This window comes from Squalius cephalus, assembly GCF_949319135.1.
Source record: "Squalius cephalus genome assembly, chromosome: 8".
NCBI lineage: Eukaryota > Metazoa > Chordata > Actinopteri > Cypriniformes > Leuciscidae > Squalius > Squalius cephalus.
Window position 1 is genome coordinate 14,543,814 of NC_137129.1, and position 72,089 is coordinate 14,615,902.

The following is a 72,089-nucleotide window of genomic DNA, read 5'->3' on the forward strand; positions in this document are numbered from 1 at the left end:
TGATTTTCAACACCCAAAGGCACTTTTAAGAGCCAACCTCTTTCTATCTCTGTCTATCTCTCGCAAACTATCTGTCCATCTATCTCACTATCTGTATTTCTATCCATCTCTCCAATCTATATCTATATATTTATCTATCTCAGTCTTTGTCTATTTCCTTAATCTTTCCTCTCTGTCTGTCTTCGTCGACTTGTCTGTCTTATCCTTCTTTGTCGGTCAGTGTCTGTATCTGTCTGCGTTGCAATGGCCACCAAACATAGCCTTGACTCAGAGGATCCCCACTACCAAGAGGGTAGATGCATGGCTCTTGAAATGAAACATGACCACGTTCTAGCTGAAGCCAGGGTTAGAGTTTTTATATATCTCAATCATTTTATACTTGAACAAACGGATGGGGGACAAATTAAACTAAAAACTGTGATGAATGTGGAAGAAGGATGAGTGCAGAAGATTTTATACAGGTATATTGCATGATTCAATTAAGCAATTAACATCATATCATGCTCTGTGGTGTGTGTAAATGAGAGAATATATTTTGGAAGAATGGAGCGTTCCATCCCCCCTTATTTAATCCGTTCAACACCTTAATAACACACTATGTTGTGTGATCCACACAAATTTTCTGGACGTACTAAGTAGGTCTGTCAGTGGGGATACTACCGATGAAAAGTTCCTACAGAACCCACAGTAGTATCCAGTCTTCCCGAGGAATCGTCTGAGCTCTCTCTTGTTGGTTGGGGTGGGAAAATGAACAATGACATTCCCTTTGGCCTCAACAGGCCTGACTTGCCCTTATCCTAGCCTGGGTTTCCCCATACTGCCTTGCTCGCAGCGCGATTTTATTCACGCTGCTAGGCAGTCTGGACACCATGGACCAAATTTTCCCCTGAAAAAGGGAACCAATCACAGAACGGGGAGGGAGCAGCAAGACGATGACGACACCGAAGCAGTTTGTTTATATCAGACTCGACGTTACCTTCTACCCTCATGTTTATCTTGCACAAACGGTAATATTCGCTAAACGCCATCGTGTACAAATAAATCTTTAACCCATCGTCTTTTTCCTCGTCGAATTTCTGTTACTCTACATACGTCATCTGGTATAATTGAAGCGATTGGGTATGAGCTACATACAGGCGCATTTGATAGACATTCATAGCGCCCAATAAACGGCTCTGGGCATTCGTAAACCACGCCTCAAATACGAGAAAATGTACACGTGGTTCCCAGACCAAGTCTCAAATGAGACTTGGTCTGACGTTAGCCAGGCTACCCTTATCCAATAATTTTACAGAGATCAGTGACCATAGCTTTAGCAAATTCACACTTTGCTAAGTTTTAAGTCAATGATGACTCAGCCAATCTTTTGAAAACTAGTTCCAAGCTACTTAAGTGATCCTGCCATGACATAGAATAAATCACCAAGTCATCCAGATATACCTCACAATTGGTCACTCCTGACAAAACCCTCTGCATGAGACGTTGGAAAGTTGCAGGCGCATTTCTCATCTCAGAATATTGCAGGAAGTTGTCAGGGGTGACGAATTCAAAGATCTCAGAGGCCCGTAATTTCAAAGGCACCTGCCAATACCCCTTTAAGAAATCGAGCTATGTAATGTAACGAGCAGAGACCACTCGAAAATTTAGCCTGTAAAGCTGAGCCATGAACAGGAAGTAGGGCAAGCACCTTATCACCTGGCTGAAAGTTAATGAGATTTCATTGTAGTCTGTGTTCTAAGAAGATGTGCTTTTGCAACAAGTTATTAATTTGGTTAATTTATATATGTAGCCGCTCTGGAGAAAACAGTGAAGTCATCGTCCAGCTCAGTTCTGTTCTCATATAATGGTGTCAATGCAGGCAGATCAATAATATTGTTGAATATTAAGTGTCCCCAACTAAGCAAACCAAAGGCAACAAAGGGGGAGAAGCACTTGACAGCTGGTGTTTCACACCCAGTTCTTCTAATATTAACATGTTAGAAGTAAAATTGATGCCCTTATCAGTTTGGATTATATAGGCAATCCAAACGTAGAGCCGAATTTCACAAGCTCATTAACAATCACGTTAGCTTTAAAAGGGTCCTATTATGCTTTTCCACTTTTTCAACTTTAGTCAGTATTCCGCCCACGAAATACACAAAGAAGAAACACAGGCTCATTGGAAAAACGTTGCATGTTGTAAAACTTGCTATTGTTCATTTGATTTATAACTCTTAGGTTTTGAATTACTCTGGCCTTCAGGTATATTGTGTAAATATTATTTGTAAATACTCAGTTTAAGGCAAGTAGGGAGTGTGACGCCATTTCTTTTGCATATGTTTATTCTATGTTTTGGGTTAAGGAGTTAGGGAAGTTGCGTTGTATTTTTATTCTGATTTCTTTCAGGGAATTTAGAGGGTACTAAAACTAGTTATTTTTGTTTGTTGGCCTTGTCCACTCCTGAATTTAATCCCTAGTTTTCACTATATTTTGTAATAAATAAATAAACAAGTAAATAAATATTTGTTTGAACATCATCTTTGTGAGTGAGCGCACATTCATTTAGGCTATGCTGCGGCTCGATTTTATTATATTTTATCTACATTACAGTATTTATTAATGTAGATTTTTTTTAATTTTCAGTTTTTTAATTTTAGAATTTTCGATATGTGCTTTTGTTTTGTTTAACTTTTTTTTTAAATTCTGTTAAGCTTTATTTAATATTTTTTTCACTTTTAATTTTAGTGATTTTAGTACTTTAACTTATTTTATTTGAGTTATTTGCCAAGGCAGTATTTGTACTTTTCATTTATAGGTTTAAGTTTTTCATCTAATATTTTTATTTATTTTATTTAAAAAGAAAAGTATATAATAGTTTATAATACTATTATTTTAGTTTATAATAATACATTGCTATGCACATTCATGTTAGTTAGATTTTATTAAATGCATTTGGCATTGTTTTTTCCTTTCTGTCTATGACCCAGCAGTAGAAAACCACTGATGTAAATGGAAGAACAAGACACTGAAATGTGACACTGATGTTTCTGTTTCACAGATGTGAGTGTGGTCACCTCCACTACTTCTATGGCCTTTATTACAGTATATGTGACCCTGGACCCTTTTAAACTAAGAAAGCTGTTGTTAAAGCATATGTAAGCTGAATAAATAAGCTTTCCAGTGATGTATGGTTTGTCATGATCTGACAATATTTGGCAGAGATACAACTATTTGAAAGTCTGAAATCTGAGGGTGCCAAATCAAAACATAAAGAAAATCACCTTTAAGGTTGTCCATTTATGTTCATGATTGTGCTGCATTCACTCATTTATTCACAAAAATAAATGTTTTATATATTTACGGTTGGAAATTTACAAAATATCTTCATGGAACATGATTTTCGGCATAAAAGAAAAATCGATAATTTTGACCCATACTGTCACGGTTTGGGTTTTGTTTCTTGTTCTTGTCATTGTCATGTTTCTGTGTCTTGTGTCATGTGATCCTGCCATGTGTCTTGTCATTGGTTAATCGTCTGATTCACAGGTGTTCCTTGTCTTGTAATTAGTCTGTGTATTTAAGCCCTCATGTTTGCCCTGTGTCTTTGTTGAGTATTGAATGTTTGTCCAGGTTCTTGTTTTGAGTTCTGAGTTTCATGCCTTGCCGTGCCCTTGTTTTATTGGGCATGTCCTTTGATTATGTTTTTGAAGTAAAGTTGCATTTGGGTTTTCTACCAGCTTGCCTCACAAACAATGTATTGTTGGCTATTGCCACACATATACCAGTTCTATTTGTAACTGTTTTTGTGATCCAGGGTCACATATCTTACCTTGTGAAAATATACCTTGTCCTCATCTTTTCACTATGGATTGATCTGAACAGCACTGCTAATGATTATGGTCTACACTTTCAATATTTATACCTTTTTGTCAGAACAAATGTCTGACTGTATAAGTTCTTAGTATTCAATTGGGAATATCCCCTACAAAAACTAATGTTTTTGGTTTTTATGTCTGTGGTTTCATTAGAATTGGATGTCATGAAAAGCCTGCAGGTTTAAATATGTGTTAGTTCATTCAAACATGTGTCCTCTTGTCATGAGTGTGGAATGCAGGCTAATACATCATGGGTTATGATACTATGTCTCAGGTCTGTTCAGGGTTTTTTTTTTTTTTTTTTTTTTTTTTACAGGTCTCCATTGAATATGTTGTTTAACAAACTAGCCAGACTAGTCTTTCATGTGTGGTTATTGTGCGTTCTTGTGTTTATTTGCATAATTTGTTTCCGAGTAACTATTAGCTTGTACTGCCTGTTTGGTTGCTTGACAGCAGACTTTATTGACTAAGATTCATATGCACCTGCATTTTCCAGCTACTGTAGACATGAAGCTTTAAATAATTCAAATCATGGCTGCACTTCAGGTATGCCTTTACCTCCCTCTGTTAGACAACTGAGCTTTAGAGAATATGTGCCTTTTACAAACTTTGTTGCATTATTTTCCTGTTATCACCGTAAAGCTGCTTTGAAACAATCTGCATTGTAAAAAGCCCTTTATAAATAAAGGTGACTTGACTTTGCTGAGGCAAGCATTACTACTGTTGTTCAACTTAAGGTTATACATTTGAACAAAACATTAACCTTAAGTATTAAACTTTGTTACATAACTTGTTTGTTCATGAATGAGACCTCAAATTGTGCAGCTTATTGAGGAGATGATGATATCACCGGATGGATGATCGAAAAATAAAACAGATTTATACTGAATGTTCACTGCATGTTTATACTTAAGACCATAGTATCAAGTCATAGAGACCTGGGAGTGGAGTGAACTGCACTGAAAACCACTGAAAACATCCTAGAAACACACTCTAAACCACCAAATACACTCACTGTAAAAAAAGTAAATAAATTAATAAATTAAAAAAATACTTGCTAGATTACTTACAAAATGTAGTCTGTTAATGATTCCAAATAACATGAAAACCAATTGTAGTTCGTAACATAATCCATCTCGGTTTCCCAAAAGCATTGCAAGCCTAAGTAGATCGTAGAGCCTTTGCCACCAATGGTCTCTACGATCAACTTAGCTCACAATGCTTTTGGGAAACACAGCCCAGGGCAGTGGATTTGTCAACCTATGAGGCCAGGTTGGGATCTGTAGTTCCCAGCATGCTTTGCAGGGGACTGCATTAGGAGAGTAAATTTAAAGTGTTTTTCAGGAAAGCGAAAGATGTTGGTAGTTTATGTTAATGTTAAATGTTCAGTTATGTTGAACATTTAGGAGTTTCTGTCATTGAATGTTGTGGTTACCATTGTGCTAAAGAGTAGTGCTGTCCAGTGCGATTTTTACTTTGATGCAACATAATGTGTATAATAACGAGCTGGTGCGTGTGTGTCAAATGTCCATCCTGAGCTTTATTAGTTGAGTCAATGTAACTCAATTAAGTTAAAACGCAGCATTCCCTTGTTTTATGTTACATAAAACTGATTGAAGTATGTTACAACAACATTAGAACATATCATTTATAGGTAGAAATACCTCCTTGATGCAACAACTACACGTTCACTTTTTACAGTGTTTCTGGTTTTGTGTAAGTGAAGGTCATTAAATACTTTGTGGCTGGCCTACTCGCTTGGCTTGTTAAAGGAGAACTCTGGTCAATTTTAACATTGAGCTCATTTTTTTGTAAATTTGGAGTGCTGTCAATACAGAGAACAACGACAAAAATCGGTGTTGCCTACACCGTGTTATCCTCTTTTTAAAATTTGCACCCTGTTGACTTTAATGGGGCAAGTTTTAAACCTGCTTTTAGCCTCTTAACATCCTTGATGTGTCATTACAAGTGCACAGCCATGTGAGTGATTCCTTCAGAGTGAACACGGGTGAATCTGACTGCAGTAGATGTGAAAGAAATGAATAAAAATTATGTTATTTCAGCCAGCGCAAATACCTGTATTTACATCCTCGGTCAAAGTCCATAGTAGTCGATTGTCGAGTTCACGCGCATAGGTTTAGTACCTATGATCATGCGCGTGAACTCGACAATCGACTACTATGGACTTTGACCGAAAACAGGATGTGAATACAGGTATTTGCGCTGGCTGAATAAACATCATTTTTATTCATATCTTTCACATCTACTGCAGTCAGATTCACTCGTGTTCACTCTGAAGGAATCACTCACATGACCTGTGCACTTGTAATGACACATCAAGGATGTTAAGAGTCTAAAAGCAGGTTTAAAACTTGCCCCATTGAAGTCAACAGGGTGCAAATTTTAAAAAGAGGATAACACGGTGTAGGCAACACCGATTTTTGTCGTTGTTCTCTGTATTGACAGCACTCCAAATGTACAAAAAAATTAGCTCAATGTTAAAATTGACCGGAGTTATCCTTTAATCTCTGACTCATAATTGTCTGACTCAAAATGTCTTTAGCATACTTTTAAAAAGAGTACTTGTAACAAAAAATAATAATAATATACTTTAAAAGAACAATATAATGTTTTTGGACACTTAATTGCATGTTAGTTGCAATTAAATGTAAATGTATTATTGTTTAAATTTATATTAAATGCAGTTATCTGAACTTTAGGGTGCTTTTTGACCCACTTACTAAAGTACATGTATGTAAATCCTTAATTATTGTTTTTGAAATAAGGATGAAGTGCACTATCAAATGTACATTTAAAATATATTACCTTTATATGTAATGTGTAAAACTAAACATTATAATTTAGTTTACATGTTCTTTAGTATGTTAGTCAACACCTAAAAATAAGTACTAAAAAAAATATTAAAGCACTTTTGAAAAGTAAATGTGTATAAGTCTAGTCATGAAAGTGTAATAAAGTGGACTTTTATTTTTTCACGTGCACATTCAGTACAATTAACTGCACTTCTTTTTCACAAGGGATATGTTTCAAGAATGATTTAGTTTACATCCACAGTATCTGCGAAAAGAAAAGGTTAATAGTACATTTCTTGAATGAGCAGAGTTGGATTGAACAGAGCTAATAGAATACTTTATTCCAAGGTAGAAATAATGTAATGTTTCAAGGACTTTTTCCTCTTAGCCACCAAAACAGACAAATGAAAATTTATGAAATTAACATTGTCTGGGTGTATGTTGTATAACTTTGCTCTCCAATAGTCATCCAGAATTAGTAGGTTGGTATATTAACATTGTATCAGTTATTATATATAATTATATATAGAACTAGTAATAGAAATTAGCAGCCATGTTCCTCCCCCTCTTCAGAACACCAGTGACAGGTTGAGCAGGAGCTCTATCTTCAGATAAGGATTCCATGGAGCCTGTATTCATGCTATAAAATTCTTCATTGTGTCTCTTCTTCTGATCTTCACTGGGTTTAGCTATTTTCTGTTCATCACAGTTAGGATGGAACCATGTGTAGTATACAATTTTCACAAGAATTCCAACAACATGCAAACCTACTAGTATCGGTATCACTATGTAAGGATTTAAGGAGCTCCAACAGCCTGTATACTCAAACACCTTCCAGTACCAGAAGCCCAGCAGCATCACTGTGTCCAACCCCATGACACCATTATAGAGAACAGCCTTTAATGTTATGCTTCCTGTTGATACTTTAAACCAGCTGAAGTACCAGATTATTCCAACAGTAGCTCTGAAGAGCCATTCCAAACCAGGACTTTCCATGTGATCTGTTTTTTGGCTCCAGACCCCTAAAACCAGCAGCATCCACAAAGACAGGAAGTGGGCGATGATGTAGCATGGCAATACACTGCAAAAGAGTGCCAGAGCGGTCACACGGGGAATGATCAGCAACAAGTTCCACAGAAAGTAGACGCCAGTGGGGATCCAGCTCATCTTGCGATTTTTGGGAAGAAAGGAACGCATGCTGCGGTGGTACAAGGCTTCTGTACTGGCTATTGAAGCAGCTGATGAGAGGATTTTTAAACCTGAAACAAAAAAACATTGCATATTATTAAACAATATCACACAAGCAATAGTGTTCTTCTGAATATATGACTGAGATGCATATAATCACAGCCATGCTGATGCTGAGACTCTGAGAAACACACATTGGCACTGCTATGTCTGGAATTAACAGTTTTTTATTCACATATCAGCGCAAACATAGAGCGCATCAAATATGGTAAACATGCTTGACACATAAGAACCAATAAGGTTTGTTATCACAGTCCTTCAAATTTAAAGTCACCATTAAATCAAAATTGACAATTGCGATTTTTTTTATGGAATATTGCAGTGTTTTCTGTAAATGGTTTATACGTGCACATATTTTTTTTTATTTTTAAATTCATGTGACCTTGTAATCTTTAATCAAAAATAACCTGTCACTCACACACAAGCAAGCAGCATCCAACAATCCAATCAATTACCGATGGACAAAATCAAGTCCCACCCTACACTTTTTATCTTGTTTCTTGAGAAACCATTTCACTCTGACATACATTACAGTAGTGACGATCACAATTTCCATTTCATGCAACATTAAAGGTACTTTTTGGTTTTATGGTGCTTGATAGCATCAGTTACAATCCACTTTCTTTATATGAAGGTAAAGATCTTTGCTAAAGATCATCTTTTGTGTAAATAGAAAAATCACAGAATGACAAGAGTGATGACAGTTTTTGTTTTTGGCTTAAATATCACTATAAAGTCTGCATTAAATGGAAGTTGCAATCGTCTTTTTTCCCTTTGACATATCAGAGTGAAATGGCTTCTCGGACAAGAAATAATATATATTGCGGCCCACTTGATTTTGTCCATTGGGTATTGATTGGATCGTTGAATCATTGTGGTTTGCTATTGCTGTGATCTCATGTGATTGACAGGTTGTCCCGCACTTCTGCCAGTAAACACATCATCAGAGAGAAGATGAGATGCTGTTGCAAGAGGGTGGGGAATGTATTTTGATTAAAGACTATGAGTGAATTATTAATAATAATAACAATAATAATAATTTGTATGGATAAATCGTTTATAATAAATACGGCAATATTCTATAAAAAATAGGATTTGTCAAATTTGATTTCATAGTGGCTTTAAGTGGTTCAGAGACACATAAGAACTATAATCTGAAAGAGACAAAGATTTAAAGTGTTCTGGATTTGAGACATACCTGTAATAAGCTCCAGTTCTCCTCTCTGTAAGATTCTACACATCATAAGTATGAGTTGTGGGGCACTTTCAGAAAATGCCTCAAATAGACGAAGCATCTGAAGGTCCTGGTTCAGGAACACAACCACACCATTTCTGAATCTATTCGTTTTTTTAAGAAAAAGCATTGTGGAAATCTCTATCACCCCAGCATACCTGTGAACACAAGGTATATGCATTTACTTAAGCAACACTTAATACAACAAAACTTTACAATAGCCAACAGAAGCCACAATTTGGATTTTGTTCTATATTATGAAGTACTGGTTTTATTTAAATGTGTAAACGGTTTGACTCCAGACCAAATCAATTGACCTCAATAAGGATTAAGAAATAGCTCTGATTAGTTTTGATTTAATGGTGATTTTTAAAGGGTTAGTTCACCCAAAAATGACTTTCTGTCATCATTTACTCACCCTCATGCTGTTCTTCATGTCATATTTTATGTGCTCTATGTATGCTGATCAGTGTTTATATGGGAATAAAAGCCTCAATTAAAGCTGTATATCACATAAATTGTGAGTAAATGATGAGAGTTTGGGTGAACTATCCCTTTAGGTGTTCATTATTTTATAGATAAAGTGTGCTTAGTTGTACTGAATGTTCACTTGTAATTGTACTTCAAATCTTAAAGGAGGTCGAGGTCATGGTGCAAAGGACCCTAGGTTGATTTTACTCCGAACCATCCCTTTAAGTAAAGCTATACACTTTCATGACTGTTTAACACATTTAAGTACACTTTTTGTAATAACATCTTGTAATAAAAGTGCACCTTGTAATAATGTCATATTAAACGTTTTACTTTAAAGTACATATTGAATAATTATTTATAATTGTTTAGAATTGTAACTGTAGTGTGTTATTTAGTAGTATTTCATTTAAAGTTAATATATTTTAAAAATTGCTAAATTGAAACTATATCATTACAAATGTGTAATTACAAATATATTAAAATATGACATTTAAGTCAATAGAAATTACATTAAAGTTTACTGTAGTTTACCATAAATGCTTGTCAGTACATTCAGCAGTACACTTTAACCATATTTAAAAAAAGAATAAATAATAATAATTATGCAATTACATACAAAGATGTATTTAAGTCCTATTTAAGAGGGTCAAAAAACAAACTATTTGCATAATTTAACTATAATGCATTTTCATGTAATTGCAATTAACATGCAGTGAAGCATCAAAAACATTCCATTCAGTTTATTCTTATATTCTTTTAAAGTATATTAATTTCCATAAAAAGTACAATTTTAAATGTATGCTAAAGTGTAGGCTACTTTTTTTCCCACAAGACTATTCGAGGAAATTGAGAAGTAAATCTGTCACAGACCTCAGGTAGAGTCCAAGCTGAAGGAAGTGGAGTGGTTTGATCAGTTTATGCCTGTTAGCAAATGTATCCACCTTAGTCTCAAGCTTAGTCTCCTCCACTTTAGTCTCAAGCTTAGTCTCCTCCACCTTAGTCTCAAGATTAGTCTCCTCCACCTTAATCTTAAACTCATCCAGGGAATCTGAGTACCAGAGCCAGCTGAACACCTGTAACAATACTGAAGAGCCCAGCAGCAGAAAGATCATCACTGCCATATACACATAGTCCCCATCCTGATAAAATAACACAACAGTCCGAATGTCCAGTGCTATATCCAGCAGGAAAAGTAACAATCCCCCCCAAGTAAACAGGTATTCCAATAAAGAGTAAGGAAAAGGGAAGCTTTCCTCCATGATTGATCCAGAGTGAGAAACCTCGATCATGACAAAGTAAATACAACTACCTCATTTTTACGTGGATATCCTGCTAAAAAGATCTGAAAGAGAAAGTAAACTTTACACCCAGACATAAACTCCTCCCATGTCATGTATTTGAATGATTAGTCATGTGTGAGATAATGAATGAGTGAAGTCATTTACAGTTTTTGCCAACTGCTTAGACACAAAATCTTTTCATGTCACACGATTTTTGAAACCTCTCACTCAAAGTGCAAAACTACATGCCAAATCTTCAAAACCATAAGCTATTTCTCAGCCTTTGACTCAGTTGCATAAAACACTTTTTGCAAAACACTACACACAATTCTCTACCTAAAACACAAAGATCTATCAGGAAGTGACTTGCTTTCCTTTTCCAAACACAACCAATCAAAATGCTACACTTATTCACCAGGTCACACAGACACACTCCTCACATGTGCAAACACTAATTGCTTAACTGATCACTAACCAATCACTGCTTTACTGTAGTATAGGCCTAAATAGGTCAAAGGTCAGATGATCTGTTTTGAACAATGGATTCCTGGGACCCCCCGGGACCCCCCCCCCCCCCCTCCCCCCACACACAATTGTGTTCTTTACCGTATTCTAAAGAATATACTTTTGGTTTACAGTACATATGTTTATGGTTTTGTTGTATGCTACTGTAAACAACAATAATGTTAGACCTAATAAATATTTTCTGTTTCTACATTGCATTTGGTGTTTACAGTGTACTTGTTACATCAGATTACTTTCACTGTAGAACATTGTATTGAAATGTAGATACAAGCCAATGAAAGACCAAAGAGCTTTAGATTTAGAACAGCAGTGTTTACATGGTATATCCAAAAATGTATTATTATGAAAGAAGTGTGTGCCATTTGATGCAAATGCTTCATTATGACATGTGTTTATGGCATTTTGAATGCAGTGTTGCATTTTGAAGGAGATGTGAGGCATTTTGCATTTTGTGTGTGCAGTTTTGAGAATTGTGTGTAGAGTTTTGAAAAAAGGAGACTTAGTTTTGAAAACGTGTGTAAGCAATTGGTAAAAACTGTAAGAATGTGACCAGACTCACACAAAATTTAAATGCCAAATAGTTGCTATAATCCTCCAAATTAAAGGGGTGGTTGATTATGATTTCACTTTTCTAACTTTAGTTAGTGTGTAATGTTGCTGTTTGAGCATAAACAACATGTGCAAAGTTACAATGCTCAAAGTTCAAAGCAAATGGATATATTTTCTTTTAAAGAAATTGCTTTTTAAGGACTACAACAAATGGCTGGTAGCATTCCTCACGGGTTAGTGACATCACAAAACCTAAAATGTACATAAACCACGCCCCCGGGAACACGATTTAGATTATCAAGACAGAATATGCTAATCAATGAGCAGATAACTACACATAAGATACATAAATTCATCAACTAACCACTCAGAAATGTTGTCTATGTTGTAACTTCTTCTTGAGTATCTCCATCTTTCTGACTCTGGTTTGAAAATAAAAGGCTAAAAGTTTTTGAAATTTTCAGTGCATGTCTGTGTGTTCAGTGCAAATCAGTGCTAGGAACTGATTCCATGTAATCTGGATTACACAATTAGATTCCTAAATCCATTTGATGACTGGATTTAAAGGAATCATTTCATTTTTAAGAAGTGTTTTCTCAACATTGCAACATCTGATGCATATCTCACACATGACTAATCATTCAAATACATGACATGGGAGGAGTTTATGTCTGGGTGTAACTTTCAGATCTTTTTAGCAGTATGTCCATGTAAAAAGGAGGATTTTGTATTTACTTTGTCATGCTGTAAAGGTTTCTCACACTGGATCAATCATGGAGGAAAGCTTCCCTTTTCCTTATTCTTTATTGGAATATCTGTTTACTTGGGTGGGATTGTTACTTTTCCTGCTGGATATAGCGCTGAATATTCGGACTGTTGTGTTATTTTATCAGCATGAGTCTTTATCAGTCTGCCAAAACCCCTCCCTCGGGGTTTCACATGCTCCCTAGGTGCGCGTCAACGCGGACAACGGCGCAGAAGTATAAATTAAAACCAACACGTTGCCTACGGCGTAGGTCTGACGCAGAAGTATAAATCAGCCTTAAGTCAACATAAAAAAGTGTGCTTATTTAAAACACAACACAACATTATTAAACATAATTATTTAATATGTACTTTAAAGTAAAACGTTTAATATGACATTACAATGTGCACTTTTATTACAAGACATTATTACAAAAAGTGTACTTAAGTGTGTTAAACAGTCATGAAAGTGTATTAGATTTACTTAAGTGGCCTTTTATTTTATATATTATATTATATACAATTAGTATATATATATATATATATACTCTTTTAAGATTTGAAGTACACTTACAACTTGTAAGTTACAAGTGAACATTCAGTACAACTAAGCACAATTTATCTACAGTATAAAATTATGAACACCTAAAGGGATAGTTCACCCAAACTCTCATCATTTACTCACGCTTTATATGATATACAGCTTTAATTGAGGCTTTTATTCCCATATAAAAGTCAATAAAAAAGTCCCATATAAACACTGATCAACATATACAAAGAGCACATAAAATATGGCAAACAGAGTTTTGTTCTCGCAAACACGTTTCAGTTTCCGCAATAATCAGCGAGGTTTGTTCTCGTGTCATTAGAAAAGTCATCATTTGTGTTTCGAAGAACAGCATGAGGGTGAGTAAATGTTGACAGAAAGTCATTTTTGGGTGAACTAACCCTTTCAAAATCACCATTAAATCAAAACTAATCAGAGCTATTTCTTAATCCTTATTGAGGTCAATTGATTTGGTCTGGAGTCAAACCGTTTACACATTTAAATAAAACCAGTACTTCACAAAATCCAAATTGTGGCTTCTGTTGGCTATTGTAAGTTCCCTTTCATTCACTCACGTTCGACGTAACGTCGACGTGACAATGTAATTGGGATCACTTCAGGGATCTATCAACTTCGAGTGTCTACAGAATGAACCAATGAACGTTGGCGTGCGTGAATCGCGTCACGCACCCTGCCCCACAGCGCAGGTATAAACAGGAAGCAGGCGCACGCACATATCATCTTTCACTTCGGAGCCGAGCTTTATGTTTGACTTCAGAATCTACAAGACTCTACAAGAATAGCGTTGAAGACTCTCTTTCAGTGTTGGTGTGACGGCGCGATCAGCAAGTGGCCGTGAGCTTAAGCTTACTCAACTGCTGTTTTCACAGCAAACTTATTTCTGTGTTGTTATCGGTGGGCGTTTTTTCTGATAGTGTTTACAGCACTGCTGTACACTGCGGCTATTCCCTGGGCACCTCAGCACTATGAGAGTAGTGGAAAGAGTATTGTTTTTTTCTTTTCTTTCTTCTTTTCTTCACAAAAAGAGCAACACAAGCGTGACCCTGCGTCCTTTTCAGGATTTCATTCCGCTTGTGCGTTTCTGGGTGTGTTCGTTCCCTGGCGCCAGCAGACAGCCACAATAGTTGTCTCTCATGTTTGGGCATTCAGCATGCTGAGGCAGCTTTTGTGGATAGTTCATGTTCACATTGCGGTAATATGATAATGACCGCGTTGAGATCGAGACTCGCTTACCTTAAGGGAGGTGCAGTCCCCTCGCCTATGCCCCGATCTAGCGTCTGTTCTGTCCTGCAGAATAGGCCTACTTTGGCGCTTAGCCAGGGTGATCTGAGGATTACCGTGAGGGCTTCCCCGCCGAGGCAATTTCCATGGGCCCCTCACGCCTCACAAACACGGCCACCTTTGGAGCCCCCGAAAGAACGTACTGGTCCTTCTCAGGAACGACCATCCGTGTCTTTTGGGGCTCCTCCTGACTACCAGATGTCGATCACAGCATTGGAGGGGGAGCTTCGCTCCTCTGGAGATGAAGACTCGGCTGCGTTACCCCCCTCGGGGAGTGTAGCGTTGCCCGAGTCCAATCCAGAGTGGGCAGCTATGCTTTCCCGGGCCGCCGAGAAGGTCGGGCTTGTGTGGAACCCTCCACCATGTCCCGAACCTTCTCGGTTGGATGATTGGTTTCTCGGGGCGGGCCGTGCTGGTTCTCAGCGCGCCACCCCCGTGCCTTTCTTCCCAGAGGTGCACGAGGAGCTCGCCAGGTCGTGGTTGGCACCGTATAGTGCCAGACTACGGCCTGCTGGCACCTCCCTCCTCACCGCCCTCGATGGTGGGGCAGCTAAGGGGTATGTGGATCTCCCGGCAGTGGAGCGTGCCGTTGTGATGCAGCTGTGTCCAGAGTCCGCTTCCTCTTGCTCTTGACGCGGGAATCCACGCCTCCCGTCCAAGGCCTATAGGTTTTCGTCCGGTATCACGGCGAAGGCTTACAAGGCCTGTGGACAGGCTGCTTCCGCCCTGCATGCCATGGCGCTCTTGCAGGTCCACCAGGCCCAGGCGCTCATGGATATGCACGAGGGCGGTTTTGACCCAGATCTCCTCCGGGAGCTCCGTGCGGCAAACGACCCTGAGACGGGCGACCCAGAGGTGGATCGGTCTGCTCTTCAGGAGATGGCGAAGGCGCCGCTCCTTCCCCCGGTGGAGGGCCGGGCGAAGAATCTTTTGCTTCCTTTTGTTTCTGTTCCGCCCCACATTTTCCACCCCACATTTTCAACAAAGAGCAGTTTCTGAAACCTCTGTGTCCCAAGAGGGCACGCTTGGCGGTCGACGACGCTATGCCTTGTCACCCTCAAGCCCCTCTTTCATTGCCAGCGAGTAGCAGTGGCTGTGTCCCGGACGCACTGTCACCTCCGCATACTCACTCTGCCCCTCGACGGAAGCAGGTACGTGTTGCACCACACACTAAGATCCCACTCCGGGCCGCTATACCTTCCGAGTCGGGTTCCTGCATTCCGCTGCGCTGCCCCACCCCAGATACATCTGTGGTGCCGTTGGTCCAGCTTGCACGGTGTCTGGGAGCCTGGCTAGCGCTCCCCAGCCCGTCTCGCTGGCTCATCTGCACTATCAGACTCGGCTATGCGATTCAGTTCACCCGGCATCCTCCAGTGTTCAGGGGAATTCTGTTCACCCGTGTTCTGGCGGACAATGCCCCTGTGCTCAGGGCGGAGATCGCAGTCCTACTAGCGAAGGACACGATCGAGTCAGTCCCTCCTGCCGATATGAAGACTGGCTTCTACAGCCCGTACTTCATTGTACCCAAGAAAGGCAGTGGGTTACGACCAATCTTGGACCGGCGCGTCCTGAACCGGTTCCTTCACAGGCTGCCGTTCAAGATGCTTACACAGAAACGCGTTTTCAAATGCATCCGTCCCCAAGATTGGTTTGCATCGATCGACCTTTCATGACTCAATTCTCCCTCGGCACAGACCGTTTCTTCACTTTGTGTTCGAGGGACGGGCATATCAGTACAAAGTCTTACCCTTCGGGCTGGTCCTGTCGCCCCGCGTTTTCACGAAAGTCGCGGAGCTGGCCATTGCTCCCATATGCGAGCGTGGTACCTCGACGACTGGCTTATCCTCGCCCAGTCGTGAGAGCAGTTGTGCGAACACAGGGACATGGTGCTCAGTCACCTCAGCCACTTAGGGCTTCGGGTTGTTAGGGGTTAACAGTTTAGGACCCAAGGACCAAATGTTTGAAAGAAGACCCGGAGTCAGAATTATAATAAATTGAAGAAAAGTTTTACTGAAGATAGTTTGCAGTTTCATCAGCAGAAGTCAGCTTCAAGACTCACACAGGAGTTTGTAGACCGACCCACTTACAGTTACAAAGATCACAGCAGTTATACCCTACACCAAGGTCTAAGCTACGTCATTGCTTACAGGTTGAATGATTCTCATTTGCTAAGAAATAGATAAAAATATAAATTTTCCACATACTGTATATTCAGAAGAACACTATTGCTTGTGTGATATTGTTTAATAATATGCAATGGTTTTTTTGTTTCAGGTTTAAAAATCCTCTCATCAGCTGCTTCAATAGCCTTTACTGTAGCCTTGTTCCACAGCAGCATGCGTTCCTTTCTTCACAAAAATCGCGAGATGAGCTGGATCCCCACTGGCGTCTACTTTATGTGGAACTTGTTGCTGATCATTCCCCGTGTGACCGCTCTGGCACTCTTTTGTAGTGTATTGCCATGCTACATCATCGCCCACTTCCTGTCTTTGTGGATGCTGCTGGTTTTAGGGGTCTGGAGCCAAAAAACAGATCACATGGAAAGTCCTGGTTTGGAATGGCTCTTCAGAGCTACTGTTGGACTCATCTGGTACTTCAGCTGGTTTAAAGTATCAACAGGAAGCATAACATTAAAGGCTGTTCTCTATAATTGTGTCATGGGGTTGGACACAGTGATGCTGCTGGGCTTCTGGTGCTGGAAGGTGTTTGAGTATACAGGCTGTTGGAGCTCCTTAAATCCTTACATAGTGATACCGATACTAATAGGTTTGTACGTTGTTGGAATTCTTGTGAAAATGATATACTACACATGGTTCCATCCTAACTGTGATGAACAGAAAATAGCTAAACCCAGTGAACATCAGAAGAAGAGACACGATGAAAGATTTTATAGCATGAATACAGGCTCCATGGAATCCTTATCTGAAGATAGAGCTCCTGCTCAACCTGTCACTGGTGTTCTGAAGAGGGGGAGGAACATGGCTGCTAATTTCTACTACTAGTTCTATATATATATAATAACTGACATAACGTTAATATACCAACCTACTAATTCTGGATGACTATTGGAGAGCAAAGTTATACAGACAATGTTAATTTCATAAATTTTCATGTCTGTTTTGGTGGCTATGAGAAAAAAAGTCCTTGAAACATTACATTATTTTAAGGTGTACTTACTATAGGGTTAGGGTAGGATTAGGTTTTGGTTGAGGGTTAGTTGCATGTAATTATGCAAAATTTACTGTTATTACTATGGTAAGTACATGTAACATATGTAACAAGGACACTGTAAAATAAAGTGTTACACTATTTCTACCTTGTAATAAAGTATTCTATTAGCTCTGTTCAATCCAACTCATTCAAGAAATGTACTATTAACCTTTTATTTTAGCAGATACTGTGGATGTAAACTAAATAATTCTTGAAACATATCCCTGGTGAAAAAGAAGTGCAGTTAATTGTACTGAATGTGCACTTCTAGATAGTATCTACAAGTATATATATTTTTTTAAATGTTGTACTTACAGATATTGAAAAAATAAAAGTCCACTTTATTACACTTTCACGACTAGACTTATACACATTTACTTTTCAAAAGTGCTTTAATAATTTTTTTGTCATGCTTTAAAGTACTTATTTTAGGTGTTGACTAACATACTAAAGAACATGTAAACTAAATTATAATTTTTAGTGTTACACATAATTACATTTAAAAGTAATATATTTTAAATGTACATTTGATAGTGCTTTTCATCCTTATTTCAAAAACAATAATTAAGAATTTACATGTACTTTAGTAAGTGGGTCAAAAAGAACCCTAGAGTTCAGATAACTGCATTTAATATACATTTAAACACATTTACATTTAATTTCAACTAACATGCAATTAAGCGTCCAAAAACATTATATTGTTCTTTTAAAGTAAATTATTTCTGTAATAAGTACTGCTAAAGACATTTTGAGTCAGACAATTATGAGTCAGAGATAAACAAGCCAAGCGAGTAGGCCAGCCACAAAGTATTTAATGAACTTCACTTACACAAAACCAGAAACAGTGTAGGTACAGATATTTAATTCTCCAGCCAGTTTCAGTTTGAATATGCCAGAGGTTCTCCAACTAACCTAAGAGCTCAAGCGTAATTCCAGGGCTAGATCGAGCACTTTTTCTCTAGAGCTACTACATCCCTTGATTGTCTATGCATTAGTAACAAATCCCTAAATCTCATGATACAGTCATGCATCTTCAATTAGGTGTAGATAATAGACAGTATACAGGGACTAGATCATTGTTTTGTTTTTCCTGAAAAATGCAGGAAACAAAGTAGGACATAGAAGAAAAAAGCACCAGAAGAGCATTTTTTTTTGAGATTCAAGTGAAAGAATAACAGCATCTGATTGGCTGGGTTATGGAGGAAAATTATTTATGCAGAGATGAAGTCGGCGCACATCAAAAGTACCAAACTTAAAGAAAATGAAGGAACACGGCATAGGCCTTTGAGTCAAAGTTAACACTTCACCAAAACAAACAATACAAACATATGTTTGTCATATTGCATATGTTTGTCATATCTCAGTAATTCCCTTTAAGATAATACATTTACTGAATGGTGATTATATTTAAAAGGCACAATATAAATATGTACAGGAAAAGAAACACACAGACACGCACATCTACGCAAACAAATGAAGAGTACACATTCTTAATTGTCAAAGCTGCTTGAGTAAAAATGCTTTTTCTTCAGGCTCAGTAATGTTCAGTCATCTCACAGCAGCCGGGAATATTAGACCCAAGCTGCTCGTAAAACCACCTTCAACCATAATTGAAACAATCATTTATCACTGATCAGAAATGTATTGCACACTATCGCACAGTTTTTCTCCCAAACACGTATGAACGAAAGAAAAAGGTCACAGGCTGGGGCCCCGTAGCTTCAAATCCTTGGGTAATTTTGGCTTTATGCAAGAGGTAATATTACAAAATCCCACTCAGCCACACGACTTGCCTCAGGGGACAATAATGCAGTTAGTTCATGTGGCTCGTAACTGCATTAGACACATTTAACAGATACATTTCTAATGGGACGTTTAATTCCAGGAGCTTAAGTTTCCCTCAAAACAACACCTTTATATTGATTTTAAAGAAATAGCTCATCCAAAAATTCTCATCATTTACTTACCCTCATGTCAATTCAAACCTATGTAACTTTCTTCTGTGTAACGCAAAACAGGAGGTGTTAAGCTGCTCTTTTCCATTTAATGAAAGTGAGTCTACTGCAATCCAAAAGTCATCAAAACAGCCTCAGATTTAGTAAGCCAGTCATTGAAAATCCTCCCCTCTGTCATAGCTCTGAAATCTCAATTGAATTTGTGTTCAGTCAGTTGATTCAGTCTCATAACTGAAATAGACTTGAGAGCTACAGCAAAGGGGAAGGCTGTTTGTGAATAACTTAAGTCATTCATAAAATAAAATAAAAGATTTAGGCAGGTTGCTCATCATATGACTTCAATCATATAACATGGTAGACGTATTTGACTTTTTGGAGTTCGAAAGCCCCCATTCCAATTCAAATTTCATTGTATGGAAAAGAGCAGCGTAAACATTCTCCTTTTGTGCTTCACGAAAGAAAGTCAATCAAACAGGTTTGGAATAAAAGTAAGGCAAAAGATGACAATTCTCATTTTTGTGTTATTAATTCTTTCAAGAAAGAAGACAAAATGTACTGAAAGAAATAAGGTTTCCCTTTGTCACTCTCTAATTTGTAATATTGCCCAATTTAAAGCAGAAATTAAGTGTGTATAAAGGGTAAAAATGCATGCAGACCCCTGGAACTGAGGAAAATTCATATAGATACAGTAAAAATGAAATGTGATCTATGCTAAACCCTGTAGGTACCATCTGAAGACAGATATTAAACGGGTCACGTCTGTGATCCGCTTTAAGAACTGAAATAAATGCATCATTTCTTGGAGGCGTCTAAAGCATGTAACCTGCCATCTCATTAAAACCAATATCCTGACCTTTGGAATGAGCGCAAATCAAAATGACTCCAACTTACTTTTCAGCCCTTTAAAAAGTTTGAAAAAAAGAAAAAAGAACTAAGTTCACTCCTAAGTTTCTGTGTCAGTGCAGACTTTTGGTCATGGGTTTTTCCTTTGGTGAATCCAGTTCCATTGAAGATGGTAAAGCTACATCCTTTTTCCAAGAGAAAGATGCAGTGAGAATGGGAGACAATGCTTTCCTCTTTTCTGCACGTATGGTGGTGTTGTCCCAGTGCAAGGTTCAACCTAGGGGGAGGATAGCTGCCATTGAGGGAGTGGAGGGCTTTTGAGATCGTGTCGTGTCACAGATCTTCTTGAGTTCTTGTCTATGAACGCTAATATTCCAGACTCTACTTCAGCTGCTCCACTGATTCGATGGGTAAGGATGGGATGGGATTGCTGATGGGTGCAAACGGAGAGATCCTTGTCTTAGCTCCAACTCAATCTATAAGAAGTCCAGTTCCAGAGCTTGGTGAAGGGAAATCAGGTCTCCATGAGAAGAGATTCGCCAAAATGGCATGTTGTGCTAAACAGTGATAGGGCAAACTTGTTAGATTACAAATACATAGAATAAATTTGAGAGAATTGTCCAATAAAATGTAAAATCAATACAATAAAGCAACACTTGTGAAACTTTGTGTCAGCCCTATTGAACTGGGAGAGTCAAAACATGACAATCCACTAGCATTCAAAAGTTTGGGGTCAGAAAGATTTTTTTTGGAAAAAAACAAACAAAAAAACCTTTCATTTAGCACAGTTGCATCAAACGGCATTAAAGACATTCATAATGTTACAAAAGTTTTCTATTCCAAATAAATGCTGTTCTTTTGAACAGAATCCTGAAAAAAAAGTATCACGGTTTCCAAAATAATATGAAGCAGCACAACAGTTTCAACCATGATAGTAAGAGATGTTTCTTGAGCAGCAAATTAGCATATTAGAACAGTTTCTGAAGGGTCATGTGACACTGACGACTAGAGTAATGATGCTGAAAATTAAGCTTTGCCATCACATGAATAAATTACATTTTAAAATATATATAAAAAAGAGAAAAAAGTTATTTTAAAATTGTAATAATATTTCACAATACAACTGTTATTACTGATTTTTTTGTAATCAAATAAATGCTGGTACAGTGAACATAATGGACTTTTCAAAAAAATCTTACTGACTCCAAACATTTGAACGGTAGTGTACCTCAGGTAAACCATACTTTAAGTAAATAAGTTAGATCAGAGTTTGAAAGAAAAAAAAAAGTTTGGAAACCCCTGAATAGCAGTATCATTAGGAATCTCTTGCAATTGAATAATATGAGGTGATCACGTTATTGTGATCACGTTGACAGGATTATGTAATACTGTATGTCCAAATGCTGGTATTGTACCTGCTTTGCAGCAAACTCTTCATCACGGCCGTCCCCTATAACAACATAGGTCACTTTCTTCCCAAAGCGAGCGATGATGCGTTCAAAGCAACTCTCTTTTCCTGTTAACAGACGAGTCATTCAGCGTTACTCTAACAAATGTTAGCTATACCATGTGTAAATGTACCCTTGTGCTCAGTTTCAGTTTGATACTAATGATTTTAAAAGGAGAGGATGTTTAAAATGAACATACTGGAATCATTTATTAAGCCTCACGGTTGTACAAAACCATGTAACTTTTAATACCCTGAAACAAAAGGTGAATTTTCAAAGAATATTGTGACTCTTCTATATAATGATGAAAGTGGATGAAAGCTGTAAAATGAGCTAAGCCTTCATTCCAAGTCTACGTAAGTCATACGACATCTTATGGTCTACGGTGATGTATTATTGCTGAAACACACGTTTTCCACAGATTTTTTTGTCAAAAGTATGTATGTGGAAATGTTTATTTACAATGTTTTGACAGCTGAAGGTCTATACGGTTGTAGTTTAGTTTACATTTTTGGAGCTTGACAGCCCCTGGTCACTGTATAGAAAAAACAGCAGTTTGAACAATTGTTTAATCTTCAACATTCTCCTTTTGTGTTCTGCATGTCTGGACCATCTGGCTTGGAATGACATGAGGATCTGAATTTAAATTTTTGGTAAACCAAAACTGTTACCTATTTTAGTAGCACTGTAGATGTTCTCGATGGGAAAGACGTCACCCAGGCCATAGAGAAGCACTTTAGCTAAAGCAGGAACTAGCTGAGTGGTGGTGACCAGAATATTCATACATCTGCCCCTGTGAACAAACAAATAGCCAATGTTAGCGTGTATACCACATTTAAGCTGACAGATCCGCAGGGAGAAACCTGTTTAGCATGTTGTTCTAGCACTTCACACACAGTGTTTAATGCCTAGAGGCAGATCTGATGATTTAAATATAAGATAATTCAAAACGTTTAGCCTTTTATGTTCAAACCAGAGTCAGTCAATGATGGAGAGACTCAAGAAGAAGTGAAAACATGTAGAAAGCAACAGGACATTTCTGAATGGTTAGTTGAAGAATTTATGCAGCTGATGTGGAGTTAAATATCTTCTAGTCATTGATATTCGGTCATGATAATCTATAAATCGCATTCCCGGGGCGGGGTTTATGTAAATTGTAGGGTTAGTGATGTCACTAACCCAGAGAGAATGTCGTGTAGTCCCTACCAGCCGTTTGTTTTAGTCCTTAAAAAAAACAATTTCTTTAAAAGCAAATATCTTCCTTTGCTTTGAACTGAGCGTCGGAACTTTGCAGATGTTGTTTATGCTCAAACAGCAACATTACACACTAACTGAAGTTAGAAAAGTGAAATCATAATCAACCACCCCTTTAACCCTCTGAGGTCGGCAAACGCGCCCGCGCGTTTTGCTGGATTTTCTTCACATTGTAGCACTATAAACTTGAATTTCTCCGTCATTTATGGTCATACAGAAAAAAGAAATATAAAAAAAGAATCTGTGATATTTCTACTTTTGTATGTGTCCACTTACAATCAAATCAAAACATTGTGTTTTTGTAAAATAAAGAAAATAAACAGGGTGTGCGTTCTGCCTCTCCGTCGCACTGAACTTTTTTTTCTTGAGCACGTCTATAAACTGAAACAAAACTCAGCGAATACTTGTCACACATTTATGAGCCATATACCTTTATAAACATTTAAGTGTGTACTTTCAAATGATCGGATTCAAACTGAAAACAAATATTCTCTGTTTAAGTAATTTGTATAAAACCAACAAGATGTCCAGCTTCTCAAACGCTTCCTAATTATTTTTAATTTGACCACGCCCACTCGCACAAAAGAGATTCACATGCAAATTTCCACATGGAACGCGAACGGCCATATTTCAGTGAGAATTTTTTTTTGTATTTTCACAAACCACACATAAATGTCATTATCTCAAAACTACAAACTTTTACATACATGCTGCTGATATATTATTGTAGCAGAGTTTGTGCTGAATACAGTGTAATTAGACTTTAGCCATGAAAATGTCACAAGTAACAGAAATAACCACAAATGTCAGAGCATGTCAGAACACCTCCAGGGCCCAGAAAACAGCTCAGACCCCAGAGGGTTAAAGTTTGCATCATAACCTCTCCTTAGTTGCTGGCTGCCTGACTTCTTGCACTCCCTATTGTTGAGGCGGGTGTATTATTGACATGTAAAAGTCTAGACCCTGAATATAAGATGACCCTATTTTTTCAGATGCATTTCTAAGAAAAGAAAAAATATATTTTCTGAACAAACGGTAATTGAAAAATCTATTTTTTTGCCCAGCCCTAGATGCAGGTTTAGTGAGTCGTACCTTGACTGTACCAGCAAGAGTGATTTGAGGGCAGTGCTCCGCCAGGCATCTGTAACGGTCTCAATCTCTGAGCGAAGCCTGAGCAGTAGGTCTCTCTTCATTGGGCTCAGCAGACCTAAAAAACAGCAATGTTGACATTAAAACAAATTATATTATAATATATATAATATGCAGTAATTTAAAGATACTACTGGACTTTGTATAATATAATATCACGTCTTGAAATATAATATCACATGTCGAGAAATTTAAAAACTAATATAAGAAATCAAAATTAGATTAGTATACTCCTTAGTCCTTAGTAAAAGTTGATAGTGCCGACTAGATTTAAGTTTAGGACCTCTTGAAATGATAATTAAGACTTTTATTATACCTTTCAGAGATATTTAAGATAATGATAAAACCTATTTTAAGATGTTTTAAGTACCTGCGAGGACCCTGCCTGTGTGAACGTGCAGTGGGGTTTGAAATAAAGATACGAGACACACTCTCACCTCCCACATTCCCCTGGAATCCGTTGTAGATCTCTTTGAGACGGCGATATCTGAAAGCCAGCTTACGCATCCACTCTACTCCTCCCTGTACCGCTGCGGTGGAACCCGGACCACCGCCCGCACTGGGACCGCTAAAGCCATCGCTAGAGAAGTTGTAGTTGCTAAGCCAGAATGATCAATATTAGATACAATATAGACTAATCAAAAAACTATTACAAAAAAAGAGCTTTCACACGTAGCCTTTGTCATAAATATAACAGTGATATGTGTGTTTTGAGGATATAAGCAAACCACAATTGAAAGCAATTTGCTGGTGTAAGAAGTTGCTGGAAAGCTCAAGTTTCATTACCTCAAATCCTGCCCATTGTCGTCTGAGGCAACGTCATCAACATGGACTTGATCACATTCCTGTTTTAGCAGAGGTAAATGTTATTTTCATGAACCTAACAGACAGCAAACTGACCCTTGTGTTCCGCTACACTTACCTCCAGATCATTGAAAAAGAGATGCGTGTCTGCAAGCTCAAAGATCAACTCCTCCATCTGAAGACCCAGATTGAGAACTGTTGCTGGGTCCTGAATAAATAAAACCATCCCATAAAACAACAAGAATGTGAAAAAAGAAAATAACAGAAGATCAACAAATCAACTGCAAATATCTTTAAGATTACAAAAAAAGCAATTTGCTGTACCTTGCCAAACTTCTGTGCAAATGAACCAGTAAGAAGAGAGTGGAAAATGATAATGGTTTCATCAAGATCCCACAAGAAGATACGCTGAGAAAAGAAAAAGACTTGCGTCATGTTTGCTGCACTTGGCTGTTGCCCAATCCATTATGTTCATCTCATGATTAATTACTTTATTTTGTACATTTAGCAAATATAAATAAATTGTAAAGCTGACCCTCTGTTTAGCTAAGCAAGCTCAATTTAAAGGGATGGTGAACACAAAAATGCAAATTCTGTCATCATTTACTCACCCTCATGTTGTTCCAAACCTGTAAGAATTTCTTTATTCTGCTGAACACAAAAGAATATATTCTGAAGAATGGCGGTAAGCAAATAATTGATGGAACCCATTGACTTCCAAAGTGTTTTTTTCCCCACACTATGCTAGTCAGTGAGGCCCATTAATTGATTGGTTAGAGGTTAAATTACAAGTTAGACTGAGTTATTTTTATTTTTTTGTTCTTTTCTTTGGCGTCACTAATTGCATCCCTGTTTCTCTTGGGTTTACTTATTTATCTGATATTTCTTTGATCTGTAAATATTTTGCTTATTTTAATTTTCGTTATTATTACTATTATCCACATTTTTTTTGTAGTTATTTTCACTTGTATAATAAATTACTTTTCTTTTGCATTTGTTTCGTGTTGTGTCTTGCCACCACCATCACTCCAAATCATAATCTCAATGTTACTTCTTTTAACCCTAGACCACAAGAGGTCATAACTCCCATATTCTTCAAAATATCTTCTTTAGTGTTCAGCAGAAGAAAGAAATTCATACAGGTTTGGAAAAACTTGAGGGTGAGTAAATGACAGAATTTTCATTTTTGGGGAACTATACCTTTACTGTGTCAGAATGCAATGCAAGTACAAGTGAATTTGTCAGTGCTGTTGCAAGGGGTTTCTATTTAGTTTCCACATGGGCATACCTTTTTAGAGGTTAGAATGTGTCTCTAAAACTATGCAAGCTGCTGCATTACCTCAAGGTCATTGTCTGTAGACTGGGAACCGTCTGGTTTCTTTGCTTTGCCTTTAGCTTTGCTAGGAGGGTTTTTGCGGTTGGGCTCGTCCTGGTCTTGTGCTCCTGTGGGAAGGGCCATCCCAGCAGGCAGAGCCACACCAGTTGGGAGCGTCACACCTGGGGATGCATCTGGAGGAATAAGCAAAAATACGAACTTCAGTGAGAGCCAAAGAAGAATGAGGAGCATTCACAATGACAACATGATCTAGACCAGGACCTGTACAGAGCAACATTTTTGCTTGCATTTACTTTTAAAACTTAAAAATTACTATTGAAATTATTTTTATTTTTTACATTAAAATTATTAAATGAATGACTTCATATATTAATTAATTTTTTTTTAAATATTCGTTTTGACTAAAGTTTGGGAGTTTATAATGTTTTATTTTAAACATCTCGTCTTTTGTAGCTCACCAGAGCTGCATTTACTTGATCAAAGATAGTACAAACAATAATATTGTGAAATATTAGAATTTAAATAACTGTTTTCTATTTTAATACAATTTTAAAATCTAGTTTAATCCTGTAGTGACAAATCTTCGGTGTCACATGATCCTTCAGAAACCATTCTAATATGCTGATTTGCTGCTCAAAAACATTTCTTACTATTATAAGTTTACAGCTACTTAATATTTTTGTGGAAAATCTTTATTTCAAGACTCTTTGATGATGAGAAAGTTAAAAATTACAGCATTTATTTGAATTAGAAAGCTTTTTTTTTTAAAAACCAACTGACGCCATTATAAATTATATTTAAAAAAGTCTAGTACTCGTATATAGAAAGTTTTAAATAATTGAAAAGGTTTACTGCAAATTACAGAGAGAAGATGATAACACACCTGTTGTGTTGGGCAGGTTTGCAGAGGCACTGCCTTCTGTCTTAATGGCTGGATATCCAGGTGCCACTACACCCGCTCCATCTCTATCATTGCTGGGCAGCCCAGCGGACAGGTAACTGGGAGGAGGGACGTAGTACTGGGAGAATTGGCTCTGGCCAAGAGAGTTGTAATTTGAAAACTCCTAAAAAAATAAAAAGGGGACATCAGAAATGTGACCACTCTTATGAAACAGAATTCATATAAATTAAAATCTTGTTCATTGTTTGTTCAACAAAAAGTAACCAAAGCAAACTGATTGTTTCAAGCTTTCATTTCCATATGTAAAACAACCTACTTTTCTTAAGTCTAATAAGTCTGTCAAAATTTACTGGTTGAAATGATAATTAACTGTTTGAATCTATTCTCAGAAAAATTATTTGAACTTTTTCTATTTTTTTAATCACTTAATAAAAAATGTATATTGTAACATATCATGATCAAGAACATGATGTTTTTGCATTTTTAACTTCGTATTACACTGTATAATGTCTTAGTCATGACATCTCCACATACGAGCAGAGCATTGCATCTACAGACTTACAGAAATTGTAGTTAAAGTGAGACAACCTGTATAACAAAATATAACTTCAAATTAGGTCAAATAAAGTGTTCATCTAATGCAAGAAGCATCAACAGCATCCTCAAATGAGTTCCTTCCTCCACACTCACCTGATGTGTGCCAGTGGCTGTGGTCACGGCAGTTCCTGGGGGGATATTAGTATACACACTGGATGTAGTGAAACAGGAACCTGAATGGGGAAGAATAATTCTTATAAAGGATGCCAAAAAGACATGCAGTGAACAGCTCAGTACTAAAAATGATTGGCGATCATGATAAATATTTCTCAATGAAATGCTGTATGAGTGTTAATGAAAAGGTTTTGGCGGATGGAACTGGACAGATCTTTGTCCTCAGCGGTCCTGTATTGATAAGGCTGTGAGGTGCAGAGAGCGTGTAGTGACACACAGAGAGCAGTAGCAGGCTTGCCTTGGCTGGGGTAGGAGTAGTGGATCTGGTTGGGTTGGGTTGAGGTATAGGCTGAGCTGAAGCTGAGAAACCCCGTCTGGCCAACAGAGGGCGCCTCGGGCAGCCGCGACTCTGTCTTTAAGCCCGGCCACATGGAGCCTGAGGCCGTGCATGGATAGATGGCGCAAGAGAGGGCAAAGAGTGGAGGAGAAAAGGGATGCAGAGACGAAAGTGGTGATTAGAGGGAGGTTAAGAACTTGATGTAATGTAGACGTGAACTGATCTGACTGCCAGCGTACAGTGTGAATGCAGGGTGAGAGTTTAAGTGGAATGAGTGTTCAGATGAATTAAAGCACAGACAGCAATTGGGTGAAGCACAGACCAAATGGTGGCAGTCCGTACGTCTGGCCGGACTGAGGAAAGCCGCTGTATACGGTCGACTGGCCCAGGGAGGGGAAAGCCACTTGGCTGGCATATGCAGTGACAGCCGTGCTGAAGAATAATGGAGGAGAGTTAATAGCTGAACATTCAAAAACACCACTGTACTTAGGGAGGCTGCTATAGACTTTAGTCAGGGTAGACAACATATTTAATTTGACTTAAACCAACCGTTCAATATGTGGTATTATCTTAGTCAACATGTATTCAAAACTGACACCATTTACTTTCTTAATAATGGTACTAGTCTTATGAACAGTTCATCTGTGCATGTTATTTCAAAGAAAAACAAATGCGCTTAAAACTTTCATTAAAATGCCTTAACTAGGGGTGTAACAATATATTGCAATACAAAAATGTAAATGTGTTATTGGAAGTGACAATCTGTCTTGTGCACCCAAAATAAAAATTACTATGTGAGAAAAAAATTTAAGTTTACAGAGTTTTAGTGTCAGTACTACATTAAACTACTATATATAATGTTGAATATATTGCATAATAATGCAATGGGGGAATATTTGTGGATCCTAATAGTGCCAAATGTCTTGTGTCACCAGTAAAAAAGTGTCATACATTATTTTAAATATATCTAGTCAGTAGCAGAGTGCAAACATATACTTCTAAAATAATTCTGTATTTATTCTGGTGTCGCCATTGTCCTGTGCATTGGGCTACCAGCACCAAGTACAAGCCTATTTATTTCCACCCCCAATGTAATACCAAATTTAGCATTTTAATCAACAGTACATTTTTTTTGTTAACCTTTTACCATATGTCTTGGATTATCGCAATAATATCATATCGTGAGTTCAGTATCGTGATTACTATATAACTTATATATCACTCTCATACATAAAAGAAAAACCCTATCATGGACTGAAACAACATTTATGGATGTATTATGTACACAATAAGTCAATTTCTTAAGCAAGCAAAGAGGGTCGATTATGATCCCATATTGATTCCAAATGACATGCTAGACTATTCAGTTCAGGTTTTATTTAACAGATGACTGATTGTAAAAAAACAAACAAAAAAAAACTAACCCATTTTAAGATAACTTTCAGTACTTACTTGCTTCCTTGGTAGATCTGTGAGGTATATTCAGTGGCTGTGGTTGTGGTGAGGTCTTTGCACGTCACTGCTGTTAAAAACAGGGAGTTTTGGAACAATGGTATTATGCTTTACATCAACATCTGAGCAAGACAGCATCTCTTGTCCTCCTGATATAGTAAATGGGCCTTACCATTGTGAGTATATGCATTTTCTGTGACACAGCCCTGGGATCTTGATATTGTCTCTTGATTTGACTGTTCTGGACCCCCAGGCACTGCTGGAGACATTGAGGAAGTGGATAATATTTACACGTATTTACATGTGGGGCACTACAGTCTTTTGACAATATTCAATATCTATCTAAAATAACATACGTGTTTCAATCAGATGAACCATCAATTCAATAAAGCAATTATAACAACAAAATATATTTAAAATGTGTAATATAAGCAAAACAGTAAAAATTAAACTGTTTTAATTAAAAAAAGTTTTTACACCTTTTTTTATTTATGATTAGGTATATAATATTAGAATTTCTATGAACCAATATAACAATACATAATAAACAGCAATATTTACATATACTTTACTAAAAACTTTAAAGCTTGTAAAAATAGATTTTCAAATGATCATGCAAAGAAATTAGTGTTTTGAACCAATTCAATCATATGGACAGTATGAATTAAAAAATTAAACCTCAGCTTAAAGTTTGCTCCTGTTGTGTAAATCAGAAATGTGATCTCGTTACTATCACTCTCATAATTAATGGACAAATAAAAAAGGTGTTAAAATCATTGCAATATTCACAATGTTGGTAAATGGTTAGGGCTGTCGTGGATTTTGAGTGGTTCAATATCGTGATATCGTTTTTCTTTTTTTGCTATTTAAATAAGTGCAATGATGTGGTCAGCAGACACAAAGACAGATTCAAATACAAAACCGGCTTTATTAAAAATCCAAACACTGAATGAAAAGACAGGAGAATAACGCAAACCACAAAATGCTTAAACAAGAACCGACCGGAGAAAAAAAAAAATTACATTCATCTTGTTATTAACTTATTTAACATTCAATACACACGCATAAAGTGTAAAACAAGAAGGGTATAGCATTATGAAAAAACATGAACATCACGGTTGCAGCGGTTGCTTGCATTCCTCTGCTATTGGCTTGTCAGTATCACGGTATTACAATATTGCGGTTATCAAGACAGCCCTATAAACAGTCAACAAAATATATTTGATATAATTGCCCTGCTCAATTCACACACACATGCACCTTTTACCACCCTGAAATAAAGTATTTCAGATGATGAAAATTAAAGCAGAAACCTACTTACTTAAGTGCAAGTGAGCAACAGATGATGGTGGATATGAATTGACTTCTGACTGCGCTGTTGATTCATCCCGGTTTGGGGAGTCACTCCTGTCATTAGCAACCACACTGCAAAAGAACGACTTTTAGAAATGTATCCTGTTGTTCTCTTAATGTATAGCAACACAACAATGAAACATGAAATGAGCCTCTGAGTTTTGGTTTGAAAATTGTCAGCTTCCAGATTTTGCATGAGTGGCCAAAAGAGTAGCTAGCTGTTCTGATACTAAATATTTTCTGACATTTTGTTAAATATGACATCAAATGACATCATGCTTTAATCTGACAAGACACTCTTTGTTCTTTCTCTTTCCCCTTAATTGCTCAAGGGTACAACAGTAATAGAGTAAGATTATGATCTTATATCCAGTTCCTTGTATCTGTACTGCTTAGAATAGCATGTTCACATCCAAGCAGTCTAATCCTTAAAAAATAATGTTGTAAATAATGTTCAGTTTTTTTGCAAAGACTAATTGTTTAGCTTCTTAAGACTTCACTGTATTGTCACAGGTGGAGCCACAGGTATTAATTTTGTTTTGTCTGCATATGTTTTTTTGAATCTCAAAGCGATGGCACCTATTGACTTACATTATATGAATCACAGAGGACCACGGTTTCAATAGTAGTAATAGTATTTGAGTTTATTGCCATATCAGCATTACCGGCTATTCCATGGCAGATACATATTAAACATTTAAAAACATAATATCATAAGTACAAAATTATGAAAACAAACTTAGACAAAAAACAAACCAAACACAAAAATAAGTACATGTACAAAACTTTAAATGTAGTTGTGCAAAATCTGGATCCATAAATAAGTCCTTTAAAGTTTGTCCTGATAAAAAAAAATGCTGTCTCATAACATTAAAGATTGGGCAGGACCACGGTTTCAGCTAAAAATGTCATTTACTGTTCTACTGAAGAAAATAGTAGAACTTGGATGGCCTGAGGGTGAGTAAATTTACAGTGAATTTTCATTTTTGGGTTAACTATCCCTTTAACTAGTATGCTATAGCCTATATGCAGGCTACACATAAAAATATGAAATACACCACAACCTATAATGAAAATGCATATGAAAATATGTAATGAACCATACACTGTAATGAAAATGCACATGAACTTACCGTGAATTTCCCTCATGATTCACTTCTGGATCATGCCGAGCTTTCTTTGTCTATTCAATCAAAACAACAGAGAAAAAGAGCACACATTTATATATTACGTCTCTCGGCGTGTTTATTGACAGTGGCTGATGGCATTTGACATAATAATGTGAAGCATTTCATGCAGTGACAGAAGCATCCGGTAGTGTGACATGCTTTACATAATCTAAAACTACTAATTAGGGTTGTGCACAACGACTGATTTCATTAACATTAAACAGAAATTTTGCAATCAACTAGTCGACTAGTCAAGTCTTTTAAGCAGTTCACTCAAGAAAAGTCCTCATCAATTTCCCATTTGTCAGACTGCAGGGCTATTTTTGAATTTTTGAATACAAAAGCTAAAAGCCGATTAAAATGCACCTAAAATAAATGTCTTGATGCCGAACAAGAAGAAATTCATTCTATTTGTCAGCTACTTGTGAATCTGTCTTTATTATTCCTGTACTGGTATGATTAAGTGAAACAATATAACAGTACATATTAATAAACGGCTATATTTCCATGCATTTCTTTTTACTAAAAACTTTCATGCTTGAAAAATTTGATTTTCAAATGAATGATGAAATTTGTGTTTTGAACAAATTCAGTCATATGGACAATATGAAAGATATCAGTGCAGTGTACTCACAGGTAGCTCAGGCACCTCTTGCGACTCGTTCATGGCTGCAAAAGATGACGTCTTCACCGTCGGCCAAAGTAAATCCGTGCCGTCAGTCTCTGCAGTTGCCGCTGCTTCTGCTTTGGCCAAGGCCCTGCGCGAAAGACATAAGCCAACGCTGTGAGACATCTTTATATATGCTCTCCACCTCACTGGGGTTGATCCTTGTCATTTGTCTGTGTGCGCGGTCACGGTGCTGAGTATCATGGGAAAGTCAGGGGAACAAGTGGGGCTTGCGGGGCCTAATCCCACTCTCACCCTCGTGGCAGGTGAGCTCGGCACCGGCACGTGAGGTGCCCCACAAAAGCACCAGATGTTTCCCCCGTACCCTCCCACTCTTCAGCGCACATGCCTGGATTAGATGTCCGCCTCTCCTTACATGTTTACTAACCTACATTTGGTGAAAACTAGGAAGCTTGTATTCTTTCCTGATTATATCAAAAAGGCATTAGGTGTTTCTGCGCAAGCTGTCACATCCAAAGGGTGGGCGAGGATAAGATCTAACCTAATTTTATTCACCTCATGCCTTCTTTAAACCGCATTTATATAATTGGTATATGAAGCAGGAAAGGGAAAAGCAGGTCAGACGCTCACTTACACTTGAGCCAGTTTAGCAGACGCTTACCAAATCGTCATTCATGTTGGGACTACAATGTTTAATAAAACACGTGAAGCCCTGAGCGATGCTTTTGCAACGTACAGCCCAATGTCCCAGGAAAGTGATGTGGAAATGGAAAAAACAAGTGAAACGAAAATCTGAAACACTTTTTGAAATAAATTTAGAAAGTTACACAGACCATCTATAGACCCTTTTTGCGGCGACATCACAATTACGTCACGGCAGAGGCAAAACGGAGGCAAAAACAAAGGGAAAACTAGAGGCAGCCAATACAAACCAGCACAGATTCAGTTATATAAGGAGCTTAAAATGTCATCTTCTTGTGTTGTTGGGTGCAAGAATCGACGGTGTACAGGCTCCAATTTGAAATTTTTGATTTTTTAACTATTTTGATTATTTGTGAATCATCTATGATTGTATACATTGTTGTGATTGATTGTGACTAGACTTTTTGAAGAACCTCTTAAGAAAGAATAATCAAATACATAAAGTTAAAAAATGAATTTGCTGTATCTGGAATTTTTATTTCTAGAAAATATTCACATCATTAAAATTGCACTGTAATGGACAGTGGGTGACCTTACACATTAAGATAAAATTGGATTTTCTCCAGTCATTGTTAAAAAACAAGCTAACAAACCTTGCTAACTAGCAAGAGAAGCGGCCAGAGGAATCGTTCTGCCTCCACCTAAGCACCTAATTTCACCATGTTTACTAACTGAAAAGGGGTCTATAAAGTGATAGTTTACCCAAAATTGAAAATTCTGTCATCATTTTCTCAACCCAATGTCACTCCAAACCTGCTTATGACCAAAATATTCTGTTATTACTCATACAATGAAAGTCAATGTCCAAAACAACACTGGACCAGTGACAGACAAACAAACAAACATTTTTCAAAATATTTCATTATATGTTTGGAATGGCATAAGGGGGAATTGGTTTCAATTAATTGACTCAAATTTTATTCAGTTTTTTTCATGATTAAATGTTTTAATTATTGTTGTTATGTTAGTGTAAATAGAGGAAAACTTCTTCCTTGTGTTAATTTTGGGAAAAGTATGAAAACGCTTATTTTTACCAACATTTTACTCTATAATACTTGTATTAAGCATTATGAATTTAATTGGCAATAATTCCAGTTTAGTAAAATAAAAAATGTTCTATATAATTATCATTAAACACAAAGGAATATTGTTGACGCGTTCATGACAGCACAACACATGCGTGTCATGAGCAGATGTGTGAACGCACGTTGGAGATTATTATTTTGTAAATAGTAGCAAATTATGTTTTTTATGCACAAACAAAGCACTCGTGTCACTTCATAAAATTGAGGTTAAACCACTTGGGTTATTTAACCTCAGTTTTATGAAGTAACACACATGTGTCATGGTGCTCTCATCAATGTCAATGTCTTTTTATTACTTTTAACATCAATGTCTTTTTACCACTATTCTGGGGCTTGAAAGTGGTAGGCCTAGTTTCATAGGCTGTCAATAGAAGGACAAAAAGCTCTCAGATTTCATTAAAAATATCTTCATTGTAAATTTTACATTTTGGGTGAAGTTACCCTTTAAAATTGTAACAAGTTTGCAATAAAACTCTACATACAAAAGCATCAGACATTAAACTTCAGCTTCAGGCTCCAAGTTTTTAATACATCTGCAAGCAAAGTCAATGTTCACATAAACATTTATTTACTTATGTATGCATGGTTGTATGTATGTATGCATGTATAAAATGCAGATGCAGGAGTCCCCTTAATTTAAATAGTTTGCTATGTACAATTAATTCAGTAAATAACGAATTAATTTAAGTTCAATTTTGCACTTGAACGCCACCACAATGTCGTAAATACCAGTGGGGAGCTCTGGATTTTCTCTAAGCCCCGATCTTTACGAGTTATGGGCGTCTCACTGAGAAACATGGCGGAATACCACAATACTTAAGGTATTAACAGTGATATTGTCAGGCTTTTCAATTTTTCGCATCAACCCGATCACATGTTTAGCATTCATGTAAACACTACATTCAGATTCATCAATCGGAATGAATTCAGTCCGATTGAAACAAAAGTTGTGCATGTAAACTTATGTCCCTACCCCAGCAACATGTGTTCTTTTGTTGATCACTCTTTTTTATGCAACTCTGAGCACTTTTCATAATCTTTATCCTGGCTGAAGCACTTTTGTTTCAATCTATAAGAATAATATAATCAGCCTATTTTATAGTTTAAAGTTAAAGATATTAATATTAATAAGTTGAGAGTGTTGTGTTTATTTGATGATGATTTTACATTTCTTGTTTGTATGAAGGCTAAATACAAATAAAAGGTGAACATTCATTTATTTTTTACTGTTTATTTCTAAAATATTATATATAGTTTTATTGGAGGAGGTTTCATAGACTTGGCAAATTAATTTTTCAGAAGTTTGTAGATACAGACATCCGTTGAGTTCATCAGTTTTTCTGAGGCTTTTATATTGTTCATATCGATATCGGAATTATATCGTATCGACCGAAATTGAGAAACATATCGTGATATAAATTTTGGCCATATCGTCCATCCCTAACCTGGACCCCTCGACAAAAACCCAACAGGACTGTCTCATAGGCTTTTGGATTATCACAAAAACAAGCTCTGTGATCACAAAAGTTTTTGTCCATCAAGATAATTATCACAGATGAACACAGCTTTTATGAATTTTGAAGCCTAAATGCAGTCGCCAGAAGTAAAAAGCTAAAGGTAGGCTATAAATGAACTACACAACGGTCCCATGAATTCAACGTCATAACCATCACGAAGTTTCCGACAACTCTTTCAGTTTTGAACTAAAAACATTTTCCCAGAACGTTTGAGTTAGAATAGTTTGCTAGAGCACAATTATAACCATAACAATGCTGTAAAAGCGGACTGAGTTTACATTTCTGCCATTTACCTTTACTATTTCAGCCATTTAACCAAAACCCCATTCAAAAACCCCATTGACTTTGGGGACGATGGAACCCGAAGTGCTAAATGCGTTTTGGCCTACAAAGTGATGTCACACCTGCACCACTCTATTTCAAAGGCATAATATGACTTAATTAAAATAAAAAATAATGGACCACTTGCACTGAGCTTCGTAATGCACTTCCGTTTGGAAATAGTACATCTCACTTATTTCCGGTTATGTTTACTTTCAATGTACTGTGGTCAATGAGTTGAACAAACGAGTGTCCGCAATAAGATTTGGACATTTTTATTAACAGGAGAATGGATATTCTGATGTTTACTGTGTGCAGAATTATTCATCTAAAGTTTTAATCCAAACCAAACTGATCTGAGAAATCTGTGGCTGTTAAAAATACGCCATTATTTCACCACAGGGTGTCAGTGTTCGTCTAAACTAGTGACCGTGAAGCTGAAGTGTGTGATAACAGGTGAACAACATCAGTATGAACCACGAACATTTATCATTCTGTGTCATTTTTCAATGTCAATCTTTTTACTATTACATGTTTATGCCCAAAATGCTTAATTAACATTCTAAGTAGTTGACTGTCATTATCCTCTGTGCTGTGTGTGTTAGTGTTTAAGATTAATTAAATAGCCTATAGCCTATTTAACATCGTTACAGGCACCTCGCGAGCATTCATTCATTCAACTAATTTAAAAGACTGGAATAAAGCACCAACGCACACAAGCAATCCTTTATATTAGTCAAATTCATTTAAAAATGTAAACTCAACAGGTATGAAATATCAGTAAGAGAAAAACACTGTTAATGAGAAGACGAGCATATAGGCTGCAGGTTAGTGGATAAATATATTTAGCCTATTTATTATTCAGAATGCACAGTTGGAAAGAAACTATATTTATAGGAACATTTCAGCAGGCTCAAGATAATTAATACAGGGATCATTATTCATTGTTTTAATCAATTGGCATCCATAAAACGTAGTGATTATCTGCATTCTCATGTATGTAGGTGCGCTGAATGATCTAATGCTGGGTACACACCAAAAGATTTTTTACATCTTATAAGATTTTCAAAATGTGATAGACCACATACATGAGGACAAAAAATCCTAGATTTAAGCGTTTTGCTCCTATAGTGTGTGTGTGCCATGATGTGACAAAGACTGCACACCACACACCAACAGATTTTCAACCAGAGTCTCGACTGTGAACACAGGAAATCTCGCGAGACCTCAGAATAAGCATGGCGGACGAAATGCAGGAAGAAATTGCGATGATAGTGTTTGGAAAGGTTTTACACAACACGTACGTTGTATAAACATTTGTGCTGTTGCCACAAATCAACAAGCTGATCCTCCATCTTGCTGTCCACATCAGTTTCACTTTGTGCTGCGCCATGACTGCGTTTGTTATGCTTCCGTCTTCCATCATCTCGCTTTCTGATTGGATATGGTTTCGTTTCACGTGATAATCCCCAGAGAGTGCCGCATTTGTCCTCGGGGTTCCCCCCACACATCAGGATTTCTGATCATAAATATTAAACGCTGAATATTTACGATTCGCGATCGGGGCGGCTCCGACGTTCTTCCGATCAGGTTCGGACACTCTTAACACACCTCACACCAAGAGAAAATCTGCTAAGATAATCTGTAGAACCATCAAGATAATCGGGACATAGCTAGGATTGTCGGAAGGGGGGAAATCGGCCCAAGATCAGCCCGATTATCTTTTGGTGTGTACCCAGCATACAGAAACTCCCGATATGTAGGGCCTAATAAGTAGAATGCGGAATTAGTTGTGCAAGTAGTCCATTACACTACCTTTTGAGATCAGTAACATTTTTGTGTCATGTGTTATTTATTTGATCAAGAATCTGAAAAAAATCTGATTAAAGAAAATATATATAATTTTTATTTTCTATTTTAATATTTTTTTTTAAAGTAATATATTCCTGTGATTAGTTATTCCTAAATTTTCAGCAGTCATTATTCCAGTCTTTAGTGTCACATGATCCTTCAGAAATCATTGTAATATGCTGATTTGCTGCTCAAGAAAAATTTTTTTATAAGGGCTGGGCCAAAAATGAAAAAAAGAAAAAACGCTTTTTCGATTAATCGTTTTTTAAAAATGTGGTTGATTCAAAATCAATTCTCAAAGGCTGTGAATCAATTTTTTCCACATTTATTTATCTATCACCCAAAAGCCAGTATTAGTTTTCCTACACTGTTCATAGGCTTGCAGCCTCCATGTTACATCTAATGCTGTGAGATTTTATGTTTGTGTTATCTTAAACATAAAATTACCTGATCCTGTTTGATCAAAGCATGCAACTGTTCTGACTTGTCCAATTTTCAGCATCAAATTTTCATCTTGCATCAAAATCCTGTCTATTCATTGTATGCATCTGAAATATAGAGTTGGGTTCAGTTTAATGTATGTTTAATGTCTTTTTATTAATTAACCACTTGTAAACTTGTGTTCACTCTTCTTTTTTATAAATATAAGATTTGTATTAAATCTATATTCATTGAGTCGAATGAGAATCGAATAGGGAATCGAAATTGAAAATCGAATTTAGAATCGAAATCGAATTGGGACATCTGATTTGACACCCAGCCCCATTTCTTATTATTGTCAATGTTGAAAACAGCTGTGCTGCTTAGTATTTTTGTGGAAACTGTGATGCATTTATTTTAGGATTCTTTGGTGAATAAAAGCATTTATTTGAAAAAAATAAATAAAAATTATATATATATATATATATATATATATATATATATATATATATTTTTTTTTTTTTTTTTTTTTTTTGGTAACATTATAAATTAATTTACAGTTTATTTTCATCCTTGCTTAACAAAAGTAATAATTAAAAAAAATCTTACTGACCTTATATTTAAAAATAAAAAATAAATACATGTTAAAACTTCACCTGCATTTAGAAATTATGACAAAAAGCAATTTGTATTTTTGAATCTTGTTTTTATGTAGGCCTATTTTACTTTTAAATAGTTTTAGTTTAAAATATATATATATATATAGATCAGTTCAGATAGAAGTATTAGACTGCATGAGCTGTAGATCAGTAGGCATAAAAGTGTGCTGACAGTACAGCATAAACCTATCAAACAAAACACAATAGCAGGAGGATCACAATGGCAGGAAGCTTAAGTAATGTAAGTTTAAAGACATCCTCAACATACACTAAACAGGACTGACTCAAGGACGGCTGATCAGTGAAATTGAGGATCTCACATTTTACTTAGTATTTCGTTACAAAAACAACGTTTTGCTCCCATGACGCCGAAAAGTGCTGCCTAGGTAACGCTAAGAAGATCAAACGGATCTGAGACACAGCCAGTGTTTCTCTCCAAAACTGTGGCTATTTCACCGGAGATGTCCACATACCACACACACTAAATGTGACCATGTTCGGAAACACGCATAACGTTATCACTGCTGGTGCACATACTATAGGAGGAGAAATATAAACTGTTTTCCAGTGGTCGCTGTGTTCATGGAACGTTAGCGTTAAGCACAGTTTGAGCAGTTAGCCAACGTGTGTTATTTAGCTCGCGGCTCACTGACCTTACCATTTCACACTAAACCGCTCATTAAAGCACTCAAATTCACAGTGCATGACACACAAATGGGAAAGAAACTCTTACCATCTCACCAAGTGCTACTTTCGAGGAAACTTTATGTTTCCTTGAACTGAAATTCCCTCGGTGGGGCGCCGTGTAGTGTTAGGGACAACAATTTGGCAGGAAGTCGCTAAAATTCCCGACGCGCATGCGCAGCAACGACAAGCGCTCCTTCGAATCACAAAACGGTAAACCCTTGCAAAAATGTGATGACTGCTGAGTGCTGAGGTAAGCATTTCTGTTACTACTGATTCGCAAATTACCATATAGATGGTGGTTAGACTTTACTTTGTAAGCTCCCCCAGAACATCATATATTTAAAATGCAGTTTAATTAAAGAAGTATTTTTGTTAAAAAAAAAGAGAACGGAAATGACAGAAAGATCCTGAAAGCCAAGCTATTAAGATGTTTTTTTTTTGTGTGTGTGTGTGTGTGTGTGTGTGTGTGTACAAATAACAAACTTGGCAAATAACAAACTTACTAACATTTGGGGTCAGTAAGATTTTTTTTGAAAAAACAAATAACACTTTCATTCAGTAAAAGTGCAAAAGTGACAGTAAATACATTTATAATGTTATAATAAATTATTTATATTAATCAGCCTTACACTACCAAAATTACCATACAGACACATTTAAACACACAATATAACATACAGTACAATATAACATTATATTGACAGTCCAATGACAGTTATAAGCAACAGAGTAGAGAAAAGTCTTCAAATGAGAAGTTAAGCACAAGTGTCAAGATCTAATATGGAGAGGGAGGCTGTTTTAGAGGCACAGAGCTGCAACAGCGAAGGCACAATCTCCTTTGGATTTCAGATGTTTCTTGAGGACAATTAAAAGGAAACTCTGAGCAGATCTTAAAGGTCTAGTAGTTTGATAATGATGTAAAAGGCCAGAAATATTCTCTAGTGCAAGTCCATGTCTAGTGCGAGTCCATGTAAGCCCTTAAAAACCATTGACAGTAGCCTACTTTTTATTAAAATGTATATTATTGTCACGGGAAGACGGAAGAAGAACTCATGTGCAGGGTTTTTTGAAAGGTTGGTGAGTGGTAGGAATTAGGGTGCTAACGATTAATCGGCGATCAATTAATTGTCGATAATAATTTAACCGATAAAACTTATCGATCATCGATTCAGGTCAACCGCGACACACTCGCCGGAGTTATGTTTGGGATCATTTTACTTTTAAAAGGCTATAGTTACACCTTCATGACTACAAGTTTGCTTGTGCATTCGCAGCCTTGTTATTTTGTGCAAATGAAAGTTATAATATTGTGTTTATTTTGTATATATCTGATTAATCAAATATAGGATGTGTTTTCGTTGAAATAACCCACTAGCAAAGGGCTTTATTACCGGTGTTTAATTACCACTTCAGTTTCAGCGTTCACAGCTCAAACAGCAATGCACGACTTATAATAACTATGATTGGGACTATCATGTTACATTATATTATAATGAGAGCACTATTTTAATAAATCGTTGTGAATTCATTGGGTTTAGTTGCCGTGGTGGAGCGCGTCCACAACAGGAGTTCTGACTAGCAGGCATCTGAGGTGGCGTTGGTGACAGTTGTATTAGTCGTCATTTGATTATTAAATAAGTATTTTAATTAAAGGATCAATCACATCGACTCATTTTACAATCCTACTAGCCCTTTATTTAGACTAAAAACCCTTCACATTCATTTGGTGAAGAACATAGCGTTTTGAGCAGCATTGCAGACTTGTCATGCTGTTGGCTATATTAAGGCTAACTAACGATTAATCGATTAATTGATAATTCATTTAAATGATGATCGATAATGGAAATTTGTGTAAATTGACATTCAGTACAGGTAGTCACAGGGGAGAAACATTGGACAATTGACCATGGAGAATCAATGATGGAGAACAGACAATGGAGAATCTTTGATCGCTAGTTTGACATGTTCGCCGATAGCCGATCAATGACCATGGCCATCAAATTTGACCTCTGATGAAATTCTGCCAGTGTCAGTCCTGATGCAGCACAGTCCCGTCAAATCAAAAACCAATAGGATCACAGAACCTGGTTATGCAATAAGTGTGACAAAAATAACCAACCACCTGCTCCACACACGTCGTCTTTGTTTTGTTCCATTTTCTTTTCAAGACAAGCCATTATCATAATTAACGCTTGATTGTTTTTGTTTGTTAGCCACCATTTCTCTAAATGCAGCTCACTGTCACCGAAAGTGTCACGGATTGATGATTAAAACTCTGGACGAATCTACTTGCGTGCATCTGTTTTTAAATAAACATTAGATTACTTGCATAGCCTCTGTTCTCTGATAACAGAAGTGATGTATCTCACTATGGGAATGCCTCAGGTGTGATCGACTGCGTTAGGGGAATAGTGGCAGGGGGCACCATGGGAACTTGTGCCACTGTCCCTCCTATATTGGTAAGTGAACCTGCTGAACTGGCCCTTAAAATTTTTGAAATGGGACCATCTACAATTAACAACCTTCTTCGTTTGCCTGGGGAAGGAAGAAAAGTGTTGAACTCCAAGGGCGGTGGAGCAGAAAACCCAACGAGCCTGATTCATCCCCAAGACACTGTTGGTGTATGGCCATGACCGTAAAGCCTAACAGTGCCTTGGGATCCATGGGGTCATCAAGAAACTCCACTTTTTCAGAAAGGCCTGAGAGTCTGAGCCATAACGCTCTTTCTCCCACCACTGTTAGCCCCATACTCCTGCTGCAGCTCTTGACCACCCTATGTGACATCCGGAAATTCAGATCTGCTATCACACAAATCTCCATCCAAAGAGCTTGGTTAGGAGAGCCTGCTTCCAGGTGGCAGCCCGACCGCACAAGCACATGTGGCAGGGAGCATCATCCACGCTCTGCCCTTCTAGAAGTGGCCATAACTCTATTCACTCTCTTTGTTCAGTAAACTCTCACCGTGACGTGTAGGTTTACTACCCCGGAGCAGTGCTATACAGAATTATTTCTGAAAATAAACTCTTATATCCCTGTATTCAATATGAACTAAATCGTATTCGATCGGGAAATAAGGCTGTTTATTCTCTTTGGTATGGAAAAACTCACCTTGACGTGGACGTTTTCCCACTTTAGCAAAATGCACCCAGCTAAAAACAATATAAGATTTACAGTGTTTGCGATGTCATCAGCCATCTTTGTCTGTAAACTGTTCAGCAGGAAATACAATAATGTGTCAATGAGAACAGCTTCCGCAATCTTCATGGGGAAGAAAGGGAGGCAGGGCTTCCTGATTGCTGTGGCGATTGATCTATAAGTCTGACAGACGGTGTAATTGATGCTTCCGCAGTTGGTCATGCCTGAGGCGTTCCCATAGTGAGACTAAATGGACGTCAGAACGAGAACTTAACTGTACAGTCTGACATAAAGACAACTGATATCCCACACCACAGTGTGACATGACTTACAGCTGGATTCATGTTTGTACAGTCTGACAAGCAACAATCGTAAAGGATTATTATAAATCGTGCAGTGTGTGCTTAAGAATACAACCCCTTTAATACTTTATTGTACTTTATCCCATCCACTGACTTAAAGGTAGGGTAGGCAATTTTGAGGCTAGCAATAGTGAGCTATATGAAAGCATAATATCCCACCCTCCCGTTGAGCGTCTCCAAAGCCACGCCTTCTTCAAATCACATAAACGCATACAGCAGGGAGCAAACAAAAGTGTCACGAGAGATGGTGTTAAACTACCTCATGTCTCAAAGCACATAACATTACAATAATAATGAACATGAACAACTTAAAGAGCACTGACCTGTACCACCTGACTGCTGCAGATTAATTTCGGCGTTGATAGTGTTGACATTGAAACACATAAATTCGAGTCACGAACTGCTCCGAGTATAACGTCACTGGTTTCCATCTCTTCCAAATCACGGTAGGTATGGCGTGAACGCATAAGCTCGTTGTTTTGGTTCAGAAGGAACTGTAAAAGGCGGCTGCTGTTTCAGTTGCGGTGCTCAGTGACTGACGTCTGTCATAACTCTGCATAGCATAAAAGGCGCTGATGTCGTGTGATGTCTGTGCGAGCAGGGTGTGTAGACGTATGAAAATACATAAGTTGACAGGCAGGTAGGACATTGTATCATTGCATTCGGATCGAATGCAGAGATTGGACTAACATTTTATTGTCATACGTTTTCCACTGACAATATACAGTACATATAAATACATTTAGTGATTGCAATCAGGATGTGAAGTGACTACTTCAACCAGCATAACAAAAATAAATTCTGGAACAAATCACCTACCCTGTCTTTAAGCGATCAAGGATAATCACATTATTCACTGTGCCAAAAGCAAGATCAAGATGCACTAAAATAGCACAGTTCCTTCCTTGAATCTGCCGGAAATCATTTGTCGCTTTTAGGATTTGAGAATAAACCGTGTCAACATAAAAATGCCAAACAGATCACACTCACACTGCCTGATCATAACCAGAATCTAGGCCATAATACTGGATCTAGTAATATATATATATATATATATATATTAAGCAGTGCAACTGTTTTTAACATTGATTATAAGAACCGTTTCTTGAGCAGCAAATCAGCATATTAGAATTACCATGTAACACTGAAAACTGGAGGAATGAATGAATGAATGAGGCATTTATATAGCGCTTTTCATATGTACTACTGTACACCCAAAGTGCTTTACATTCATATCTGGGAATCTCTCCTCAACCACCACCAGTGTGCAGCATCCACTTGGATGATGCGACGGCAGCCACAGTACAAGGCCGCCAGTGCGCTCACAACACACCAGCTATAGGTGGAGAGGAGAGAGAGTGATAGAGCCAATTCAGTGGATGGGGATTATTAGTACTAGGCCATGATTGGCAAGGGCCATTGGAGGAAATGTGGCCAGGACACCGGGGTTAAACCCCTACTCTTTACAAGAAGTGCCATGGGATTTTTAATGACCACAAAGAGTCAGGACCTCGGTTTTACGTCTCATCCGAAGGACGGACGGTCTCATCCGGTAATGGCTGCTGAAAATTCAGCTTTGCCATCCATCACAGGTATACATTTTATTTTAAAATATATTCAAATTGAAAACTTGTTTTAAATCTTACTAATATTTCACAATATTACTGTATTAAATTACTTTATAAAATAAATGCAGCCTTGGTGAGCACAAGAGACTTTTCCATTCATTCAACCATTTCCCATGTCACTTATGGTTGTGGAGATGCCGTGATCCCATCATCTCAGGCCGTGGGCAATGAAATACCCTGGATGGATGACATGAGAATATTCATAACCCAAAACTGAACAATTAAAAAAAATGTAAGTGAACAAATTAAACATAAGTAGACATGTATGGATCCATTTTTCAAATATTTATTTTGCATTCAAATAGATCATTCTCCAATATTTCATCAATCTAAGAATTTAATACTCTGATCATTAGAGGTAAAATATGTGACATGTAAATAAATATACATGGAAAAATATAAAACAATATATGAATAACTTCCAAAAATGGAAGAAAATAAACATTATCAATATTGCCATGTTTGTAGTTATCTAAAAAACAACGTATCGCACATAACTGGTCCAATGATATGAAATATATTACAATTAAAATAGGGATGCATTTCATGAGGGCATCCAAACCCCTCTTCTTCATTAAGTCGATGCCACTCAATCGTCTCAACAACGTCTTGCATGACAAATTGTTCACATCTCTTTCAAGTCACCATTTCTATTGCACAGCATTCCATGTCCCTGTCCAACCCAGAACGATGCAGACAGGAATGATAGAAACACGTGGAAATGCATCACAACATACATAAATTAGCTGAACAGGCACAATTTGAACAAAAAAAGACACAGTTCCTTTTGGGCTAGTACATATGACTTCTACACATGATGCAGGTGGTTTCAATGCAATCTAATCGACATGCTGTGTTTTCGGTAAACATCGATCGCTTCAGATAGTGATGACAAATGGATGTTTAAAACGTACATCCATCTCACTAAATGTATGATAAAAGAATGTGATGTATGACTAGTAAAATTGCCTTCCCAAGAAACAGTGTCTGGCATATTGTGTAAAAGTGCTGGCATTGGAGTAAAAAGGAAAGAAAGTGCTTGTAAGACAAAATATTCATTTTTGGAGGAACACGGGATGTCTTCTACTCAATCAGACAAATAATCACAGCTAAAAGCCTTGTGGCTTCGTAATCTAAACTAATTTCCCTTCTAATATAAATCTGAGTAGGACCAAAGAGTTAAGCCAAACCACACTAAAATAATGCAGTATGATAAATATTGCAGTTTTAAATTAACATTTGTCAATAGGAAGAATATAATAAATGTACTCATTAAAAATGTATTGATATTTGAGTCGTACAGCCTGTGTATCCTCTTGTACTGGTAGGGGTTGATGTATACCATCCATATATTTTGTACATTTCTTGATCCTTTACCTCCACTGTGCAACGATGCATGAAAAATCCAATTAAACAAAACATCATCCAAAGACATTTTGATCAAAAGATCACAGAAGGCGTTTCGCCCAGTAGCTGGTGCCATCATCTCCGGTAAGCCAAAGTCAATTTGCCCGTTTCCCTCCCCTCACAGATCATCCGTTAAACTCTCAGGCACTTCTAAGCTCTCTCTCTCTCTAGGAGCCCAGGTCCTCTTTGCAACCATTGGCACACATTTAATCTTTTCTGGAAGTTGTTACTGTGTACTTGTTCCTATAACGTCCCATGTTCCTCCTGGTCATGCACGAGTATCCGGGTTGTATCAGTGTCCCTTTGTGCTGCCAGGTCGTACTTGCAAATAAATTGGAAGAGCTAAGTGTCCCACCCTGTGGTCCTTCTTCTGTCCCGATGCTGGAATGGACATTCTGGATGGTGTCACGGAGGCTGTTACTGGAAGGCATGATCAGCCGGTGGACCATAAGAAAAACCTGGGAATGCTCCAGCTGCCTCCCGTACGCTGCTGGTCATGTGCAGGTTATCAGTGTTGCATAGGGAGGTCGACACAGGTAAGTGTGTGAACTCTGGGTCAAAGTGCCGAAGGTCAGTGGGACCACTCTGTAGATTTAATAGAGACAATTTATTACATCTCTATGCAAAGACAAGGATTTATGGTAAACTAAAATATACTTTGAGGCAAGACACTACAAGCAAAACCATTTTTTCATGCACTGGTCAATTTTACGATTTTGAGCTATTTTGCTTCCAAGAAAGGTGTTTATTATTATTCTTTATGTATTTGCATCTGTAGATTTCAAATAATACATACATTTAAAGGCCTATTTCTCAAAATTAATAAAAAAAAAAAACAACTAAAACTATTTAAAACTTAAGTAGCACTTGCATACACCAAACATACTCTATTCACCTGTGGTGCCTTGCCTTAATGTCATTGCTTATATGTCATGTATTTAAAATATTTTGGTAATTACACATTTGTAATGATGAAATTTATTTAAAAATATATGAACTTTAAATGTAATATTGAATAACACACTACAGTACTTTACAAGTGCTTTAGTATGCACATCAACACTTCAAAATAAATGTGCTTCTTTAAAGCACAACAAAAGATTATTAAAACATACTGATTTAAAATGTACTAAAATTATTACAAATTATTACTCTGCAGGGAAATTATTAACTTACCACTGAAGGAATGAAAGGAGGGATGATCTTTTTAGCCATGAGGTCGTCCCAGTTGATAGGAGAGAAGAAGCTGTGGAACTTCAGTTCCAGCTACAAATAAGTTTAAATTAGAATTGCAAATCTCATGAAAATAAACCATATGTGAGTAGCACTGGTGTGTTTTTCCACTTACAAAATCATCTTTGGACCCCAGTCTCTTGGTACGGTCCTTGTGCAGCAAACCCTCCAGCAGGTCACGGCCAGAATTGGACACATTAGGCTTCAGAACCAGAGGCTTGTGAAGGATGTTGTTGTACATCTCGGCAGTGTTGCGACTGTAGAATGGAGGCTAGAAAAACAAAGAGCGAGAGATTAATTGTTTGCTACATGTATCCTTTGTTACCCTGTAAAAAAAATTGTTTCAATTTAAAAAAGTAAGTGTTCGTGCTGCCTTAAAATTTTAAGTTTAGTCAACTTAAATATCCAAGTTATCTCTTAGTTCAAGTTGACTAAACGTACAATTTTAAGGCAGCATGAACACTTACTTTCTTAAGTTGAAATAACATTTTTTTTTTTTACAGTGTACAACTGATCTAGTCATTTTCCATGCAAAAGGTCTTCTCACCAGTCCATACAGCATCTCAAACAGTACTGATCCCAGGCACCACCAGTCTACTGTACGATCATAGGCCTGTTTCTGGAGGACCTCAGGTGCCAAGTACTGTGGGGAAAAAAAGAAAGAAAGAAATCAAAACACTGTTTAAATCCAAATTTCTTGTTAAATACATACTATCTTATCTTCCCCCGTGAAAAGAAGTACACTTTAAGATACTTTAAATAAAAGAGCACTTATTACAGAAATAATATACTTTAAAATAATACACAAGTGTGAACTGAATACAATGTTTTCAGACACAGGAATAAATGAAAATGTAAATACAGTATGGTTAATCTGTACTGCTGAATGTACTGAAACATTTATGGTAAATTAAATATACTTTAATTTAATTTCTATTGAAACTTATTTGTTTAACATTTAACATTTAGTTTGACATTTTAAAAGTGTACTTAGGTGTGTTAAACAGTCAAGAAAGTGTACTCTCTAAGTGGCCCTTTATTTCATTATTATTATAATATCATCTGCAAAAACATTTTGTTTTAAAATATACTTTTAAGTTTGAAGTACAGTACAAGTGCACATTCAATACAATAAAGCGCACTTCTTTTTCACAAGATAGTATTTTATGAATGACTCACCTCAGGAGTTCCACAGAACGTTGTGGTTGTGCCATTTGATTCCAGTCCCTCTTTGCACAGACCGAAATCTGTCAGCACAATGTGACCCTGACAGTCCAAGAGGATGTTCTCTGGCTTTAAGTCTCTGTGAAAATTGACAGGTAAAGGTAAGACCCCATGGTCATAATGAACAGAATAATGAACAGAGTTCAACTGCTTCTCCACTAGAAGGCACTGCATGCATTCACATACCTGTAAACTATGTGCAGTGAGTGGAGATAACCGAGAGCACTAGCTATCTCAGCAGCATAAAACCTTGCCCTGGGCTCCAGAAACACCCTCTCACGCTGGAGGTGGTAGAACAGCTGCAGGAGAAAAACATACCAAGAGTTCATCAATTCAGTCATCTATTTTAAGCTGAGGCGTGGCCTCTTTCAGGCTATGAATGCATTGTTTACTAACCTCGCCTCCATTGACGTAGTCTAGCACGAAGTACAGTTTGTCTGTGGTTTGGAAAGAGAAGTGCAGCCCAACCAGGAATGGATGTTTGATATTTTTCATTAATACACTCCTTTCCGCCATTATATGCTTTTGCTGAAAAACATTTGAAGTGTCATTGTTATGATTGTGGCGAATTGCTTTCGCATCTATATGAGAACATTGCATTAGGTCTTACCTCTTTCTTTTTCAGAATGATTTTCTTCTGTAGCACCTTCACAGCATAGTATTGTTCGCTCTCCTTGTGCCGCGCGAGCAGAACCTGTGGAATAAGACGCCGTTAGCATTCTCAGTTTAGAATATGACATAAATGTTTACATCTTGACTGTATAAAAAATGAAACGTTACCCACCTTTCCAAAGCTCCCCTTCCCAATGATCTTTAAGTAGTCAAAATCTGAAGGTTGGATCCTGTTAAGGAAATTAAATAACATCAGTAATGCAAACAGCAAATGGCCTGACTGACTGAAATCAAATTAACCAAACAAAAGATTGAGAACAGAAGATGGGAAGAGTAACTACGTACTGTGTTTCTTCAGCCAAAGAGCTCCTGGGATTGGTCAAACACAGGTGATTCTCTTCCAGCTCCTCATTCTGGTTTTCATCGATTTTTAAGAATGAACCAACCTCATCACTGAAAAGAGAAACATTTAAAAATGTTTACTTCAGATAATCAACTTTGTTCAAAACCCACAGTTTGTAAAACCAAAGACAAACAAACTGATAGTTACAATGGAAATCTACGGGGCCAAATGTAAGTGTTTCTTCCCTTAATACCGTTTTTTATTAAAACACGTATTTAAAACTTGTGATTAATTTGAGCTATATTGGCACTCCCAGTTTCTGTTAATAATGTTATACTTATTATATTATATTATAGTTACAGTACTATATTATATCACTGTAAAAAATCCAACTTACGTTTTGTATGACAAACTCAGTTTTTAAAGTTTATTCAACTATTTAACATGAAAAAAGTTGAGATAACTCAAACACTTAAGTTGAGAAAACTCAAAAATGTCCTGCAGCTGGTTGCCTTAAACGTTTAAGTTTTCTCAACTTTTTTTTTTTACAGTGTAGAGGGCCTTAAAATATTGTGTTAGGCAGTGAGTCAAAAAGGTTGAGAACCACTGCTTTAAATGAATTATTTCTTGTAATGCCTTTGCACACCGATAGATGGCAGTGTTGTTAAAGTTTATGTGGGGCTATATCTGGTATTGGAACATTCATAAATCTACAATTAATAGATCAAATAATATTTCGTTGAAACCATTTGCCTTCATAAAATCAGTCCTCCTGCCCTGTCCTCCTACTTTTAGTCAATTGAGGGCATCTTCAGCATGAATGAATATTGTGGAGCATATGGAGGGTAGAGATGCGGTGAGAAATTTTCCACTGGTCCGACCTGAATGGCTCTAAGACCAAATGGGCCGCACTTAATTGAATTAGGCCCTTATCCTCGTCTAGGGGACATTAGGGATTTTCTCAAAGGTGCTTACTGCAGCCAAGCAGCGGCCTGGACAGCTGCTTTTCACAGAGCACTATTCTGGTGCTTGGCTTTATCCTGCCGGTACAGATTAACCTACACAATTAGCAGAATGAACATCTAAAGTCCGATGATGGGATTACAGGTTACACCAGAGGTTACAGTGTTGCCTTGGCGAATGAATGCTGGAAATTTCCTGAACCACTTTCTTGCTGATTTTGAAACACAGAAATCATCATGATCTTATTTGTTCATCGTCAAATCTACATGTAGGCTAACTGTAAAAGCAGCATCATGCATTTGTTTTTTAATTCATCATATAATTAAATATTGGGATACTTACTGTTGACAAATGGGAGGGTTGGAAACAAGCTTCTGGATGAAGTCGTTTAAGCCCATCTTCCTTTCTTTAATAAAAGCTGAAATGAAAAATAACCATTTACGTCAGAAGGAAATCCACAGCTGACGTCATTAACACCTTGCATTTGAACCGATTTGAACTGAGTGAAGTGGCAACCGTACGAGAAGGGAAACCCTTAAAAAATCTTAAAGGTTATCGGTAATCATTTGCACGTCAGGTCTCTATATCAGAAATCATGTTTTATACATGATGTGATTCAGAATCCGTGTGAATGTAGTTTAATGTCAAGAACGTCTCAGTGTTACACAACAGACCGCATTGCTCACTGTGTGCAACTGTAGGAACATATCACGAACGGTACTCATAATTTCTTTCATCCTCATGAAACACCTACCACATAATTTAATTAACCAATTTAAAAACAATTAAACCCGAAGAAAAATGCAATGCAATATATGTTTTAATTATTTAGCCTAATTATGATTTTTTTTTTTAAAATGAAGTATAGAAAAAAAATGCGACTAACGAAAAAAATAATAATAAATCATAGACCTAACGTTAATTAAAATAGACTGTACAAACACAATAACGGCTATCACTTCTAAAGACATTTTTCTCCCATTACAGTTTTTTTTTTTTTTTTTGACATATTGCATCCTTTTTTTTCTAAAGCATAATCAAATAAGCAAAGTCTTTTATAGACATAACTAAAATAAAATAACTCCAATAACTCCAATCTGTTGAGAGAGACGTACCGGTGAGAACTGACACGATTCCCCTCATCTTGCAGTATGTCAAGTCGCATCCAGCCTGAGTAACTGCCATCACTTTTATTTTCTAAGAGTAAATCCACAGGAGGAATGTATTCCTTTAGAAGCCTTTTATTGCAACTCACTGATCTCCCAGCAGCGGACCGTTTGAGTTTGACGAAGCGCACTGCAGGGTTTTGATGCCAGGCTGTTGGAAGGACAGCGCTACTGTCTTTACCCGCCAGCGCTGGACTCGTATTTTTATACGGAACACGTGGTTGTGGAGGCGAGGCTCTGACATCACTTGAGTAACCGAGGAGACTTGCGGAATGTGACGTCACGGGATCCCACGAATCTCTGTTTCACCGGTAGGGGGCGATGCAAGGGGAGGGGGAGCGGAAGCGCTTCCATTCAAGTGAACGAGATTCACGTTCCGACAATTGAAATTGCTACACAGCTGGCTGACCATCTCATCATAGTGTGACATATTAACTCCTAATCCTTATCAGTAATGGTGAAGCAGTAAAAAATGAGAAATGAAATGCATTCAGTGAAATTAGGGCTGTAGGATCATGCACATTAGGCTACATGAGATTATGGTGTCTCTCTGTTAATGGAAGACATTCCTGTGCTGAACAGATGTGCTAAAAAATATTCTCCCCATAACTGAGAATGACGCACAATGTTAATCTGTTAAAGCCTGTGTTTTAACAGATTCTCATCTGTGTGAACAAGGCACCATGTTCAAGCAATCCGACCAGGTCAAGGGTGTGAGGAGGCTGCGCTATCAAGGGTTACGTAAACCGATACTCTGAGCCACATCATTTATTTTTCAGCCTGTTCTCCATGTGGTCCACTGACCCTGTAAGTTATATAAGTGTGTCATGATGCCATCCTCGATCTTATATACAGTATTTGTCCGGTTAGACATCAAGGAGGACAACTAGGTATAACCCAGGGATTTCGATTTGGGGTCGCAGGGGGCCGCAAGAGAGTATAAAGGGGTCTGCAGAAAAGTGTATGTTTACAGTGAAAATGTATATAATGTAACTGTGTGTGTATGTATGTGTATATATATATATATATATATATATATATATATGTATATATATATATATATATATTATTATTATTATTATTATTATTACTAAATAAATATTTATTTTTTTATATACTTACAGTGAATATGTATATAATGTAACTATGTGTATTTATATAAATATATATTATTACTAAATATATTATTTTTGTATTATATACAGTTAGATTTATATATATATTGATATTTTCACTTTAAACATACATTTTTCTGCAGACCACCTTATACTCTTGCGGCCCCCTGGGACCCCAGTTTAAAATCTCTGTGTTTATTTTTATATTTTCCATTTTCTTTTTCTTTTTAAAGTTTAATAATTTTGTTGTGAGACTCTGTCATTTTTATTAGTCTTTTTTTTATATGTATCTATAGGCTAAAGTTTTCATAAATTTTTAATATTTGATTGTCATTTTATAGCCTGCATCAAGTTAAACTAAATAAAAAAGAGAAATGTTGCTTTAACAAACATAAACCCTGGTGCACATGATTTGCATTTTCACTTCCATAGAACCATTTGGGGCATTCTTCTGGAATGTATAACCTGTTCTATCTGTAAATCCAGTCTACACATAATGCCGCTGGTATCCTTTCATTTTACACAAAGAGGATAAGTTCTTTTTGAGAGCTTTAAAATCACCTGACTTGCCAAGTTCTGTTTACGCAAGCAGGATCGGGTGGCATGACATTATCTGATTTAAGAGTTACATGCTTTGTATCCAACCAAACATCCTTTCAGATAGCAGTTAGGAGGAACCCTGCAGGGAAATTCAGCTGGAGCAGGTTTCAAATAACAAAAAGATGGAGAAGGTATTCAGTGGAATACTGGATGCTTATCAGGTTCCACTGTATTTCAGCTCATAACGGATGAATAATAGACAGATGTAAGATTTCAAGCCATTTCGATGTATTCCTATATTTTATATACCCAAAATGACTTACTCGTCTATGAAAATAAACAAAAAATACTGTAATACTGATGAAAAAACGACTGATGATTACTTGCAATCTAGATTTTTTGGCAAATCAAAAGCTCCAATAACCTAAAACCCTTTCAAATAAGTAAACATTTGTTCGTTTATGCTGACACTAGGACAGAGAAACAACAATATTATCCACCCTATCAGGTGACTATATCTGGTGGTTCAGCTTTAAAACATTTTCTTTTTTTGTCTCGTCTCTCCCTTCCACTAACTTCCCCATATTTCCACATAACCGTGTTACTGTAACAGTTTCTCATATGCCAAGAGCACAGGTGGCAAAGTCTTTCCGCTGCTCACCGAATGTCCTTTGAATGAGTCATTCTGTCATAGTTGTCAGAGATCCAATTATTACTATTTATTTCCTGTTACTATACTTGCCACGTTGCCGTGGAGACGCAGGTCGACCGAGAGTGTGCATTTGCATAACAGGCCGAGCGTCTTTCGGTCAAATACCGTCTGCCACACTCTGGTGGGCAGGAAGTGAATCATCTGAAGAGAAGGGGGAGTTTATTCTTGACTTCTGCACCTCCTCTCACTGCTCAGGGCCGATTGCCTTTCTGGCTTGCGCCAACCTCATGCCCACACACTCATGTATAATAGATCGATTTCTCTAGCTGCCATTAGCTTAGTCCGACCCATGGTCTTGATGTTTGATGTCTCAGTTCTGTGCTTGACTAATTGATTCGTGATTCCCTCTATTTGCATTTTTATCTCTCTTATCTCATCCTTAATATGCCACATCTATGTATTGTTCTCTGTGATGTGTTTGTGTTTGTGTAGAGCTCAATGGGAGCTGTGTAATGGGCATTGAGGCATCTGCAGGTGGGTGTTCTTCAACTGTTAACTATCAACTATGTTGCAGGGGAGACATGAGTTAGAAAACAAGTTACATGAATACTAGTAGGCCTGCACCATTGGTGGAGCACTTCATTGTCATTTTGGGGTGAATCCTGCATTAAGACGATCCATAAATTTAATATAGGCCTAGCCTATATCAAATAGCTACAAAGAGGAAATGGAAACCATTTACAATAAAGTTCAATAATGCATTATGCATTAACTAATGCATTACATAACCAACTGAACCTTATTGTAAAGTGTTAGAGAAAATCTATTGAAAATGGCCTGAAATAGTTACTTAGAAATATAAATAATGACATTAATTTATAGATTAAGCTTTTTTTTCACCAAATAATATCATTAAATAATATCAGTATATCCCAAAGCAAATCTTCTTTGTTAACAATTGACACTGATTGAGTCACTGTTATAACAGAAAGTCTTCTGAAATCTCTGCAAAATTCCAGTTCGTGACATCTCAATACCGCAGTTTGGGGGTTTCACGTTACTGTATTTCCCCTAAAAGATTCATATGTGTGAGGTAACTATTGTTGTTTCTCTTTCTAAGTGGTAAGAATTGAAGTTAACATGAAACAGCATCCACAACCAATTTTACTTTCAGTCACACTTTATATTAGGTGTCCTTAACTATGCACTTATACAAAAACAGTACAATGTACTTAATGTGTTGTTGTATTGTTATTGCTATTGAGGTGGGATACGGGTATAGGGTTGGATAAGGTTTAAGGGAAGGGCCAACAGTGTAATTATGGATGTAATTACAGAAATTAATTACAGCTGTAATTACATGGTATATTTCAAGTACAATGTAAAAAACATGTATGTACACAATAAGTGCATTGTACATTAAAGACACCTAAAGGGACCTTATTTTCTTATATTCTTATGTGATACCTGTTTCTAAATGAAACAATATTATGAGGGAAAAATAATCAATAATCAAACATTGGAATAAAGTGCACTGATAAATCATGCACAATTAAGCCATGTACAGTATATGTGTATTTAGTATATGTGTCGAAGGCTAATGTAGGTTGAATGTAAAAGTGAAACAGAGCATCCTCACCCAGGTAACAGATGAAACAAACAAAGCCAAAGAGATCAAAGCCTAGACAACTAAATCAGACTAAAGTGGATTATGTCTGTTGTGATTAATGAATGAATGGATGGACTGGCAAACCTGATCTACTGAACACAATATGTGCCGTGATAATGATTTTATCTGTAATATTGCTTCCTTTTTGCAAAATGAAGGACTTAAAATAGGTACAAAAAGTGAGGGCAAAGAATCCAGAATATAAATAGAATATACATATATTGGCCTTTTTATAAAGGCGGTGCAAATGTCACATTTGAGAAAAATGTATTTAACCTGACATGAAAAATATACACATCCAATGACTTCTGCCATCCTTAAAGTGAAATCTAAAAAGTTCCTTCCCTTGAATGGTGTTTCTTTTCTAATGAGGTCAGTTTGACGGCTTGGGCAGAGCATCCTTAACAAACACCTCAGTCTGCTGTCAGCGAGAGATGGTGAGGAGGTGCGTGAAAATCAAGCCCTGCCCTCTATTTCATATTTAGTTTCCCTCAGAAATACATAACAATACGGAAGTCTACCGCAACATCCGGTTCATTTAACATGGGAATTTTATGTGTCTTACCTCAGAGGTTTTGTCTTTTCAACTGGATCCTACAATTCAAATCATACAGCATCACAATCCATCGCTATTTTTAATTATGAACTCATTTTAATGACCAAAAACACAATATTTTGTAACTTTGTTACAACCTGATTTTCTCTCATTACAAAAAAGCAACTTCAAAATTGTGACACCTAAGAGCTAACATATTTTTATTCGGATCTGTTCTACAAGATGACGAGAAGTACATATATATATATATATATATATATATATACATACATATTTCTTTTAAATATTTAGGTGTTAGCTGCATTTGTCAAGAACAACTATTCAACCCTGTTACACAAGTTACTGTAAATGTTGTTCTTACATTCATTACTAATATATATTTGTAAATAAATATGAACAAGCGTTTAGTCCTCAACTATCTAACCCTACTTAGTGACGGCATCATTTAGGCCAAATTTACAACCCTGTTACTGTTATCCTGTTACTCATATAGTTCTTTATTTATTTTTATTTTTTTATGTAAATATTGTCCATGTAATATTGATGTTTATTTCATGATCATAAGCATCACTCAGAGCTTTAAGCTTTATTTAGACATGTCACACATATTTGGAAACAGGGTTGCAAAAATTGCATAAACAAATGATCCTAGGCGCACGGCATCACAATTCCTTTGTTACAGTGAGTACAGTTTACAGTCAACCTGTATATTAGGTGTCTTTAACTACAATTTACTCAGGCCTAATAAAAAAAATAAGTACAATGTTGTGTTTATGCTGTATTGCAAATCACTTTTGCTGCTATTGAGGTGAGATACAGGTAAGGGTAGGGACAGGTTTGGAGGTGGTTAGGTTCAAGAGTGGGTTAAAAGTGTAACAACAGTACAACAGTGTAATTACAGAGTAATTGAAGAAGTAATTAAAGGCAGGTAATTTTAATAATACAAGTATAATGTAAAACATGTATTTATACATAATAAGTGCATTGTATCAAATGTATGAATTTAAATGTTAGCACATAGACACCTAATATAAAGTGGGACCACGTTTTATTATAGTTTTTTTTTTTTTAAGACCATTATCTACTCTTTTTGACCCTTATATAAATAAATGGTCCATTTACTAAAAGAGTGTGATACAGTATGTTGATGTATTCATATGTTTGATGCAGTTCAGTATTACACGTTTCTGCAGCTCAGTTTCAATAAATGGTCATTTTGAACCAAAAAGGAAGGTTTCTCAAAGATCAATGAAAATATAATTTCATCTTGATAAATCTCATAAAATTGAAAATTTAGAAGTAACATTTCACATAGTTAAACAGGACAGAGCAGGACTCTGTAAAGGTAAAGTAAAATGGTAACACTTTACAAGAAGGTCCCATTACTTAACATGCATTAACATTACCTAACAACGAGGAATACATTGCAACAGTATTTATTTATCTTTCTTAAGGTTAGTTATTAGACATACAACTGAAATAGAAAATACAACTGCATATTGTTAGTTCATGTTAGGTCCATAAGAATATTAACAGATATCCTACAGATTTTAACTATGTATTGTATGTTGAAATTAACATGAACTAAGATTAATACATGTTTTAGAAGCCTTATTCATTGTTAGTTCATGTTAACTAATGTAGATACCAAATGTTAACAAACGGAACCTTGTTGTGAAGTTTTACCTGTAAAAATTACAAACTTTGTTACAACTAGGGTGATACTGGTCAGTTTTTAGTTGAAAAACTTCCTACCTATAAATGATTTCTTCCCAGTCTTCATGGTCATTTAAGAGCGTATCTCTCAGTCCAAAGTAGATCCTTCTTCTTTATTGTGCTTTGACAGGAATCCTTTTAAAAGCTGATTCTAATGCAGTATCCTCAGCAGTTCATCATTTTGAAACATTTTGCATGTGAACAAGCATGTGTGTGCGGGTGTGTGTAGGTGTGTGTCTAAATCTCTCTAGTGCTGCAGTATTGTTAGAGGCGGTCTCATCGCTTCAATTTCAAAGATCAGCAAATTATTGGCCTCATCACTCTTAGCTCTGTATCTCTTCGCCTCTCTGTTTGCTCTCCTTGTCTTTCTCATAGTTCAATGATAACTGAAACCAAAAACTGGTGACGTATGTCCAGCCTCCCTTGTTCTTGAGTCTTGCAAACAAAACAAAGCGACAGGTGTCGGATAGCAGCTCGTCTCACGAGTGTCCTGGTACCGCCCTATAGGGAAACCAGTTTCCAGGTTACAGCAGTCACTAGGGCAATACCTGCACCATCTTCTACACTAGTTTAATTGTGCCATAAGCTTCTAATGACTTCCCAGGTCCATTGCTACGCTCTGGGAATATCTTACATAAAATAAAAAAACGAATAAAAACAATGACTTGGCAAGTTTTTCTAGTTTCTTGCTGTTAGAAATTGCGTAGTCAGGCAAATGTGCAGCTACACCTGGCCAGGATGATTTGTGTAAATAGGCCAGAGACGGTGCATTTATTACATACACAGGATAATATATTATACATAATCATATATAATTTTACACATATATTACTTAGTCAAATACCTCTAATGTCCTAATGACATCAAATGGTTACAATTTCATTCAGCTTTATTAAAAAAAACAAAAAACAAAGCTAAATGTGGAAGTGCTTCAATGAAAAGAAGCACATTTCCTTATGTAAAGGTTACCTAAAGGTTTCCTCATTAAATCACGAAGACGATCCAGTGATTTTTAAAGAGACAATAACATTTTTATTACTGATTTCCTGCCCAGTGCACATTCATCTCCACTGTAGAATAATTGTATGTTAATGGCCTTCTGGGTAATTGAGAGCACCTCAAATGGCATCTGCTATGTTCTTTCTAAACGGCTGGCTTAATGGCACACTGGAAGTTTAATGAAACCATTATATCCTTATTATTGCCTAGCCCTTTCTATAGGACACCTCAATATTTATGTCTTCATGCGTTCTGCAGACCAATTCAGTTAGCCTGGAATCAAAGGAAGGACACAAAAGCAATTTCAGCTAAAGCTTTCTTATCAAACTGTTGCAAGAGACGACACGCAACTATAAATTAGGATTTTGTTCATTGTTCATAATGTACTTATTCAGGTTTTTTGAGTGGTGTAAAGTGCAGGGTGCATCATTGTATTTATTGACTTCCTTATGATGACTGTGGTGGTTATTATTAGCACCAAATTATAAAATTGCTGTGACTTTAAATTATTACATTTAAAGTGAGGACATGACATGCAGAACAATGAGCTGGTTGTCAAACCGAGTGGATTTTCCACCTTTTATTGACATTTTCACATCTTGAGGTCATTGTGTTTTTTTTAGCCACACTGTAGATAATTAGAGCATTGCCCCATGACGCTTTTAGCAAAGGAACTGAAAGTGTTGGTAGTTTTCATCAAGCAATGGCAGTCACTTGCTGCGTTACTTAGAACTTCCTGTTTAACTAAATGTAGCTCAATGTGATAATTCCATGTGTGACTGGAACATTTTTCCATCACTTTACAAGTAACTCAATTTACAACTAACTAACTAACTAACTCACTTTACAACTAACTAACTAACTAACTAACTCATTTTACAACTAACTAACTAACTAACTAACCAACCAACTAACCAACTAACTAACTGTTGTTGTTAATTAATTTTAGTAAATTTTATTATTATTATTATTATTATTATATTTTAGCTCCTTAAGCTAACAATCTACAGTGTATGATATCTGATCACTCAGCCTGATCTCACGGCAATTCGTACGAATTCTACGAGGTGGCTAATTCGTACGAATTCGTACGACCTCACTCGTACGAATTCGTACGATTTTTGCTAAATCGTACATATTTACGAATTGCCCAATTCGTATGAATTCATACGAATGACCTACCCCTGACCCCGCCCCTAAACCTACCCATCACGTGGGTTTAGACAAATCGTACAAATTCGTACGAGTGAGGTCGTACGAATTCGTACGAATTAGCCACTTTTTTATCACTCGTACAAATTCGTACGAATTGGTTGTGAGATAGCAGAAAAGTAACAGCAAACTCTTCAGTAAGCCACAGCATTACTGAGGCGTGCGTCTGCAGCTCAATAAATGACATGTTACACAACTAAGTTTAATACTGGTTAGTTGGTTTGAAATCCCTGAGTGATGAAAATAAAGAGGTCAGCCATGTCCTGGGATTGTAAAACCTACAGTGAAGACGTTTGTTACATCATGGTATTACAAAAAGCAAAATAGCTTGAAATAAAAACAAGAAGCAGAACAGAAAAAAACTTTTTTATCGTAACTGATTTAAATTGTATTCATATTTTCAGACTGCTATGGAATGTTAACATTTGCAATAATCCGTGATGGGCTGATGACAAGCCAGCTGGAGTTTCTTGTAAGCCGAAGAGAGTCAGTACTGTTTTTTAAAAAAATTTTTTTTATCAAAGTTCAAACAAGTGCAACTACTTTCAGTTCCTTCTGGTACTGTACCGAGAAATACTGATATACTGAGAGGAAAGAGATACCCCCCCCCCCCCACACACACACACACACATTATCTAAAACTAATTGTAGATGCACAATGTCCTTTTGACTCACTGAACATCATAAGTATGAAACTTTACACTTTAAAAAAAATGCCTTTTATAACAATGTCAAACTAAATGCTTTACTTTAAAGTACAATTTAAATAATTATGTTTTAATAATATTTGCCTTGCTTTAAAGAAGTACACTTATTGTGATGTGTTGACTGACATACTAAAGTATGTGTAAAGTATGTTTTATATATATTTTACAAGTACTAAATTGCAGCATCATAACTGTGTAATTACAATTTTAAATACATGACATACAAGTTTCAATAGATATTACATAAAGTATATTTTTGTTTAACCACTTTAACCATATCAAAGACAATAAAATATGTGTTTAAGTCCTACTTAAGTGGATTAAAAAGCACTCTAAAGTTCAGCTAATTGCATTTAATATAAATTTAAACTATCATTTATTTTCATAATTGCAAATGTTTCATATAATTGCAAGTGTCCATATTCATGTAATGTATGCTAAAGTGTGCTTCTTTTTCACAAACTCATGAATGACCCAAACCATATCTAGGGACCTACCATAAAAGCCTAACCACCCACAACCCACAATTAGCATAATGCTGTTGGGTTTTGCACTGGTCACTCACATTTTTCTCAGAAAATCCAGTTGTCTTTTAACACTTACTTGAACTGTGAACTATGAACTCATGAATAAAATGTAAAACGCTGTGAGTACTGCACTTCAGTAAACAGCATAATCGTCCAGTGTGATAATTAGGTCTAATCATTCAGTGCTAGGAGCTGTTTGAGGATTGCTCACTCATGCTTATTCATGATGAAGTGTGGGGAGCAGAGGAGAAGAGAGACAAAGATGACATTTTAAACCTGAACACTGTCTAAGACGCTCTTTAAATAGCCTTTGACCGTCTCTGAGTTTGTACTTGGGACTTATAGACAGGATTGATTGGACTTATGGACAGGCACTTGAATCACGCTATACCCTTTTTTAGCACATGCAGCATCATAGAACAGCTAACATCAACAACTTATTCACTTTTCAATTTGACTTAAGTGTGTGTTATGAAATTGATTTAGCAAACTAAAAATGATATTACAGCTATGCCCTGACCTCACACTTATCCAGATCTCATCTGATCTGCAAACTTGTGCCAAAAATAGCCTCACACTTTTTCCTGTCCCTAAGATAAGCTGTTCCCTTTGAGAATAATCTAAGTTAACACACAGTGAGAGATCTATTATGTGATGTCCTCAGAGGCCCTACAGATGTTAATTAAACAATCTGGCTCCTTGACATAAAGCAATGCAATATTGGCTGAGATTATAATGATCATGGTGTATGAAACGTATATAAGGAATTCTTTTCTGGAACTAATAAGGTGCAAAGTCAAATTTATGCTGCTTTAATAACTCATATTGGGATAAAATAGAGCACATGGCATTTACTCATTTTAATCACTAGATGCCTTTTAGATTACATATACATAATAAATTAGTAATTAATGAACTTGCATTGCAGCCGTATAATCTTAAAAGCTGTTGCATCGCGCATTTTCCATGCACTGTGAAAGGGATGTTAAAATATAGCATTTTACATAATTAAATCAATTTCCATTGCAATTCAAATTGTGTCTAGTCACACCCTTGAGTATATGTATTATAATGTGCATTTGTAGCATAGTTGTATGCATGTGTTTTAGGTCGCATGAATCTTTCCACTCGGGACATTGTTGAGTTCTAAGAAAGACTCACCATTCATTCCAGATTAGGAATGAAGGATTATTGTAAATCCATGTGAGAGGCATGTGCTAGCCTTCATTACATGAGAAAGGTTAAGTCTATATTCTCTCTCTCTCTCTCTCTCTCTCTCTCTCTCTCTCTCTCTCTCTCTCTCTCTCTCTCTCTCTCTCTCTCTCTCTCTCTCTTAAGGTCAGTGTTATTTCAGTATCACTGAGATACTTTTTTTTTGTGCTGTGTGTTTTTTTGTAATTTTTATTAGGTTTGGCTGTGCACATTTTATTACGTCGGTCTTAACATCTTGACCAAGTCTAAATTGTCTGGGGATGACCCTCGAGGGAGTTTCATTGAATATGTGGATTGAGGGGGTGTTGGAGCTATGCAGTTCCCCTCTTACTGTCTTCATTGCAGCAGAGGAAAACACCAACCCCACTCTGAGTCTGAACCCAGAGCCCAGCCCGTCACGCCCCCCATGGACTTCAAGTCAGAGCCCACCGCAGACCCTGAGCTGAACCCTGCCGAATCTGGCCAGGTGCGTGAGCCGGCATCAACATCCGTCCCAGAGGGCGTGTTAGTGGAGTATGAGGGAATTGAGTGGAGCCCCGACCATACTCTCTAAACTGACAGGACTGAGTGAAGCTCAATTCCAGTTGTGAGAATTGAGGAGGTGGAAAAGATCTATTCTCTGAGTATGTTGTCAGCGCTGATCCCACCCAATTCCAATTCTACTTCGTCAGCCAGTTCCAAGTCTCCTCCGTCTCTGGTGCTCCCAGTATCCCACTCCCTCCTCCTCTGTCTGTGCCATCCAGTTCTTTGGCCCTGTCTACACTGGCTCCCTCCCATCCCATCGGCTCCTCCTTCAGTGGCATCACCCAGCTACTCGGATCTGCCTTGGGCATTCCGGTCTCCAGCTCCGCCTTGGTGGTGATCCCCCTCAGAGCCCGTTGTTCCACCTTGGCCCATTGACCTGTCAGCTCTTCCAGGCTCCATTGTCCCACTAGTTCCGCCTTGGTCAGTCATCGCTCCATCTCTGTGGATTTCCGGGCCTCCTGCTATGCCTCATCTCTCCACCACTTCATCTCCATTGGCCTCCTCCTTCTCTCCGGCTCCTTCTCAGTCCTCACTCACCTCAGTACTCCGGCACCCCTGTTCCACCTCGGCAGCCACGGCTCTGCCTTGTTCTCCTGGTCTTCCTGGTGGCGCCTGGTCTTGCAGTCCCTCAGACTTCGCCCAAGTCGTCACCACGGCAGGTTTCACCTCTGTTGGGCAGACCCTGGTCTTCACCATGCCTCCTCCAGCCATCAGTTCCAACTTGGGCCCTCGTCCTGATGGCTCTTTGCTGGGCTGCTCTCTGGCTCCTCCCTCCATCGTCTTCACTGTGGTGTTCCCCTTTGCAGGCTCCTCCGGTTTCCTATACTTCGCCTGCTCCTCGTCCACTGCCGGAACCCCCTCCCTTCTCTTTTGGGCTTTTTACACCGTGAGGACGCGTTTTCCTTGTACCTTTTACCTGAGTTCTCGTTCCTTGTTTATTTCCTTGGTTTCTAATTTTTTTAACACCTGTTCCTGGTTACATGGATTGTGATTCACAGTTTCCCCAGTTTTGTGTTCGTCATCATCAAATGTTATGTGTAGTATCCTGTTATTCCTGCATTTTGCTCTTCTTTGAATATAAATACACTGCGAATACATGAAATTAACCCTTACCTAACAGTCCACTAATAGTCTACTAATACTCTAATGAGAGTTAGTTCAGTTGACATAGTTGCAAAGTTACTTTTAGTTTGTAGAGTGTCTAAAGTGGGCCATCGAAATAAAGTGTACCCTTTTTTTATATTTATATGAAATGTCTTTCTGAAAATATACCGTCATTGTAACAATTTCCTATTTAGATTAAGTAGCTCTCAGAATTTTTGTTGACTTAAAAAGAGCTCAGGATTTTATATTAATTTTTATTTAATTTCATGTTTCATATGAGAAATGTACTTCATCGTCATCACAGTGCTTGTTGTCTACTATTAGCAACATCACATGAATGCTCATCACATGAAAACTCATTAGACAAATAACATCCATGAAATACCTTCAAACAACCAGGGTTATTATTCAACTAAAATAAAAAATAAAAACATTTTTGTTACTTGAAATAAAACAAACATTATGTGAAATAAAATAAAATAAAATAGAAAGCTTATTTTATTTCAGCTATAGTTAAGAAGACAACGTCTATCATTATAATTTAGTTTAACTTGATGTACTAAACTAAAACTAAGACTAAAATAAAAATAAGAAAACTATTTAGACATTAAAAACTAATAAAAATGACAACACAACAAAATGACTAAAACTTTAACTAAAATTAAAATGAAAGCAGATAATATAAAATTAAACAAATAACCAAAATATTAATAAAAACTATAATAGTATTATAATAGCACTTGGTTTAGCGCTGTGCACAATGTAAAGGATGACCTGACATTAAAATAGCCCATGCCCACATGTTACTCATGCGTCAGCAGTTCTCAGAAATCCAATAAATTGGACTGGCCTGATTAATAAAATGTATTGCCAACAATATCATTGCATCACAGTGTTTCATCAGTCTGTACAGGGGCTAGTGCTTTATCCCCCACGAAAAATCCCAACTATCTTCTTAGTTTTGGTAATCTTGACATTGGTCAAATATGATCTGCCACTGTCATTCGTAGATTTATGTTATTTTGAATTGGCTGTGCAGTCTAATGTAAAGCATTAGTGTAATGGTTATGACACTGTGATCTAGAAGTTATACAACAGTTCTTCAGCTATGTGCACATGTAGTGAATGGGATTATGGATTTAAGTAGGGTTAGTGAAGTAGAGAGCTGTGTCATACTGATGCTATTGTCAGATGGGGTGAAACACAGCCGGCCTTCATCATATTTGCATGCAGTCACTGGAATGGGTGTGTTGGCTGCAGATCAAATTGCAAACAGGTCACTTGCTTGTTACATCACAGAGAAAAGGACATCATAAAGTCATCATGCAGTTAATTCAATTGATAAAGTTTGTGATTGTTAAGTTGACATAGCATCAAAATACATATTTTTATGTTATATGTTGTAGTTTATGTTGATTAAATCTGCCTTTCTGATTACTATTTTCCACATGGTTGTCACCTTCACCAGCTTGCTTTCTTTGGCAGCAACACAAATGCTTCATTGAGCAGGAGCAGGAAGACTTACTAAATCAAGCGTATGAGGCAACATTTAATGATTCCAATTACAATCCGTGGCTCTACGGTCTGCCTCAATGCACTCTGGGGAAATGAGCCATCTCTCTTACTTTGCAAGCAGCAGGTCAGTGAATTACGCTGAGAACACACGGCACACATTCCCAGCCTGTTTTGACTTTCCCCTCTGCTCTTGAATAAGCTTCCATCAAAGATGAACTAAAGAAAGAAAAAGGCTGTGACCCTCGCAGGTGCTGTGTCGACAGGGAGGGCTCTATTTTGGAAAGCGTACGCTGACCCTTCATGCACCTCACCCCTCAAAACAATAGTGAACATGTGGAATCTGACAAACAGAGAGAGAACTTGAACCAGCATAATCTCACTAGGAGTGTTGAGGGGATCTGGTTTTGACAGGCTAGGGTCTGATTCTAACCCACCGAAGCTAGTCATGTGCAAACAAAGCATGCTGTTATGCAGTCCCAGGTCTGTATATAATAAGACTGTGATGATATATAGTAATACTAAGAAATGAAACGAGTTGCATAAGGCTCATTTCATAGTCTTACTCATATAGTTGGAGCCAAAGAAAGTTCAGATTCTTGTGAAAAAGAAGTGCACTTAATTGCATTAAATATGTATTCAAAGTATTTGACTATGGCTATATATATATATATATATATATATATACATATATAATGACAAAACTATAGATAACCCTTTATTTTACAGTGTCCTTGTTACATGTTATGTAACTACAAATTATGCATAATTACATGGAACCCTAATCCTAACTGTATAGTAATGTAATTAGTTAATATTACTTAATACTTAAAATGTATAATTACATTGTAACAAGAACACCTTAAAATAAAGTGTGACCAAAAACTGTACTTACAGATATTATAATATTAATTAAAGAAAAGGCCACTTAAGTGTACTTAAAAGAGTACACTTAAGTACATCCTTAAAAAAGTGCGCTTTGTAATAATGTCAAATTAAAAGTTTTACTTTAATATACATTTAATTAAATATGGTTTTAATAATCTTTTGTCATGCTTATTTTGATGTGTTCACTAAAGTACTTGATTTTATGTGTTATTTGATATTACATTTAAAGTAATATTTTAATTTTTCTGTACTAAATGTGTAATTACAAATATGAACATCCACAACATACAAGTGTCAATAGAAATTACATGAAAGGAAATACAAATGCTTGTCAGTACATTCAGCAGTATACACTTTAACTATATTTCAATAAAATAAAACAATAAAAGTAACTATGAAATCACATGTAAAGTTGCACTTAAGTCCTACTTAGGTGGGTCAGAAAAAGTAATCGCGTTTAATCTAAATTTAAACTATAATACTTTTTCATTTAATTGCAGTTAAGTGACCAAAAACATCACATGCAGTGCACACTTAAGTATATTCTTTTCAAAATTATTATTTCTCTAATAAATTACAAAGAGGTATGCTAAAATGTACTTCTTTTTCACAAGAGATAGTTCACCTAAAATAAATTCAGTCATCATCTTGAGGTTTAATGCGCCTGAAAAAAACATCAAACAAATACTGTACTATGTTCAGAAAATGAAAGGGACAAAAAGAAAGGGGCTGTTCTGGAACTTTCTGACAAAGAAAAGTGGAGAGCACCTCTTCATTATTTACGAAGGGAACACTGCATTCCGATACCTGAGCCGATAGAAAGATAACTCCAGGGGTATCACTGTTTCTGTACCTCCCTCGGCCTCCTCTTGTCTTCTCACAAATAATTGCTACCATAGTGAGGTCGAGTTCCACGCTCATGTGAAATATGCAGTTGTAGAGTCCCAGCGGAGAAAGAATGTACTGTACACGTTTCAAACTGACGTCACAGTATAACATCACAGATAAACATCACATGGCGACAACCCTGGGGGTTTAAAAGCAAACGCACATACAGTCATATGCGCACCAAATGAAATGTGCCTTTGACGCTTTTATGAAAACATCTTACATTTAATCTCCAGAACTTGACATCACAGTGCCTGAGGTGCTTTGGATGAATTAGCAGAGGAAAACTATGGATTCACTTTGTCACAGTGTTCTTTAACTCTCATGTGCTTACAATCTTATGTTCCATCTGAACACTAAATGGAGACTTCAATGAATTTAAAAACTCACTTTGAGACTTGCAGGACACTCAGAAGAAATCTTTAGGAGACTTGTTTTCTACTCTATAAAGTACATATAGACTGCATTTATGTGGTTCAAGTGACCCAATTTAGACTTTTTTTCCTCTCATGTGGTACAGATCGGATATGACCCATGAACATGTGAGCAGGAAAAAAACACATGGATTCCAGTATTCTCAGATAGGTTTCAGACCTCACTCAGAGGTGAAAATAAATGTGATATGAATTGAATAGCCCTATGTGCATTTGAGTCTGCCATGTAAGCGGACAGATCGGATATTCCCCTGACAATGTGAGTCGTACGACATTGAAAAAGTGATGGTTGTGAATGACGTCAACACGTGGAATCCAACCGTGATCACATGACTCTTTTCAATGGTGCAATGGAGGATCAAGTCCCACCCAAATGTTTTGCTGCATGACCTTTAAAGATGGTCCATTGCAAACCATGCCATTTTTACTTCCTTTTCTGCCTATGCTTTTCCGGGACAGTATGTCGACCTTGGGTTGTTTCGCCAAGTGTTTAGTGTAAGTTCAGATATCAGATATGGGTCACTTTCAAAAGAAGATGTAAGCTGGTCGTCAAAAAAGTATTATATATTCAACAAATCAGAATTTGGCATCAAGACTTGCAGTGTAAATTCGGCCATAGAGATCTGTGTCCAAAGTTATTCATAGTGCATACTATGTGATAGAAAGATGTCAAATGAAAACAAATGAGTGAAAATCGTATTAACATCACAATCATAAAGCACATTAACATACTGTGTAGTGTATGACTATCACCAACATTTTAAATACCAAAGGTAGAGTAGCAAAACAAAACAGCCTATTTCACTATAGATGCGTGCAGGCCTGGCAAAGCATTAGTCACACTCCTCACTCCCCCACACAATCTTGGCTGGCACAAAAAAAATGATAACAATGTTATTGAATAGTGTGATGAATGTGAAGACCTATCCAGCTGTGAGTATCACTGTAGCAAGCTGAGAAATTATTTTGTAATGTTGTATGAGCAAGAAAATCTGGTCTGTGACGTGACATTGTTTTATGTCTATTCTCTCAAATATTCAACACACACCACTGAGAAAATACCAACTATATTTTCTGAAGAAAATGTCAGTGACGTTTGCCTATGCAAAACTTGCCACTAGAATGTTGGAGTTGTTCTGATAACTATGTTGCTATAATATTCACAGATGGACGCTAGGCAATTGTAAGGCCTTTGCTGAGGTGTTTGGGTTGTTTATAGGATTTTTCTATGTGGTTTCTAAAGTATTCTGATTAATCTCTAGGGCACATGAGTCAATGTGCCAGGCTCCTGCAGGGCCAATACTGCAGAGCTCCACCCAACTCCAAAACACCTGCCTGGAAGTTTCTAGTAATCCTAAAGACCTTGATTGGTTGGTTCAGGTCTGTTTAATTATGGTTAGAGCTAAACTCTGTAGGTCAGTGGCCCTCCTGGAACTGAGTTTGACAGCCCTGCCCTAGGGCATTGATAGGTGGTGACAAGGGTGCTCTGGATGGTTGCTAGGCAGTTGCTAATGTGTTCTTTCTTGTTGCCAGGGCACTGCTACGAGGCTGTTAATGTGTTTGAGATGGTTGTTAGGTCCTTCTTGGCTGCTATGCCGTTTCTATGCAGTTTCAAGATGTTCTGAGTGACCATTAGGGTGTTGATAGATGGTTGCTAGGGCATTGCCAAGCAGTTGCTAAGATATTCTTTATTGTTGCCAGGGCACTGCTTTGTGGTTGCTAAGGTGTTAGAGATGGTGGCTAGGGCTTTCTCAGTAGCTAAGCCATTTCCGGATGGCAGTGTTTTCTTGGGAAGCATTTTTTTTTTAAAAAAATCTATTTTTTTCCTCTATTTTCCCTCTTTCCCCTCTCATCCTTCCGTCTCCTTTTCTCTCGCCTCATCTGTCCTTAGCCCCAGGTGTTGCTGCCGCTGTGACTGGCCCTGGAGGGCGTGAGGGGGGCGGAGTAGAGTGCAGTTTCGAGGGTACCCCGCGGCCTGCGAGGGGGGATGGGGGTGTGTGGCAAGCAGGGCGGGGCCGAGAGCCATGGGAACGGAGCTTTAATTTTATTTTGTTATTAAAGTTTATGTTGAACGTATGTCCCGCCTCATTCTTCCCTTGAACTTTGCTACACTTCCATAGACATCAGTGTTTATATCTGATATATCCAGTACTTCTGTGATAATAGAACAGAAATAACGATTCCGTGTGTTCTATACATGATAACTACTCTCTGGTTCAATGGCAGCGCCAACGCAGATCTGAATGTTTGCTGTGTACTTGTCAAAGGTTTAATAAACACAGGTAAATCAATATCATTAGGAATATGATCATTTGTGTGTTTGAATTGAGATTGCAATCTTTTAATGATTAATCGTGCAGCTCTATCTGAGACTTTTAGAGTGTTGATAGATTGTTGTCGGGGTGTTGATATGTGGTGGATAAGGTGTTCAGGATGGTTCATTGGTCCTTCTTAGGTGGTTGCTAGGGAATCGCAGTTGCTAAGGTGTCATGAATGGTTGCTAGGTAGGTTCAAGGTATTTTGGGCTGGTGGCTAGGGTGCTCTGATTGGTTGCTAGGCAGTTGCTAAGCTTTTTTGTTGTTGCAATGGTACTGCTATGTGGTTGACATGTTTGAAATGGTTCCAAGGGCCTTCTTGGATTATATGCTGTTCCTATGCAGTTAACCATTAGGGTGTTGTTAGATGGTTGCTAAGGCATTATCAGGCAGTTGCTAAGGTTTTGGTTTTTGTCAGGGCAGTGCTATGTGGTTGCTAATGTGTTTGAGGGGGTGCTAGGACCTCGCTGGTTACTATGTCATTTCTATGTGGTTGCTAAGGTGCTGAGTAGGGCTTTGACTTCGAACTTCGTTATTTGAATATAATTTGAATATTTAAAAACATAATGATATTCGAATGAATATTAGGCAGCCTTTAATATTCAAACCTGTTATGGGCATTTTTTTTTGTGAATGTGTTTGCTTGTAAACGTTGTTTTCAATTCAGATTCCGAGGCTTTCTCACGTCTGGTGAAGTTGTGAATCATGAGCTCATTAGCAAGGCTATTAGCGCCTATTTTGTATACCAAAACAATGGACGCGCCAACGCCTACAACAACCATGCCTGACGAGAAGTTTGAAATCTACATTCCTGACAATTTGAAAAGCAACGTGTGGCGCTACTTTGGGTTCCCAAAGAAACAGGGACAAATCACGAGTAAGGACAAAGTGATGTGTAAAATATGTAGGACTAAACTCACACACCATGCGACGACCAGCAACATGAGAGCCCACCTGTCAACACTACATCCCGGCAAGCTGGAAGAGGAGGAGGGGGGGAGGGGGAGGGATTGGGGGCGAGAATAAAATATATAAGAATAAAATATTATTAATAAATATTCAAATATATTCAAATATTAATAT

At 37.1% G+C, this 72,089-nt stretch overlaps 4 protein-coding genes across 8 annotated transcripts; 1 reads left to right on the plus strand and 3 right to left on the minus strand.

Moving 5' to 3' along the window:
• Nucleotides 1-6,823: 6,823 nt before the first annotated feature.
• LOC307162946 (XK-related protein 8-like) lies at nucleotides 6,824-10,961 on the minus strand. The gene is made up of 3 exons (XM_079878715.1): nucleotides 10,494-10,961; nucleotides 9,114-9,307; nucleotides 6,824-7,926 (listed from the first exon to the last, which is right to left on the minus strand). The coding sequence occupies exons 1-3, from the start codon at nucleotides 10,910-10,912 to the stop codon at nucleotides 7,199-7,201; spliced, it is 1,341 nt and encodes a 446-aa protein (XP_079734841.1). The 5' UTR covers nucleotides 10,913-10,961; the 3' UTR covers nucleotides 6,824-7,198.
• A 5,975-nt stretch (nucleotides 10,962-16,936) lies between these two features.
• Nucleotides 16,937-17,572, plus strand: LOC307163014 (XK-related protein 8-like; the record flags this gene model as incomplete). Its single annotated transcript, XM_079878807.1, has 1 exon — nucleotides 16,937-17,572. The coding sequence occupies one exon, from the start codon at nucleotides 16,937-16,939 to the stop codon at nucleotides 17,570-17,572; it is 636 nt and encodes a 211-aa protein (XP_079734933.1).
• Nucleotides 17,573-18,366: 794 nt separating this feature from the next.
• eya3 (EYA transcriptional coactivator and phosphatase 3) lies at nucleotides 18,367-40,534 on the minus strand. 4 transcript variants are annotated; one of them, XM_079878709.1, is made up of 19 exons: nucleotides 40,409-40,534; nucleotides 33,127-33,250; nucleotides 32,457-32,506; nucleotides 31,292-31,395; nucleotides 30,143-30,229; nucleotides 29,971-30,040; nucleotides 28,841-28,950; nucleotides 28,480-28,617; nucleotides 28,161-28,240; nucleotides 27,453-27,633; nucleotides 26,573-26,742; nucleotides 25,558-25,641; nucleotides 25,352-25,441; nucleotides 25,216-25,274; nucleotides 24,867-25,027; nucleotides 24,373-24,487; nucleotides 22,698-22,819; nucleotides 21,994-22,094; nucleotides 18,367-21,135 (listed from the first exon to the last, which is right to left on the minus strand). In XM_079878709.1, the coding sequence occupies exons 2-19, from the start codon at nucleotides 33,157-33,159 to the stop codon at nucleotides 21,055-21,057; spliced, it is 1,836 nt and encodes a 611-aa protein (XP_079734835.1). In that variant the 5' UTR covers nucleotides 33,160-33,250; nucleotides 40,409-40,534; the 3' UTR covers nucleotides 18,367-21,054. The 4 variants fall into 4 exon arrangements, with proteins under 4 accessions (XP_079734835.1, XP_079734836.1, XP_079734837.1 ...); XM_079878710.1 differs by having other exon boundaries at nucleotides 30,143-30,226; nucleotides 40,409-40,519; XM_079878711.1 differs by lacking the exon at nucleotides 28,480-28,617.
• Nucleotides 40,535-45,751: 5,217 nt separating this feature from the next.
• Nucleotides 45,752-59,170, minus strand: LOC307163093 (serine/threonine-protein kinase Sgk1). 2 transcript variants are annotated; one of them, XM_079878951.1, is made up of 12 exons: nucleotides 58,723-59,170; nucleotides 51,612-51,687; nucleotides 50,309-50,416; nucleotides 50,136-50,193; nucleotides 49,962-50,045; nucleotides 49,748-49,879; nucleotides 49,538-49,650; nucleotides 49,307-49,430; nucleotides 48,675-48,770; nucleotides 48,243-48,398; nucleotides 48,071-48,160; nucleotides 45,752-47,479 (listed from the first exon to the last, which is right to left on the minus strand). In XM_079878951.1, the coding sequence occupies exons 1-12, from the start codon at nucleotides 58,754-58,756 to the stop codon at nucleotides 47,312-47,314; spliced, it is 1,239 nt and encodes a 412-aa protein (XP_079735077.1). In that variant the 5' UTR covers nucleotides 58,757-59,170; the 3' UTR covers nucleotides 45,752-47,311. The 2 variants fall into 2 exon arrangements, with proteins under 2 accessions (XP_079735077.1, XP_079735076.1); XM_079878950.1 differs by lacking the exon at nucleotides 58,723-59,170 and adding an exon at nucleotides 52,385-52,658 and having other exon boundaries at nucleotides 45,753-47,479.
• Between the last annotated feature and the right edge of the window lie 12,919 nt (nucleotides 59,171-72,089).

Bases quoted from the DNA above. Each gene is read 5' to 3' on its own strand.
- eya3 (XM_079878709.1), bottom strand. From the start codon at position 33,159: ATGAACGAGTCGCAAGAGGTGCCTGAGCTACCT. The intron at 24,488-24,866 runs GTGAGAGTGTGT...GCTGTTTTTTAG, and splicing joins ATTCCAGGGGAATGTGGGAG to GTCTGCTGAGCCCAATGAAG. The intron at 21,136-21,993 runs GTACAATACCAG...ATCACTGTTTAG, and splicing joins AAGAGTTTGCTGCAAAGCAG to CACAACATGCCATTTTGGCG.
- LOC307163093 (XM_079878950.1), bottom strand. From the start codon at position 52,454: ATGGCAGTTACTCAGGCTGGATGCGACTTGACATACTGCAAGATGAGG. The intron at 51,688-52,384 runs GTACGTCTCTCT...TTTTCATTTCAG, and splicing joins AATCGTGTCAGTTCTCACCG to CTTTTATTAAAGAAAGGAAG. The intron at 49,431-49,537 runs GTATGTGAATGC...CAATTTTCACAG, and splicing joins TCACTGCACATAGTTTACAG to AGACTTAAAGCCAGAGAACA.
- LOC307162946 (XM_079878715.1), bottom strand. From the start codon at position 10,912: ATGATCGAGGTTTCTCACTCTGGATCAATCATGGAGGAAAGCTTCCCT. The intron at 9,308-10,493 runs GTCTGTGACAGA...TTGTGTTCACAG, and splicing joins CAGCTTGGACTCTACCTGAG to GTATGCTGGGGTGATAGAGA. The intron at 7,927-9,113 runs GTATGTCTCAAA...TTTTTGTTTCAG, and splicing joins AGAACTGGAGCTTATTACAG to GTTTAAAAATCCTCTCATCA.